This window comes from Dicentrarchus labrax, unplaced genomic scaffold (assembly GCF_905237075.1).
Source record: "Dicentrarchus labrax unplaced genomic scaffold, dlabrax2021, whole genome shotgun sequence".
Classification (NCBI taxonomy): Eukaryota; Metazoa; Chordata; class Actinopteri; family Moronidae; genus Dicentrarchus; species Dicentrarchus labrax.
The window spans coordinates 1-72,089 of record NW_026136928.1 but is presented as its reverse complement, the minus strand read 5'-3'; the positions used below and the strand labels follow the sequence as shown (position 1 = coordinate 72,089).

Genomic DNA, 72,089 nt, shown 5'->3' with positions numbered 1-72,089 from the left:
CGCTTATGGGTGAAATTAAGTATTTGAGTTCATTAGAGCTGCCATCAGTGAGCAACAACAGACTGAGTGAAATCCTCCCATCAGCCATTACTGTTGAGAAAACAGAGGAGGCAATTTGTAGGTTAAAAGCCAATAAATCCACTAGTGGTGATGGCTTCCCATCAGCAGTACATAAACCTTCAGGGAGGAGCCGAGGTCTTTAGTCCCATCATTCTCTCTCATACACGGCCTTAAAGAGAGCCGATTCAACCCATTATGGAGAGAGGACTCATCTTTTTCATGTTTTAGATCAAATATGTATATTTTAAACCATTACATTTCCCAAACCAAACCCAGAGTTTTAAGATTGATACCTTACAGGTTGGTATCGAAAATAAACTGCAGAGACAAGTAACGGTCAGGGGCATTGCTGTGGTCAGTTACAAGCAGTCAGCAATACTCAATTCCACTGAAGGACTCTGGGAAAAAAACGACACAAAAGTGCCCTCTTGGATGCTGCTATGGCAGATAAAACATGAAGAACATAAAAGTGCCTCCTAGGGTTCCCTTACAGTGGGAGTAGGTACAGGTTGGTCATCCTAACCCTGACAAAGCTGTTCACCATAAATCCAATATTTAAAAAAAAATATTTGCAATATTTTGTGATATTGTATTGATTCTCAAAAATACTGCATTGATTTTTGCGTTTAAACCCCCAGCTGATAGACTGCTGTGTACAATCAGGATGCCATAACTCTGTTGCAGACTGAGCTAGGACCTTATTAACAGACTTGTACTGAACTGAACAAATCAGCACAATGATTAATAATTTCCATCTGTAAGAGCTGCTGGTGTCTCCTGTCTCCCTGCACAGATCAGTAGAAATCCACCTCTTTGTCCTGTGTCCTAGACTTTAATAACACTTGAAATTTCTCCACCTTCAGGATCAATAAAGTGTTATCTGGTTTTACCCTTTTTTCAGACTCTGTAATCTGCTGCTTCACTGGAGCGTCTGGAGGCTCCAGAGTCCCGATCCAACGGTCAAGGTAGCAAAGTGATGGAGAGATTCGGTAACAAGCCTGTGATCGACAAACATTTCTCAGTGAGACAATGTTTCCTTAAGTTTAAATAAAGATCAGACGGATAAAGATCTCCTGTTTCTGCAGCATGGATTACACACTGAGTTTTTATCAATTACAGGATCAATACTGGGAAATGTGGGGGAGGCAACTAACAATGAGCCTCATTAACATTTCTGTCCTTTCTCCTCTGACAATGGACCAAAAGTATTGATTACATATTGTGTTGTTGTAAGCAACAGCTGGAAATGTGCAGTGGAATCAACCAACCTGTCACTGCTCCACATGACGATCCGAAGTTACAGCACAGGGTTGATAAATGCCAAAATGGCTATCAGCTAATACAAAGTATTGGAAACATTAAGTTGTTGACCTGATGATGGCACCAGATCAAAAGTCACAGGATTACTGAAGTCACTAGGATGCAACATCTGGAAACCAGGAATGTTTAAACCAGGTTTCATAGAAAAACACAAAGTAGTTGATGAGAGTGGATTTCAGAAGCTCATCAGTCGCTGCATTGATGTGTGCATAAAGGTCCCAACCACAAAACAGTCAGTTTGAAGCTCACACGGTTTGAACGTATACACTACAAACAGTGTGTCTGAAGAGTGAGAGCTGCTCCAGCTTCAGAGAGAACGCTGAGCTCACACCGACCCAAAGAGACATCAAACATCAGCGGTGCCTTCAGCGCAAACCTTCCATATAAAACAGACTTTAACCCAACGGTGTAGCGAACATACAGAACCATCTTTATTCAAATTATTACTCAGGGCATAGCAACACCAATAGAGAAAGTCTGCACCAAGTGGAAGAACTTTTTCCCGCTGACATGCTGTATTATTAATGTCCCATGTGCCACGATTCTCCACAGTGGTGGGAACAGCATGGAGCTGCGATATCAGTGGTGTGTAATATAGTGTTTTGCTATAATGAAGGCACATTGTCCTTGTAGTAACATATTTCAATAATGCAGCTGCATTGTAATTCAGTGCGTTCAGCTCTGGTCAGGTGGTTCAGTACAACGCCAGCAGCTCACCATCCTATAGGTACACATTATCTTATTACATTGGATTTACTTCTCTGTTCATTTTCAACAAGATTTGACAAATAATTTTTTTTGTTTGGATAATTGCTGACATTAAATCTGTTCTATAAACAGTTTTATATACAGTTAACTTATGTATTATAGTTGTATTTATATTCAATGTAACTCATTTCCTTCCTCATACAACATTTGGTAAAGCAATTTTATACAGTCAAATATTTTAACTCCAACATTGTTTACATGCAATTATTTTAAATTAAAATGTAGTTGTCTGTTCAACATATATTAGCCTAGCACGTAGGAAGTACAGGAGAGGAGGAAGTTGACCAAGGCGGGGCTTAGGAAGGGTCAGTTCCTGCATAAGTCCACCACAAACGTGAGGGATGTTGCTTGAACCACTGAAAGGCTTTAAATGTGAAACAGGAGGTGCTGAGTTTCATTGACTGCACCTTAACAAACAAATAGCAAATTAGAAGCGACTGAAGTGAAAAAAATGTTGCTAGAGGAAGAGTTGAAGGTAGGATTCACTGCAGGCAGTTGCTCTGCATTTCATCACCTTGTCAGGTGTTCCCGTTATTCTGTCCACCCCACTGGAGATTATTCTGCATGTACACACATTTAAATACACACAGAACAAACATTAGTCTTGTAACACGGCAAGATTTTCAGACCTAATTTGACTACAGTGACGTTCATGAATATGTATAAATACAAACATTATCATTAATACTCATTAGAGTGTTGGACTGATGAATATATCTAAAAAAAATAAAGAAAACTAAACAAGAGACACTGACCTCATCACCGCAGCTGTGTTGTGTAATCCGCCCACACTTCACACACATCCGACCGCCCAGTGACAATCTGCCGCTAATTGCCGTTCGGTTTCAGATGACCTTTGGTTGATGGGGTGTTTACACAGGAAAGCGAAGGACAAAAATGTTCATTAGACGCACGCTGACCTGAAACCGAAGATGCTACTTGATCGGTTCTGTCCATCACAGAGCACTAAATAACAACCTAACGCTACGGTTTCAAAATCAAAGAATACAACAACAACAGAAATCTAAAAAATTAGCAGTGCAACACAGACTCATTCAGGAATCACAGCTCACACAGTAAAACTTCGTTGCACAAACTAATGTGTAAGATTATTAATGAGCACTAATACATTTAATTCAGATCACAACTGTGCTTTAATCATTCATTCAGGCAACTTCAGAAGAAATCTGCTCCTTTGAGTGGCTCCTGTATGATGCCCACTGCCTTTATGGCCTTTAAAGACGGTTCCTTATACAGAAATAGAACAGTAAAAGTGGATTTCAGGATACTGATGACCACAAAGGATATATCAGTGATGAGTACGTGGTACTGCAGTCCACCTGAGCAAAACAAAGGTTTAAATAATAGATCAGGCGTGCAGGTATTTCAGAGGATTCACACAGCGTAGGGGATTGGGGTTTATTGACCAAACAAAACTCAAGGATGGATACAATAAATACACTCCTACACAACACAAGACACCAAACAAACAGCAGAGCGCTCTTATCTTTCCATCACACGCTGACATTTTCCTTCACCGCTATCTCCACAGCCAATCACAGGAAGGTTTACTCAGCAAAGGTTATCCTGAGGAGGGCTGCCACAGAGGCGAAAGCCAGAAAGAAGAAGGAAAACAAGAACTCTGTGATACGTTCCTTAAACTCTTCACGTGTGTCACAGGCGGTAATACCGTGGCCCCTTGATGTCACAGGTTCAACTCTGACACGCAACCTTTGCCACGACCTTTGTCATGTGTCACCCCTCATCTGTCTACCAGCCGGGCTTCCTGTTGATCCATTAACTAATAACGTAGAAATGCCATGAAGATAATGTCAGATAAAGGTTTCTGGGTCGTCAGCAGTCAGTTATTGGCCCTTTTTGATTTTTAAATGTTCTACGTAATGTGTTTTTACAGAGACTGAAAGGTGTCCTGTGTAACTATAACTCCAGTGGATGGTTTAATGAACAATATTGATTAAGTTGTGCAGCTCTCACTTCTAAGACGATCCGATATGTATCTAGATGCATGAGCTATGATTAGATTGTTCCTAGCTAATGAACCAACATAAAAACAATAGGATTTATAAAACAAGTAATAATTAAAACAATATATGGCAGATAGAAGAAGAAAACTTATTTTCAATTTATTATGAGAAATAGATTAAGTTTCTTTTTAATCACCTTCCAACATCACTTTTGCAAATTAGTTGCGATAAAAAAGTGAAAGTGACCTTGGAGGGGGGAAAAAAACCCAGACACCTTCAAATTTCCCTTAATTCAGTTCAGCTCCGTCTAACAGAGCCGCACAATCTATACCAGATTCCCATCGGATAATAACTTTATTCCTAAGATGCACACGTGCAGACGTCATTTGCAGCTGGTAATAAAATGTGATCTGTATCTGCATATCTTATCTGGATTACAGGAGGTGAAAACTCAAATGTTCTCAGCAGGAGCTGATGGGATCTGCCAGAGTCAGAGAGGTGGAAATGTAATGTGGGTTTGCAGTGGTGAGAAAGTATCCACAGTGGTGGGGAGGGTGTGAAAGCGAGGTCAGTTTGTGCCTTATAATTACTGGAGGAAGAGGAGTCACCGGTGCAAGAAAACCTTTACGCACTATAGAGGCCTATAAATATCATCTCTGCAGCTGGAGACGTCATCACTGGGAGTGAAAGGGAGACGTCAGTATTTCCGATAAGAAGTTAGCTGAAATCGATAAGCTGAAAAATGTGCGGACAGCGTGAGGTCGTCATCGAAGCTCACCTGGTAGAGTGCCCTGTGAGAGTCTATATCACAGTGACACGGGTTTGATTACAACCTGCGGCACCCCCATCACTCCCTGTCTATCCTCACCCGTCCTATCAAAATAAAGGCATGAAAAGCCCCCAGAAATGTCTACAAATTGTTCAGTTATTAATCATATCATTAAATTGATAAATAATAATGCAGTGCAGAATCAGCCTGTTATTCTCTTTTTAAGTTGCATATTTGATCTGCTGCTGTTGTATTCTGGGTACTAACTTGTGTACTGTCTGCTATGTTTGTTGTTGTGGTGAGCATAAATTATCTGTGTCTCCGTAAAAGATGATTACAGGGTTGAGGTCTTCTGTCTATCTCTGCCACAGCTTATAGGCACATGAATACAAGAGTGTGATCTTCTGTGAGCTCTCGATAAATGCATGTTAATTTGTTATGCTCACAAACTGTCCATTACAGAGAGCTACGTATAATCCTGCAGTAGAGAATATAACTTAACTACCTGATCCAGAAGCAAATAAGTGAATAAAGATGTATGTCCTACTTTTATTTTATGTTAAATAACTTAACAAAACAAACGTTAAAAAACACGGCGATACCCTTCTTTTTCTCTGTATTTCGTCTGCATGTATACGAAGAGTTTCTCAAAAGAGGCAATAGAATGTTTTTTAAATGTTAATTTAAATAAGTTAAATGAAAAAGTTAAATGAACCACATTTTATATTAAAATGTTCCTATTTTCAATTTTCATAACAGCAGCAAAACAAAAAAGACACAGTTCAATGCTGCTTCAATGCCGTCTTTGGGTTATGTATAATGACAAATGAGTTTAGTGATGATTCTAAACACTTTAAGCATTTAAACAGTTTTTCGTAATAAATCAGACACTGATGGTGCGGCGCTATATTCTACCTCCTTTATATCAGTTGAGCTGGTCAAATAAAGTCTGAGAATATCTGACATAAATAACATAATAAATGATCATTAATTAGACTGAGATTATATAATTGATACGTCATTGCTGTGGGTTGAAACATTACTGCGGACAGAATTGGGACGTATTCAGTCCGTGCAGAGACATAATCACAGTTTGGTGGTTTCCTCCGTGTGAAGTGCAGTCAGGAACCTGTAAACGCTGACAGTAAAAGAAAATGGCTTTCGTGGCTCCACCAGACACAAATGTCTCAGAATTACCATAGAAACTGCTCATTTCACTGACCTGGCGTCTGAGGGGAAATCATGCAGAACATTTATCGACCGCGCGCCTCTGCTCCTATTTTCCCCTCCATTTTATGGTGCTGGCCTGCGCAGACTGATGGGACCGAAGATGGAGAGGTGAGGAGGCAGTCGCTGAGAGGCTGAATGACAGGCAGTTATTGCAGGTCGTGAGTTGGAGGGGAAACTCAAACAGGTAGAAAATTAAACATAATTGGGTTTCTTCCTTAAACACAAATGAAACAGAAGGCAGGTGTAGAAGGACTTTTTTCCACCGGAGGTTTGAAAATATTTTAGTGATCATCAATGTATTAAGACTGCTGTGGTCCAATGTGACTAGTGTCTTGATGAACTACAGTCATGCACACTGTTAGTTCAATAACAACAAATGTAACACATTTTATGATTAATATTCATATTTTCAATGCAATCGTTAACTGCAGTAAAAACTAAAAGATGCAGTTCAATGCAGCTTCAATGCAGTTTCAGTGTTATTGCAAAAACTGGCCTTTTGACATTGACAGAAGTACAATGTGACATTAGACAAACAATTAAGTGATTTTGTTACTTAGCCATCCTGTTATGTAAAAAAGTTGTGAAAGAAATGGACGATTGGGTACACTCAATCCGAGTTGAGCCAAGCCAAGTACAGGCAAAAGAAATGAACAATTGGTTGCACCCCAAAAAACATTGGGATCACCATCAACAGTAAACTTACTCCGAACAGTTGTGAACAACAATGTAAAGTTGGGTAAAACGCTGTAAACTCAGTGATCCTCAGCAGGGACCTACATTTCATTTCAAAGGCAGCAGAACTTTCTTTTGAGTCACATTTTCATGCTGAATTTCTGACATCTGATAAATGCCACGATGAGAATTTGAACTTCTTCATCGCGGTTATGTGATCAGTCTGCTGAATCACAGTCTCATCTCGGATGACTCAGCGTTTTATCAGCAGAGAGTTTCAGCCATCAGTCGAAAAACAATCAAAAACTTTTTAAATACTGAACAGGAAGTTCAATTTTCTTATTTTCTTATTTTCTTCCCTCAGCTTTGGGAACGGGTGACTGAATATAAGATATGTCAAAAAAAGTGAACTAAACGTCGTTAGAGTGGAGATATTTCACACAGCCTGAAGAAGAAGAAGAGCGCGCCGGGTGGTAGATAGAGGTTTTTTCTTTGTCCCCCCAAAGGGATTCTTTATTTATCTTTGAAATTACACCTCAGAGGGATCAAGACAAAACCTGTAATTACATCCTGATATCTACCACGTGTGGATAGTTTTATAAATGACTCCTGCTGCTATTTTTAATATTGTCTTAATTCTCTCGTGTCAAGAATGTGTCAAGGACAAATTCAAGGCTCCTTCCTGTGGGAAATCTCCATATTCATATACGTTAATTAATCCACTAAAACCTGGATTGTTGTATTCAATATATGAGGTTTTTTTTTTTTTAAATGGTTAAAAAACTGTATTTTTCAGTTTCCATTTGAACTTTTTGAGTAGAAGAACAAAGAAAAGTGTAATTTGAAGTGACTGTGACTGCAGGTGAGGGATTCGTTTGACTCAGTGGTGCACAAGCAGATGAAGAAAGTCTCATAAGCTGCTGTGTTAGAAACAGCAGGAGAGGCTAAAGTGGAATCGAGTACAACAGCAGCAGGCAATCAGCTCCCTGTAGCAGATCAAATTCTCACATTGTCACTCTCCGACTGCACAATAGCTCTCGCCGTGTCGCCTCAAACGAACGCCCGACCTGCAGGTGCAATGTAATTCCATCGCTGCAGATATTTTCAACCTACCTGAATTCTAAAAATCCAAACGTCTCTTTTATCCAAGAATCTCACCGCAAAGCTGATAACGAGGTGAAAAAGGAGGAGTTATCTGAAGGTTTAAACTGACAGAATAAAGTAAATGTCGACACAAACATCAAAAACCTGCGTCAGTGCACCTTCGCATGAATCCTTAAAAAGTCTGGATGGAAAAGAAAACATCAGTTCAAAAGGAAAAGTGTCAGTTTCTATGAGTGACTGCTTGTGATTAATCAGAAAAATCTCTTCTTCTTTTAGTACATGAAGGGATCTTTAATAATTGATTATACGTTTGTAACAGCTTCAAGTTTTATATATCAAACATTCTGCGATACTGAGGCACGTCAGAAGTGGAAAAAAGATGAAAAGATGACATAATGAAAGGCTGAGATTGTACAGCGGAGCTCACACTGTGCTCCCAGGGTCCTATGTCCCCCTCAGATGCCATGATGTCTGGAAAATGTGCATCCAACAGGATATTCATGCCCCCACTAGGGGTCGCCAAAGCTTTACAGGGGGTCGTGAGGCTTCCTTGATTTTAAGGCGTTTAAGAAAACTTAAAAAATATACATAGTAGGCCGATATCTCAACATTTGGTCCACTTCTGTGATGAAAAGTAAAAGTAATGTGAGTTGTTAAGTCTAATACAACAATGGCAGAGCTTTAGAGAACAGAAAACACTGAATTTGTCCAAAACAAAAGAGGCTACTAAGTCTGTATTATTGATTTTTTTGGTCATCTTTAACAATTATACAGACAGATAATTCTTAAAAAGCTTAATAAACAGTTAATAATATGCTCAAAATTTATCAACTTTTTGCAGTTCCTGTTTTCAATTATTGGGTTAATAGGAAACGGATAAAGGGTTGGGAACCACTGCTTTGAAGTCACAGTAACGTTAATCGTAAAAGCAGTGATCCGCACCAAGTGTTTCAGAAACGTCTTCTGAGCATGTTGCCTGCCCGACGTCATTAAGGAAACATCCTGCCAGTGTGATCTGCGCTGTGCAGCTTCAGGCGAGTGGTCGCAGCTTCTATCAAAAATAGACCAGACTCGGAGATGAGTAGAAGACCAACCTTTGGTTCCCTTCCCGTCTTTCCCATTCCTCCCTCCCTGCAGTTTCAGTGTGAAACTGTCCCCTGCCTTCATAAAGTCGCTAAAGCTAATAGCTGATTTTGCATTTTGAGATAACCAGGAGGTTTAATCTTGATATCATAAACATTTACCGCCCATTACTCTAGTGATTTGTGCAGTTTAGGACCTGCTCGTAAACCTGTCTGTAAGTCTGACGTTATGACGCTATAAATGTGTAAATATTTGCTGCTGGCATCATAATTCTTGTCAGGCAGTGAGTCCATCACTGCGTCCAGATCACCTAATTAAAACATTAAAATACAAGTTACATTTCCCTCCTTATTCCTCAACACCATGTTTGACTGTTTTGGAGCAACACTGCAGTTTAAGCGCGGCGGCCGATAACTGCCTCATTATCCCACTGACCCACTTTGTTGAGGAAAAACTCACTGCACATCATTCCCTTATTTAGGATTATCCGATGCCTTTACTTTGACAGCTTCCTTGGCAGTCGTTCTACCTGCCCGAGCAGCTCCAGCAGGAGGTCTGGTCATTATTTTGTAGTCGTGAAATAAAATTCGGTGTCAGACTGCCAGCTGTTTTGGTATTCAACCAACAGCTTCCACACAGCTCCTCTCGTTGTTTGTGTTGAACCTTGAGCTGTGTCAGAGTTTGTGCTTTTGTTTGTGTGGGTGCATTTTAGTGTGCATGGGTTTATTTATGTTTGTGTGTGTGTGTGTGTGTGTGTGTGTGTATGTTTAGCGACAAGAAAACGAGGCAGATAAAGAGCTTATATCTATCCCAGGATTGAATGAGAAGCTGTTTCGTCGCAGCGAGGGACTGTGGGAGATATTTGTGTTTGTGCTTACGTTTGTGTGTGTGTGTGTGTGGAACAAACAGATAGTGGCAGTAATTGAGAGATCTTTGTCACTGATGTGTTGTCTTGTCGTTGTGTTCTGCTGACGCCTTATTAGCCTTTTCTGGACTTAGGTGGGTCTATATTTGTCTCAGTAGAAGATTCAGTGATGCAGAAACCTTCCAGCACTCAGTGAAAGTTTATCTCCTGCAGTGGAATACACTCCCTCACTCTTTACCTTTTGTTTATCGGGGAAGAGGTGACTAAACTCCTATGGACAGGCTCACTTCTGGGAGCTGGCCACAGCTGCCGAATCCTGTTTATCTGACTCTGTCAAGGGCACCTTCGCTGAGAGTTGTGGAGTGCTTCTTGAATTTAAACAGCAACAACTTAACAGGAACTACTTAAAACTTAAAAGCAAAAATACTCTTTCAGAATTAAAAACTAAGCTGACCGTGTTTCAAAATGTCGGTCTGATAACTGGTGCTAGTGAACCAGAGAAAACATGACATATTTTGTTTTCTTCTGGGAACCAACTTTTCAGGTTCCAAACCTTTTATCAAAATGCTCCAAAAAGTTTCGGTGGAAAAGGCCTGGCAGGTTTTTACATTACCTGATTGGACCAAAGGCTCTTTGTAACTTGATCCCTAAACATTCATCCTACTTTATTCTTCTGGTGTGCCACAGGGATCAATTCTAGGCCCACTACTGTTGGATAAGATAAAGGCATAAACAAGCACAAACAGAAAATAATTCTGTACCGAATTTCATGGCAATCCATCCAAAAGTTGTCGAGACAGTTGACAAAAAAACTAAACTAGCTAGTGGCACTTGAGGGAAAGTCACAGGATAAATAAACCTGTAGCATTCACATATTTTCTGCCATCAATGGAGGCATAGCTGACATTTGCTACCGGTTCATTGACGCTTCTCTTTGTAGAGTAAACCCCCAAATTGGAATTTAAGGGATAAAGTTGAGTAAGAAATAAATTTAATAAAGGTTACTTTCTATTGTCTCCCATTGAAGAAAATTATCTTGGATTAACGTTTTAATTTCTGCATCAAAAACAAAAAAACAAACACATTGAATAAGAAACACGTGGAAACACTGACTTTGGTTTAACAGTCTTTGTGAATAATTTGCTTGGTTGTTTTATCTCAGGCCAAAGGCTTACAAGCACAGACAGACTTTGGTATTGGATTATCAAAAAATGGTAAAATGGACCTGTACTTGTATAGCGCCTTTCTAGTCTTCCGACCACTCAAAGTGCTTTTACACTACGTGCCACATTCACCCTTTCACACACATTCACTCAGTGATGGCAAAGTCCATCAAACAGAAACTAACATTGATACACACTCACACACTGATGCGTGCACGGCATCAGGAGCAATTTGGGATACTTCGACATGTGGCACCAGGAGCCAGGGATCGAACCCACAACCTTCCGATTAAGGAACGACATGCTCTGCCTCTCAGCCACAGACGCCCCTAATCAGAAGCTATCTTGTTGCTAAATAATGTAATTAAATATTAAATATAAATATGAATTCAAATGGAATAAATGTCTCTCTTCCTCTCTTTGTCTGTGCTAATTTTTACATTAGTCTTGCAGTGCAATAGTAATGGAAAAAATTGGTTTCTGGTCTGAAGTTAGGCAGAGTTAGTCGGTCAGATCTTAAAGAGTACAGGCCAGACGTTCAATCGTTTGGGTTACTTGCTACTCAAAGAGGTGAGGTCCACAATCAGGAGGAGAAAACTCTGCATTGGGGTCAGGCATCTCACTCGGGACAGTTAAGGCATCAGTATGCTTCAGGGGCCATTTCATTATGTTTGGGTTTGGTCTGCATCAGCCTGGCAAGGTAACTTTCACTGATGGATGAAGTCTGGTTTGGGTCAGGCCTGTGCAGAGCTGCAGTGGGAGGTATCATAGATGAACAGCAACACTTCTGAATGTAAACCCAGTGCTGTCCACTGGCACTTCTCAAGTAAATGTACCAAACTCTTATTTTCATCCGTTTGACAGATATTTACATGACACAAGAGATAAGATGGTGGCAGGGTTTTTATAGTACACACAGCGGATGTATTTTAGCAACAGATACAGCAGGTATGAGGCTAAAAATCCGCTTGATGTATTGATATCAAAACTAAACATTCCATGAGATTGACGTTGGGTTTGGAAACATTTGATAGTGGTTAAGGGAAATTATACTCAGCAGTGGATGTGAAAGCAGAGCAGATACAATTTGTGAGGTATCTGGGTCAATGAATGGATGGTAGAAGCTAAACAGTTTTCCTTCCTGTCAGCCAAGGCTGATAAGGTCCTGCTGGAGAGTTCCAGTCAGCTGGGGCTCAGGGAACATCTGAGGTTGTTTTTTGTCTCTGGGAGCTGGTGTTTATTGATGTCACTGTCTGTTATCAGAGCAGGTCAAAGTCACCCTGAGGAGCAGAGGTTTGGTATATTTTAGCAGTAGGGGTGATGTATTCGGGACATAAACAGCAGTCAGGAGGAATCTGTTTTCATGGTTGCAGCAGCTCTCACACTCTTTCTGTTACGGTTTGAACTCGTCTCCTCAGGAGAGGCTTCACACTCATCAATCATATCCAATCATATGTGATCAGATATCATTCAGTATGTTGTGATGGATGACAGGAATATTGTCAGGACAATGTGCCTCTGTTTTCATAAATAAACTAACCAACTTAACTGAAACAAATCCTGGTGGACTTATTGATACGATGGATGATGGATAACGTTAATTAACTGGCAACAAACTGGCTCCTCTTCCTCCATTTCATTCCTCTCCTGTTTCTGCCTCAACCCGCAGGGTCTTCATCCCCAGAGTCAGAGTCCTGGTCGGAGCCGCCGGGTCCTTCTGCTGCTACACTAGTAGTGTTTACCCCCCCGTCCTTCCAGCTCCCAGTCTTGGTACAGAGCAGTACAGTTAGCATCCAACAGAGCAACAGTAAGAGACTTCCTGTGTTACAAGAGAAAAGATCTGTGTTGCAACAATCCTCTGATACTTTGGTCCCGGTGACAAGACGCAGCTCCTTGACGCAGTTTAACATTGTTTTTGTTTTTCGGCGACTATCCAACTAATGTTAAGTGCGTCAACAGAGACTCTTCTCAGCGACTAACAAATAAGTCGTCTATTGAGGGGCGGCCCTACAACATAGATTAATTCAAGAATATTTGGTTAAAAGCATCAAATGATCAAAGCAGATGCATCCAAATACACATTATCATAAGATCAGAATGGGTATCTCTACCTCTTGATAACTAAAGGGTTTGCAGAGTGGTGATGTTAAATTCAAACTCTGGAATTTCTGCTGTTCAAAAGTCAGAGTTTGTTTTTAAGCAGAAACATTTGCAATTAATGGAAAAGCATTGTGATGCCAAAGTATCAAAGCAGTTATTTATTATTCTGCTTGCTTTACTCCTGGAGCTCTGTGGACTTTATAGTCGGTGCCAAATGCACCTTTCAAGTCACAATGAAAAAGTGTTTTGGGTGCAAGCAACAAAGTTGTTGTCCAGTTTTTGTAGTTCCCTATACCTTCAGGTGGCTTGAAATGCAAAAAAAAAAAAAAACATGACCAGAACAGCAAATGCAGCAAACAAGCCATGAAATTAGACTTTTACAAGGGATAAAAAGCAACGAACAACTTTACTGTCCAGATGGATTTTTAAAAAATTCAAAGAAGGAGAGGACGCTTGAACTTAAGTTATTTTGTTTTTTAAATTCTGAACAGAAAGTCACAGAACGACGACTTAAGAATATTTTATAGAGACGATGTTTAACAGGTTGTTTTACAGGTGGTGGTCGCAGGAAAAAGAGCTTTTTGTGTCCTTAAGAAACAATCAGCAATAAAAATTACTTTGTTGAGGTGGAGCAGCTGGAGGACATCTGAGGGAAAAGTTCCCGAAAAGTTGAGGAAATCTGGCGAGTAAACTTCTAAAAGTCACTTTTCCCCCAGCACATGTCACATTCATTATTAGGTGAAAGGTTTAATGTGGTTTTAAGGCGGATTATTTTCTTTAGTGTTGTGCACACCTGTGGTTCCTCTGCTCATCAGCCTCCAGCTGCCTCAGCAGCTGCTGCTCATCAACATCTGTCTGCTGCTCCGGTCAGATCCACAAACCTTCACACTTTTCCTGTGTCTGTCTTTTGCTGCTTGTTAAAGTTTCGTTCTGCACTTTGCCTCCGCCACTCTGACAGGTTGTTAATGAGCGACGAAGGAGGTGAAATGAAATGAAAATGAGAAACAGTGGGTAGTGACAGCTGCCAGAGAAGCAAGATTAATAGTTTGCTGTCTTTATTTTACCCACGTAAACAAACTGATTATAAAATTTGTAGCTAATGAATTTAAATTTATTCTATGATTAAAGCACCAAAGTGACCAATATTGTAGAGGACAGGCCGTTCCATTTGGTTTAAACAAAGTTAAACTCGTAGGTTCAGATATTTTATCCTGCTGACAAAATCTCTTATCAAAGTCAAAGTTTGCCTTTAAAAGTTAAATTAATTACAAGTGACAACCACTCTCCAACTCTGATCCTCTCCACGGGCTGGAAATATTGTGTCAACTGATACATTTTTATTTTTCCCAAACCAGATCAATCTTCCAGTCCATCTTCCCTCCTTCTCTTGGTTCGTTTTGTCTTTGTAGGGACTTTCATACAACATGATATGACTCGTGTTTTATGCATTCAAATCTCAGTTCTCTGTATAACGATGACATTTCAAATTCTTCATCTCTCCAGTGAAAACAGCTCCACTCTTGACAAAAGTAGTGGAATATATGAGTAAAACAGTATATAAGTGTTGCCTGTCGCTCTACTTTAGAAAATAGCATTACAGCAGTTTTTAAAAGAGCTCAAATCCCAACTTTAAAATCCTTCCATAAGCTCACTGGTGGGTTGGCTTTTAGTCCTTTGTTCAAACCCAAAAGTGTCAGAGGATAACCAAACACGTCAGGCTGAACGTTGGAGAAAGGATTTAAAAGAATGATTTAAAGCAATGGGGTCGGGGGCCTCCACTAGGGGTCGCCAAAGCTTCACAGGCTTCTTGATATTCAGGAGTGTAAGAAATCTTTAAAAATATACACATTAGGCCAAGAGCTCATTAAATAACTTAACTTTGAAGATCAGAACACAAGTTATATTCACAGAGCTTCACTGTCTGATAAACAGCCTTGTTTGGCCAACAATGGCCAACCATCGGGGAGAAGAAAACAATGAATTTGTCAAAAAATAAGTATATTAAGTATGTTTGATAGTTCAAATAAATAAAAAAAAAAAACATATAGACGGAGAATTGTGTAAAAATATCTGTAAAACTCATTCACAGGAAATAATCTGCCCAAAATTCATCCAAATCTCTGGTTTTACACAAACTTACTTCAGTTATTGTGTTCACTGTTTACTGTTATTATTATTAGATATAACATTAAATATCCATAACAAACACTTTTCTTACTGATAGAAAAGAGGGCCCTGGGTTTGGAACCACTGATTTTAAAACACCTTTAAGCTACTAAAGAGTGAAAACTGGATATTAAAGTGTTAATATTATCTAAAACCAGAATATTAAGGTTATATTTATCACTGGCCACCAGTAGAATCCCGTTAACGTTAACGGCTGCCAGTCAAACGGAGTATATTTCGGTGTGACAGTGGGCCGTCAGTAGAGCAGCTAACCCAAAGCAAAAGAGACAACACGTCTTCTGAGCCGAGACTCAGCAGGAGTTTGGCAGATCCCAATGGGGGCACAAAGTCAGGAAATCCTGCAGTCGGTGGGAGCTCACAGCGCGGTGGAGATTATGGAGCCGGTTAAGCAGCTGGTGTGGCATTTTCATTTCATTAAGTGGAGCGATTCTCTGGTTTAATTCTCAGATGAAGCTCTGCTCCGGGGTTCGGCACGCAGAGCTGGAAGAGTGACAAAAGAAATATTGATTTTAAGATGTTTGTGATAAAATGAGAGCATGTCGTTATATCTGAAATACACAACTCTTGTTGGTTGAGATTAATTAAAATTCAAAGTGTCTAACGTTTTTTACACCTTTTTGTACAAAGAAAGTTTTGTTTTTTTCTTTTAAATCCATTTTATGATCTTAATATGATTCAAGTTTTAAAACGTAAGAAAGATTTTGGGTCATAAAATCATATTTTAATGTCAACATGACGTCTGAACAAATATGGTGATCAATATACATGAATTTTATTTAATCTGATGTATGATAACTTTTAATGAGAACATTAAAATATACATATTGATAAGTATTTTTATCATTTATTCTTTATTTTGTAATATGAGACAAACAGTTGAAACAGGATCCTTATGGGTGGATACCCTAAAATAAATAAACAGGTGGGATAAATGATGTGAGTCTGTCAGACGAGAGAAAGAAAAGAGGGAAACAAAAGCAGATTAATTAACAAGGAAAAGAAAATAAAGCAAGCAGGGAAATAATACGCTCTTCCTAGTGAAAGCAGGAAATGGTCTATTTTTCACTTGTGTTGATTGTTTTGTCTTTTCCTTTTTTAATTATTCCCTCTCTTCCTGAGGCAAGAAAAAAAATTATATTGACCACTGTTCTGTAGCTACTTAAGTACAACTTTAAAGGTGGAGTATTTCCAATTTATGCTACTTTATTTATTTTATATAAGATTCTTCTGTTTAACACTATTCTTCATGTTTCTGTTTCCTGCTTATCTCTTGATGTTGAAATATTCTCACTGTGCAGCAACAGAAGGTTTACAGGACTACAGACAGAGTATATTTATATTATTGTTGCAGGTTTTACACTTAAGAATACCTCAACCTGAGACTGTAGTGCATCAATAATAACAATCCTGTGATATACAGTATATAACAGTACTGTGTACATTCACTGCTCTAACTTAAGGGTCGACTGGATATAGAAAGCACTACAAGAAAACAATCCAAGAAAGAAGACATTGTAATTGTCCGAACCTCAAGCATCACTAGGTTGTATCTGAGCTCCTGTCGAGTGTCTGCACAATAACTCCTACACAGCTGTCTGAGCTCGGAGGGAACGAGGTGAGTCTAGGACACTGTGGCTGATATTTGACAATTCGAAGCGGCTCAGGTGATTCTTGGGGAGAGCTGGAGGTGTGTTTTTGGGACGGACGGGTGAATCTGTAGTCGTAAACACTTCAGTAGTAGTGGCAGTTTGACTTTTGGCAAATGGAGTGGAAACTCCATCTACTCAAGTGGCAGCAGGGTGACTCAGGTCCCTGCAGAAGACGTGTTTTCCTCCGTTGTTTCACTGTTGGTCACTTTGGCTCCAGTTTAAAGAGTTTAGGCGTGAAGCAGCGCTATGTGAATTATAACTACTGCTAACAGGAAATCATGCAGACGGTTGTATATTGGCACAGAGCTGATGGTAGTCGGTGTCAGCAGTGATTTCTGACGCTACATACTGGAGTAACAGTGAAGGATTATTTATTGAAGGTTGTGAACAGACTAGAAATCTAAAGGTGTCTTAACTGACTGAAACAGACACTGGATGTTTCAGCCATTAATCTATTATTATTATTATTATTATTATTATTATTATTATATATATAGTTTTTCACCAATTTCAAACAATTTCACCGGTTTATTCAATACTTTACCCACTATGTCTTTGGTCTTTTTTCTAATTAAAAAACTTTTAGTTAAGGTTTTCAACTGTTTATCCAATACTTAAAGCTATCTACAATATTTTATCCACTACTTTAGGTCTTTTATACTTTTCGCTAAGTATTTAACAATTTCAATCATCAATTACCTTTTTAACAAATTTAACTGATCTGATATTTTACCAACTTTGAGTAAACACTTTCAACCGTTCATCCAATACGTTAAGTCATAGTTCTCTCAAAAATTCTAAACAACTAGCTGATTAGCTAGCTAGCTTATTGTTTTGTGTGTGTTTTTTGTGATCAAATGTTTATCACGAATACAAAGAAAACCAAAAGCTTGGCTTGTTTTTGAAATTGTGCACAAAACAAACAACAATATATAAATCAAAATACATTTGTACAAAATACATAAAAATAATAATAAAAAAAAAACAAATCAACCCGAACTAATAAAAAAAACTAGCAAGCTAACTTATTTAGTAATATTGTAAACAGGAAGGAAGCAGTAAAACCCGCCTCTTGTTTTATTTGATTGACGTTCGGCGCATCAGGAAAATAAAGATTTTACAGGTGACGAGTTTTAGCGACGCGTTTGTTTATAATCGGATTATAATTCTTTATTTTTTTATTTTATTGGACAGATTTAGAAACAGGAAGCGGGCTGATGGGAGAGCAATGACACTGAGGTCGTGCCCCTTTAGAGACCCGGGAGCAGTATGTTCTCAAAAAGATCATTTCCCATTATACAAGGGAAATGAAACATAAAGGTAATATAACAGAGTTTAGTAAACATAGGACAAAACTTCCACTGGCTGCAGAAAAATTTGTTTAAATTAATTGATTTTGGACCATAACGGATTGGGATTCAATACATTTTATTTTATTTGTCAATGAACCGTGGAGGAAACGTTCATAAATAACATCAAGGCCGTATCGTACTCATTCTATGGTGGGTTTGTCCTATTTTAACCTCCTTCCTTCCTCCCTTCCTCCTCATCCCCGAAGCAGCATTATTCTCACCCTCCTCCCCCGTCACCTTGCCGTCAGCTTTCTTGGTCTTTTTTGCTTTTGTGTCTCTTTGTGTTTCAACATGAAATAGATCAGAAAAAATCCTCAGAAACCAGAACATTGTGTAATGTTTAATTAAATGATTCATTCTGATTAAACAGCAACGGTTAATTTGATATTGTAATGTCACACTGACAGGTTTTAATTACGTTTCTGGTTTAGACAAAGAAACATTGTTATCTGTGACCTTTTTATTCCCTTATGAGTCATAATCTTTAATTTACACCGTTTGCTTTATGTCGCCTGACTTTTGTTCATTTACACAATCAGACTTCCAGGAAACGCATTGATTAGCTTGTTAACTACGTGAAAAACGCTGAGTATCTCTTTCTACACTTGGTTCACCATTTTGTTCAAGAGTTTTCATTCGTCAATGAGCGTCTGTAGCTCTAGAATCTGACCCCTGTCCTCACTTTTCTGGCAGTAAGCGCCCTGAATTGGCTGCGGAGGTCATGGAAAGCAATCGCTCCAATTGGCTGTTTAGTGCACAAAAAAGCAGCAAATGACTTCCTCAAGAGGGCACGAAAGCGTTACGGGTACTTCGAGATTAGAAGCGGCTGTTTTATGAAATCATCTGAGCAAGAAAACCTACATCTGTAGGTCTGCTTTTGTTTATATCCTTTTGTACTGTTTACCAATCAAAACGAGTCGGATAACGTTAGCTGCACAAGCAAACAAAGTTTTTGCATTTAAACCAGCACATTTCTATCCACTGAAAATGGACTTCACAGTGAGTGACCAGACATCTTGTGTCCAGCAGGAAAGATGTGCATATTTCATAGATTATGGAATTTTTAATAAGGCGTAGATGAGTTTTCAAGGATTTTAATGTGTATCTGGGGAAAAAAAGTGTAATCTCCACATTACTCTTCCAAGCAGACTGTTTGTATATATGTCTTCATAAAATTCTGGAGGAGATTCTTTAGTGTTGGCTTGAATTGAACACTTTTGTGTTCACTTTTCTCCAACATAACACAGACTCAGGCTGCATCATCTCCAGCATGACCAAGCAAGGAAGTTCTAGTTAATTTTTCAACCAGCGGCACAACTTCAGAGTTATGGTTCACCTTCGGAAATCACTGATAGAGACACAAATCAAGCAGGAGGGACGTGGGGAGGATGCTACAGCGGGAAGGTGGGGGATCATCTCATTACTCACAGAGAGATGCTGCAGCCTGAGGAGTTTGTTCAGAAGTTTACTTTCCTCCTGTTTGCTCCATTTTGACCTGATACAAACATGTTTATTGCCATTTACAGGAGCTACATTTGGCCTGAAGGGGACTTCCCTGTCACCTCAACCTACGCTTAATGAATTCGGTGAACAAAATTAAAATATCATAAACAGGTTCAGGAGACTTGTGAGCTACATAAGTCATAACCTGGTTAACATGTTTTAAATCGTTTTTTAAGAAATTTGATTAAAATGTTTCATGTTGAGTTTTTATGGTCTTCAGGGTGAAGAGGCCTGAATCCTGTGTCATTAGACAAGAATTAGTGAAATAAATCACAATTGATCAATGTGTAGACAGCTGGCATCAGTTTGAAGAGAATTTACTGTCCTCAGATCAGATTCATCGCGCTGGCTGACGTCTCCTCTTCACTCGCTTGTTCGCCCATCCATCTCTCTCTCCCTCGGGGTCAGCCACCTCTCCTCCGCTGACACGATGACGAGGGAGGAAACAACGACTGACCTCCGCCTGCAGCGCTGTCACACAGACACTTTGTGCTCAACTGGTCACAAATGAGACAGGTATTGATTGACCTGTGGCTGTGGAGGTCAATCTGACGTACACTCAGCCAGCTCAATACGTCAGGGCTGTGGTAGCACATTAAAACATTAAAGTGAGCCACCTGTAAACATTTGGAAATGATGCAGCCGCCCACGTTTTGATTTATAAAACTGTATTGTCGATCATTTCTAAAAGGAATTGATTGATTGATTGTCAGCACGGAGAGGTTACTGAAGGATTGCTTCATCCTCTAGAGACCATGAATGTCAGGACCTCAATGGTGGACCGCCATCAGCTCCGCCACTAGTGTGAGCACATGAATGAATAAATAAATGACTATTAGCGCTTACAGACTGGACAGGCCTTGAATATCTGCCAAATGTTCCTGACGTTGAGTTATGGTGATGCACAGCAGTCCTGATGATAAACAGGAGCAGAGCGGAGCGAGGCAATAAAAAGACGACAGGGAGAAGAGACAGAGCTCGGGTCAGTTCACTAGATTAACCCTGCAATCAGGAGGGCCGTCGTCTTTTATAAAGTTTAATCTCACGCTGCTTTGAGAATAGAGAGAGACAGTATTGAGGTCACGTCTCTGGAGAACTGATCTCATGTTGTTACAGGTCAAACCGCCTCCTGCATTTATACAGTGGAACTTCTTCTGGTTTCTTATTAAATGTTTCTCTGCATTGGAATACATCAGTGTTACAATCCTGCACTTAAAAGTTTATGATAAATGGATTTTAACTTTAGGAGCTTGAGGACTGCGACTACGACAGATGTGGATTTTAGTCCGAACAGGTCATGGGTGGGAATCCCGACAAGATAACCTGGAAAGTCTACTCTTAGTGTTGGTGTTAAGATGTTTGATGTTGAACTTCTTGATCTGACATTTTCAGTGTGAATTAGTTGCTAATGTTGCCAGGACGCCATCTATTCATACTGGCATGGCACTCCTGATCCCTGACAAGCATGTTAGTAATCAGGAGACGACCTCTTTCTCGTGGTAACAGGTTGAGAAAAGCTTGTTTTCTCGAGATAGCAGGTTGTTCTCAGATTCCTGAGTCAAACAATCCCATTGTATTCTGCACAACCTTTAAAATTTTGTCTGATCTTAGCAGTCTCCCGAGCAAAAAGATTAGCCAAACATCATCAAACTAATAGCAATTTTAGTCTCACTGGTACAAGTCGCCTTCAATTTATAAGAAATTATACAAAAACATTAACAGTTTTGGTGTTTCGGGAATTCTTTGTGTTGGCAGATTTGTTTAGTAGAGCTACTACTTTTGGTTACCTTACCCTCATTTTTTGGTGTTGTGTAGATTTTTTGGATTATTGCAGATTGTTGGGATTCAAATTCACTTATGGAATTACTGTGTTTTTGGCGATTGGTAGGTAAATCTTTGGTACAGTTTTTTGATGTTGAGTATATCGTTGGTGTTCAGCTGGTGTTGTGGAAACCAAAAATTCACCTTCAAAAATGTACTCAAGTACATGAATGACCTTTGGGTGTTGAGTACAGATACGTGTTATAGATTTTGGTGTTGTGGAAAATGACAAGTAGGTAGGACTTCTGACTTACCTTTAGTTTTGACTATGAGTAGATTTTTGGCGTGGAGATTTAGGGTGTTGTTGAGGTCAGGGTCGTATAGATTTTTGGTGACACAAATTTCGGTGAACAAACAAGAATGTAGAAAAGTAACTTTCACTTCTTGAGTTTTGGTTCCTGGGGCTGTTGGTGAAGAAAAGGGCCATTAGTGATGCTCATGTAGAGACATTGTGTTCCTCAGATCTCTTCTGTGTAACATTATAAAAGTCACCAGTACAATCTGTACAATAGAAGCTCGTTGTTGTGCTCACAGAGCGCTAAGAACATAATGTACATCACTGAATGTCTACAGACTGTCCCGAAGACTGACTTTGGTTCAGAGCTTTGTGACATACAATTACTGTAAAAGGCTTCTCTTTGTGTGTTGGTGTTCATTGTCTCTGAGTGCAGTTTCTTTGGAGATCATCTTTGTATACAGCAGGGAAATGTACACAGTGAGACGTCACAATGAATTCAGTCACTTTATAGAACGAATCAAATAAAACTGAACTTGTGTTGTTTTTTAAAAAATCCAATCAGTATTGGATTAAAGGATTACTTGTGCTGATTGGGGATTGTATACAAAGAGACGAATGTGGTTGGTTTTGTGTCTGCAAAGTGGAGGCTGTATCTGAACTGCAGAAGTAAAAAATTTTCTCTTTCTGTAATTTTTTAGGTGTATTTTGTACTCATTATTCTTTCCATTATTTTACAGGTGAATCATCTGAACTTCACGTATGTATTCTCTGGGTGAGAGCTGCTGTAGCTCGGGGCCGATTCGGTGTCTGGTTACAATCCTGCCTGGACCTTTAAATATATTTGAACAATTAAATACCACATTGAATCCAACCTGTTGTCAGTCTGTAGTTGATTTATTCAAGGACTTCAGTATAACTACAGCCTAGTCGCACTCCTATAAGTCAAAAACAATCGTCAGAGTTTCAAAGATGTATTCACCTTTTCAAATTTGAAAACAAAGTGATTGGTGCCACACATTGATGGTGTTTGTCTATCAAGGGCAATAAGAAAGTCAAACTTTTGGCAATAAACTTTCAGAAAGTGAAAAATAAAAATAAACACCAGTGGGTATTTGACTGTCCGCCACAGAGCTTCAGAAAACCGGCGTCACAACCTGGCAGGCTAATGTCACAGCAGCTTCAAGTTTCCGTGGCAACACAACCCAAGGGTCCAATTTCATTCAAGATTTCTGTCAGACCTCCTGACCGGCGGTTATATTCACCCTGTCGCCCCACTGAGGACTCCCCGCTCTGCTGATGATTACTGTCAAATAAAAAAAGCTTCAGCAGGGTGTCAGGGCTCTGCCTGTCAATCAAAAGTGACGAGGCTGCTGATTGGCGGATGTGGAGTGTATTCGGAGGACAAACATCGGCTGGATCAGCTCTGAGCGTCTGCTCAATGTAGTCATCCAAAGATACTTTTTTAAGCTTTTTAGCAATGCTAGCAGCGTTCGTCTGTCGGTCCCCCACTTTGATCCAGACTAAAATACCTCTGTTGGACTGTTGGATGGGTTGCCATGAAGTGTTGTTCATGTCCCCATCTGGACGAATGAATACGTTTGGCTTATTAACTTTTCTTGCAGCGTCACCATGTGGTCAAAACAGATAAATATCATTTGTCTAATGCTTTACATAATGACCCAAATATGACCCAGACTGCAAAACTAATGATATTCCCATCAGCAAATGTTAGCATGCTAAAGTTAAACTAAGATGATAAACGTGGTAAACATTATCTGCTAAACATTAGCATTCCTTGAAGGACTGGTGTGCAGGATTTAGTAGCATCTAATGTGAGATTGTAGGATCAAACCAACTGAAAACCCTTGCATGAATGAGAAACATCAGTGGCCACGAACAAATCTAGAGCCAGTGTTAGTTTCCGTTCGGGGCCACTGTAGAAACATGGTGGACTCACTGTGTCTGTACATAAAAACGGCTCATTCTAAGGTAACAAAAGCTATGGTACTTACGAATATTACATTTCTGCCATATTCTGTAAAAAAAGCCCCCTAAAGCTTACACACTGGACCCTTTAAGTCACTAAGCTCAATGCTAATTAGACAAACCATTTTCTGTGTACTTTTCATTGATATATATATATATATATATATATATATATATATATATATCGTCAGATGCAGAGGAAGCCAGAAAGTGCAAATTAAAAACTTGAGTGGAAAGAAAGTTTTGAGTTGTAGAAGTTGGTGTGTCACAAAATGTGTCCATAACGGGTCACTGAATTATGTATTAATTTACATTTTGTACCACATTTTTCTAAGAACTAATCTAAATCGCTGCCACCCCTGTAGAGCCGTCCCTGTATGTCTGACAGAGCGTTGACACCTTCTTACTGTTGACAGTTTTTGTACTAAAACTTTAAAATTTAAAGTATAGATTGTGACAGTTCCTGTTTAACTGTGCAGTCTCAGTCTGTTTGGTTAATTAACGAACGTCTCCCTGCAGCCTAATTAAAGACTTTGCCTCTAAAGCTTCAGGCCTCTTTTAAATATTCAATGTTTGACTCTAGACGTTTGAAGCAAAGAAGGGAACAGAACTAAAACATCCAGCTGCCAGGTTATCGATCTAATCAGAGGGGAAAGTGACTCTGACGGCTGATGTACGAGTTTTAATAAAAGGCCAATAATATGAGCAGTGTGTCAGTCTCATCTGAACTCATCATTATGGAGGGACACAGCAGGCTCTCCGGGGGCTGAGGAATCTGTTCCACACTCGAGCAAATCATTTGGATTTAATTTTCTTTTTCCTCACCAAGAGGAGCATCAAATGATCCCAGTTTATGATTCGTCGATCGTCTTTGTCCACAATCTTTCCCAAAAGTCTCAGAGGTGACCGGTCATTATCCCGGTTTATAATTCTTTCATTTTCCGTCTTTTCCGGTCTGCTTTGTCGAGTAAGCGTTCATTCTCGCGCCCCGAAGGCAGTCCTCATCTCCAGCCGTACACTTTGTTTTCCGCTCTCAGGAAAAGAACTGAAACGGCATAAAAACCATTCGTGTTGTTCAGTTATTATAAATCTTTTGTGCCCTGATATCTGCGCACACACACACACTGATGAACATCGGTGACTCAGACGGAGGACCTCGGTCGACCTCCATGCCTCTCAGCAGAGGTCACACTCCTCTCATCCATCTACCTGATGAACAGTCTGCCTCCAGAACATGAAATATTGTCCCACAGTTTGGTTGTTTGTGGACTCGTTTGTATTTGTGAAAGGTTTTTTTTAACACACAAGCTGCTGCAGGAAAGTTTATGCCTCCTAGAAAACGACAGAGTGCCCCGAACGACCTGACAAATGAGCATCCATGCTTTGAGCTTTAACTCTAACATATAGCATGTAGTTTCTGGCATTATGGTATAGTTAGGTAAGTATGTATAGCCTATGCTATGTTAGCATATTTCTACAGTACATCTAAAGGCTGATTCAGTTAGTTTTAGGTATCCTGTCATGATCTGAAGTGGATCTGATCTGCCGGTGGCGTTACATCAGCGGTCGATGGATCAGTGGAGTCATTAGGATTCAACCAAATGTCTTCATGTAAATGTGTCCACGGGGACAGACGGGGGATGAAAAGGCCCTCAGACTTTATGAGGTCAGTGAAGCTCTGTTGTCACATCCGTCACTGCTTCGCCTTCAGTTTTAATGTTACAGAACTTTTCCCTGAGATGAGTTATGAGCATTAGTTTGTGTTTCCCTCTGCACCAACAGTCTAATCTCAACTGGGAAATGGAAGCAAAGCATCTCGTAATGAGCACATTTGTTTCGTACCATTTCCTGAAACACGACGATGACAAAAACTAATTTTTCTCATTTTGTGGAAAAACCGCAGCAGCTTATTATAAACCGCAAAGAGAAAGCGAAGACGAATAGAGCCCGAGTCTCCCCGGGGCTCTCGCGCACACGCGCACACACACACACACAAAGCTGCTTTCAAGCCTACCAGGATGTTCAGATGCCGAATGCTAAGACGACACATGCGTTCATCTTACAGGGACGACTTCCTGAAATTGCTCCGAGAAAAGGAAAGAAGAGGAAAAGAGGCCTGGTGGGTTTCACTTCAAAGCCCCGAGTTCGATTCCACACATCAGAGCGAAGACCAAAAGCTCCTCTCCCTCGGGACAGACATCTCGCTGGGACAATTTGGAATAATTGGAGGAGATTGTCTGATTTTAAGCCGTCATGTCTGGTTTGTACAGTAACTACTCGCCCACCAGTCGGAGATCCCGTGACGGGTTTTTAATCCTATGTGATGTCTTCTTCTTCTTCCCCTACTCGTGCGTGACCTTTTTGGAATAAACTCAAAGCTTTAAGTGAAGTAAAATTAGACTTGTAGGATGCCACTGGGGCTTGTTAAGGTTCCTGTGTGAACGTTACGGTGCAATTACATATAACAATATATAATGAATAAATATAACGCACGACCTATACCAAAGGCCACCTTAACAATGAGCAGAGATTAAACAAAGGGAGCAAATAATGAGGAAGATCCAGGAGGAAGGTTTAGTAATTTTGCTTTTAGTTTTTTCATTTTAATGAAAGAAATTTAATTCAAGAGGGAGAATTAAACAAATCTGGACACATTTAATTTTGGTAAGTTTAAAATCCAACTGCTCATGTGTTTTTATAATTTTCTTTACATTAATCTGGAATACTTTAAATTCATATTTGCATTAAAGTGGAATAAAGTGTTTTTAAAGTTTAACTAAACCACTAAAATCTGAGTGTTTGATGCTCCGAGCAGAGCTGACCAACCTTACTGGACAGTCACTAGAAGCACATTCACGCTGCTTGTAAAAGTTTCTGTGTGCTACTTGGGTTGTTAAGTTATCTAAGCTAGATATGTCTCCAGAAGACATGTGCTCTGGTTCATGATGAAACCATTAGGTGTCTTAGGTGTCTTTGTAAAGTGTTAAGTGTAAACTTTTATAACTTTTGATTAAGATGTGAACATTTAAGAGGTCAGAATCATCCCCCTGCAATGAAAATAATAATAATAATAATAATAAATAATAATAAAGTCACATTTTCCTTCTGTAAATCGCACTCATGAGTGAGTCATACTCAGATTATAATCCTTTTAATGTGGATCTCCTCTGATAATCCAACAAGAAAACATCAAACTGAACACTGAGCCTGCGTCTTTGTTTCCAACAGGCAGAGCGAGGCGAGGGGCAGTCGGTTGGCGTGGTGTCTGGGGAGACGCTTTGACTGGAAGATGAACTCCCGGCGCGGCGGGAAGCAACAGACAGAGAGGAAGACGAGGGAAACGGCGGCGGAGACGACGCACAGACGTGGGGAGGATTGTTGTTAAGGAGGAAGTGTTTTTATAACGAAGAGCAGAAGAGGAACGTGCAGCGAATCCGTCGACGTTCCCTCCTGCTGATGATCACACGCTTAATTACAGCCACACACACACACACGACATCAATATTAGACTTCCTCCTCCTCTTCCTCTTCCTGACTCCCGCTGCGTTTCTGTTTTCATAATCCCATCTGTTTAACTTCTGCACCTCCTCCTCTTCCTCCCTCCGGCTTAAATTCTCTCCTCCGTCATCATCAGTTTTCTTTTTCCTCTAATTTTAAATTCTTCCTCCTCCTCTGCTTGTTTTCTCTCCTCCTCATCCCTCTTCATCCTCCTCATCCCTCGTCTTCTTCTAATGTCAACCAATCCCCCCCCTCCCCCGGCTCTCCTCGTTCTCCTTCCATTCAGCTTCCTCCTCTCTTTCCTTCCGCTTTCTCTTCCTTGTCCTCGGGAGGGGAAAGAGGAGGGAGGAGGTGGAGGGAGAGAGGAAGGAAAATGGAAGAGGAGGAGAGGGAGGGATATAAACTGGAGGATAAGAAGGAAAATGAGAGATGTAGAAAAGAAAGAGGAGGGCAGAGGATGAATGAAGGATAACAAGGAGAAGAGGAACAGAAGTAGGAAGTTGAAGGAGGAGGAAGGAAACAAGAAGAGGAGGAAGAAGGAAAGTGATGATGGAGGAGGAGAAATAGGAATGAAAAGAAGGGAAGGGAAACATCAAAGGAGGAGAGGAAGAGATTCTCCTTCCTTCAGCAACTTCTTTATGAGGGAGGAAGAGAGGAAAGAAGAAGGAAGAGGAGGAGAGGGAGGGATATAAGCTGGAGGATAAGAAGAAAAAGGAGAAGGAAGAAAGGAAAAGGAAAGAGAAGGAGGAAGAGGAGGACCTTTTGACCTTTGCAGGAGGTGAATTTAGATCCATTAAAAGTGAGGAAGAGGAGGGCAGCTGAGTCAGCGGGTTTCTTATTGGTCAGTTAATGAGAACGAATGAATAAAAGACACAAAGTCTGATTGAGTTTAATGAAGCTTTTCAGAATAAAACTGCAGCTTCACGTCAAATCGTACGTCACCGAAACTGTTAGATTTTATTCTCACTGGAACAAGTTATCTCCAGTTTCTAATGAACTATTAATTACTATACAAAATCACGACTGGTTTCTACTATTTTCATGTTCTTCTTCAATTTAATTTCAACAGGAGTCACAATTTGTGTTGGAAAGCTGATATTTTAGCCCCCCAAAAATGTACATTTGAACATTTAAACATCAGAATACGTGCCCACTGCGACAGTTCATTATTTATTGATCCTCAGAGGCTGAAATCACTCCCGTTCTTCTGCTGCTGGAGCAGATAAATACAGAAAATTAAAGAAAATAAATCATTTAAAGAAAAACAGCCAATACGTCCTCACTTCCCAAAAGCTCAAACTCATCCTCTCTCTCTCACACACACACACACACACACACACACTGTGTTTCATCAGTTTTTACAAAGGAAGTGAGAATAAGTGAGTTTCCCTCTATCAGCAAGTTAAAAGAAAAGAACGATCGCTTTGATGTCCTTTAACCATCAGACAGCAAAAACACCTGAAAATGCCCTTTTTGAATCACACACACTTACTCACACACACACACAAACACACACTGATTACAACAGAGGTGTTGAGCTCTGAATGCTGACAGAAGAGCTGAGCAGGGAAGAAGAGAGAGAGAGGAAGTGAACAGGGATTATAAAAGACTGGAGCTAAAAACAGGAAAAAAGAACAGAAAGAAAGTTTCTATTCACGTGTTTTCATCCACAGTTACATTGTTTCTGATCTCTCCTTATTGTGTTTTTATTTTATTTATTCTATATAATAAACGGCTGCTTATTTTCACTGTTGTTTGAGCTGCCATAACGTCTTAATGTCCCCCTTAAAATGAATCAAAATCGTCCCATCAGGAGTTGAAATTTGGCCACGTCTGGTTTAAAACAGCCATTTTGTGTCCTGCTAATTATGCTAATTGTCCAACATATGCAAATTATCATGTCAGTTTCTAAATGTCGGAGACCCAAACTGTAAAAAAATATTTAAAAAATAAAAAAATATAAAAAAAATAAAATTGACTGTTTCGAGGGTCAACGTGAGAAGTTTGTGTCGCACACGTCTGCAACAACAAATAAAGCATCAACGACGGGTCCAACTTGAACGTGCGTTAGTTTCCTGTCGGGACTGCGTAGAGCGGCACATTAACAGTTAAACAATCGTACGTTTGTCGAGGTGTCTTCGTTCCTCTGGAGAGATAAAATGAGTGCGGAGCTGCTCCCACAGAACCAGCAGCCATTTTCTATCAGACACGAAGAGATTAATCCACACAGAGAGAGAACGGAGCCACTTACAGAGTTATTATAAACACACACATCTCGTCTCACCATCACACACTCAATAACTTCTATCTCTAAACACACACAGAAAAGTCCTGCTGCCTGCGTCGAGGCAGCAGCTCCGGATGTAATCTCCTGATGGGTGTAAGCTCTTTATCGGACTTCATTCACTCTCTCATACACTGAATGTAACATTACACACTCTGACCTTTTAATACTTCACTTATCACACAAACACTTTTAACAATGAAAAACAGCCAAAACTACTTAATACCTTCCTGTAGTAGCTGTTTTAGTGGTTATTTCTGCCTGATTTTACACTTTATTTATCCAATTAAAAGGTCCAGTGTGTAACACTGAGGATCTATTGTCAGAAATATAATATATCCACAGGTATGTTTTCATTAGTGTTTAATCACCTGAGTATAATAATCATTGTGTTATTGTTACCTTAGAGTGAGACGTTTTTATCCACAGAGGCAGAGTCCGCCACATTAAACCATATTGTTTCTACAGAGCAGACAACCCAAACACTGGCTGTAGATTGGGACATTTTTACTACGTACTTAATTATGCAAAACCTTAAGTCTTCATATATTTTAAAGTGGTGCGTTGTACAATTGTCATGAACGGAGAAATAGTTTTTTTCTGCAGTAAAGACATTTTAATATGAGGCCTTATGGAGACTGACTGCTGGAGCCTCTAGTGGTCATTTGAGGAACTGCTCAAACTGAACTTAATTTTTCTTTTGACAAACAACAAATCAACACATCAGCTGTAAATCTGTCAAACAGTGGCACAAAGTTTTATTCCAAAAGACAAAACGACCAGAAATTTAATCACAGAAAAATGAATCAACAATTACAATTTAATAACAAGGCTGAGTTCTTATTTTCTAATCAAACTCTTCATTCTCTGTTTCATTTAAAGCGGGTGTGACATTTAAGATTTTCTAACTGAAGTTTCACACTGACGTTTGAATAAATAGGGTTTATTTATTAATAATGAGTTAGTTTTTACAGATTTTCTTTATTTCCTGATTTGTGGCTTTGATTAGGTTTTTGTTCTGTGGACTCTTAAATAAATAAGCCTTTTTTTAAATTGTATTATTACTTTTTTCAGGTTCATTTGCATCAGTAAACCGATCACAATTCAAAATTAAAAACAGATTAAAAGGAGTTAAATTGGTTCACTGAATAAAAAAAGACAACCGGGACAAATATTACAAACTATAATTTAAGTCTCTCTCTCAAATTACTTTTGAGACTTTAAAAGTGACAAATTACACCTCAACTTCCTCTGATATCAACTGAATTCAAACTGAGCTGCTACCTTAAGAACTTTCTATAAACAGCCTGAAAACAAACTGAACAAAACTTCAGAAACTTTGAACGAGCATACTGAAATACAAACTGGATTAAAAGGAACATAAAACATTCATTGTATAAATATATATATAAAAAAAAACACGTGTTTGAGGCTCGAACTGACAAAAATAACCAAAACATCCATCGGCTGCTCAGTCTGAACAGATCAATAAACATAAACAATACATGAACGCACAGAAGAATAATTTGCCTTCAAACTGTTTGATCTGTGGAAAGACAGATCAATAAAACCTTCAGAGTTGGAAAAACCTCCAAACTCTGGTTCTGTGTCTCGTGTCCACTCTGCTTCTCATTTCTTCTCCTCTGATAAATAAATATAGACACTTCCTGCTTTCATCCTCCAGATCTCAGACACCAAAAGGAAAAAGTCTCTTAAATTATTTTAATTACTTTGATTTTTTATAGTTTTACTCATTAAACTTCTTGTACATTTAGTTTTCCAAAGTAGTTTTAGGAAGGCAAATCTTTTTTTACTCAATGTATTTATTTTGGTGCCCCAGAAGTAACCAAATTTAATGTATTTGATACATTTTTTTTAATTGTAGAATTTAAAGTTGATAAAACAAACGTTCTGTTTTACCTGAAACTTCCCAAACCACACTGTGAAAACCCGAGGAGGAAACCATGAAACTGGCCGAATTAGGAAACATGGAAGAATACATTTAATGGTGTTGTTATAACAACTTTCTGTTTCTGTTTTCTCAGTGAACTTAAATTAGGAGCAAAAACAGATATATGTATGTTTAATCTAAAGGAAAAATATCTTAAATCTGCCCTCAAAGGCTTTTTTTCTCTTGCTCCTTCTGATTACTGGAGCCTAAAAACAAAAACACAGTGGTAAAGTGGGTCAAGCAAACCGAGGAACGTGTAAACAACTTTCCGCATTCTCCGATGACCGGAGGCTCAAACGGTCTCGGCTTTCTCGCGACGTTGAGTCTTTTCAGCCAATTAGGAAACATGAAAAAATGGGGTCCCGTTCTCCTCAGATGACCGGTAACGTTTAGCGAAATCAGCTGGATGGACGGACGCCTAAAATCTGCCTTTGTGGTCCCTCAGATAACTCGGGTTAACACGAACATGAAAGGGATCAGTAGCTACAAACATTCCTCTGGAAGAAGAAAGTTAAGTTAGCCCTCCTCCCCTTCCTCTGTTTTTAGCTCTCTCTCCAGAGATGAGTGGTGTAATGGGAGGATGAAAGGAAATGGAAATCAGACCTGACTAATGTCGTGGAAAAGGCTGTGGTTTTTTTAAATCTCTCAATCCTTTTACATTTTCTGTTATTTCCTGTGTAATTCACTCTAATGGAGCCCCGTACTCTCAAAACTACCAGACTGAGCCTGAGTGAGGATCAAAAACTCAAAACACATTTTATCCTAAAAACGACGGCATTAATGTTCAAAGTGAAACTTTTCTCACAGAGGAAAAGATTGGTTCTTTAGTCTGAATCATCACAAGGAAGATCAAATGTTTATTTAAAGTGTAAATCACAACTTTTGTCCAACTTTTATACCTAAAAAACTAACGTCTATTTTCACCTGGTTGATAAGTCCATACAGTAATTATTCAGCTATTCGCACCCGGGCCCCCGTGTGTGAATAGCTGAATATTTTAGCTATAAACTGTCCACATAGGGAGGCCGATGGGTTAAACTCAGGACTTTCTCTGGAGACCAGCATTCGAGTCCAATGTGAAAGCTGATTTTTTTTTTTGTGTATTTGCTCCAGTCCTCGGATGTGAATAGCCGAATAGTTTAGCTATAAATAAAGGACTATCACACATAGGAAAGGAGGTTGATGTAAAGACATAGTTGGCGTATTATTTTCAGGTTTCAGTCGCAGTTTGGTTCAATTTAGGAAACAAAACTATTCTTTAAACTGATTTCAACTGGAAAAATTGCCCCCAACAGATAAGAAAAACCAACCAAATAAATTGGAGGCAGGGTTGTATAAAAGTTTATATATATATATATATCCGTGTCCCTGCTGTGCATTATGGTTAGTATAAGGGGAACTTTGGCTGTAGGAAAATGAACACAGAGAGGAGGAAAAGGGAAGGAGGCTGACATTTAACAGAGGTCGAGAGAAATTTATTATCAGTTAGTGTTTTGTGAAACTAAACTGTGTTTATCTTTGTTTCTCCATTGGTTTAGTTTTCTAAACTAAAAGAGGTGATAGAGAGAAGAAGCTGAGTGGCTGATCGAAAACTAAATATTGTCCTTTCCCTCCCTCATCTCTGACTGAGATAACATTTCAAAATAAAAGGGAGGAATGAAACAAACGTTTTCTGTTGGTCCGTCTGTGCCAGAGGCAGCGGCCCATCACACAAACACTGCGTTGGGGAATATCTGGAATCATAATAAAGACAGTCCTGCCTTTTCTCCTTCTCGTCCTCGAATCGTCCCATCGCCGCTGAGGTCTCCTGCAACAAAATGTCACATCTTTACATCACTGAATGAAATGTTTAATGTGCAAATAAGAACACTTTTACTGTGGCAATAAAACTCAAAACACATGGAGAGAAACCTGCTCCACATCCAGAAATAATACCCACAGATAATAACAGAAATATGAGGAGGATCAGAAGTACAAGAGGAGTAAGACCTGTGGTTACTGTATTTTAACTAGATTTGGGTGACGAGCCCATACGGCCCCCGGGTGTGACTAGTCGAATAGTTTAGCTATAAATGGGGATGAGGTGGGCGATAGGGTTAAACCAGGGCCACTACTGGTACTGTGATCTTGTAGAAAGGCCACTTCAACGTTCAAGTACTCCAAGAAAGTTAAATATTATGAGAATATTTCCATTTCTAACATCGTATTTAACAAAAACCAGCATGTTTCTGTATGAAACAACAAATGAAGGCCCCTCTTTTTATCAACTGTCTTTGACCATTTTGCTCCAAACTGAATAAAAATATACAGAAATTACTGAAATGTGTTAGTAATTAGTGGCACTGCTATATATTGGGGAAAGTAATATTACTGTAACATTATTATAGTAATGCAATAAAAAAAGTGTATGATAAACTTTTTCCAAGGTTCTAGTAAAAAGTATTGTGATGGTATTGAGAGTCTCTGTGATCAATATTTTGATGATCACACTGTGGATCCACAGTCTCTCTCACTATCTGCAGTAAACAGCAGTGTGTCTCACCGTCAGTAGAAAGGCGACTGGGAGCTGATGTAGAGCCTCTGTGATTGGGGGGTGGGAGGGGAGAGCGACGACAGAGAAGAGAGGGGGGAGAGAGGGGAGAGAGGGAAGGGGGGAGGGCGGTGGAGGAGGAGGTGGAGGAGGGAGGCAGGAGGGGAAGGCTCTGCCGGCGCAGGTCATCACCCCGGGACTGTTGGCGGAGGAGGAGGAAGAGTTGATGGCGAGCGGAGGAGAGGGGCTGCTGGGAGAATCGCAGGAAGCTCCGTTGAGGAAGGATGAGTCTGGAGGAGAGGACACAGGGAGGAAGGAGGGAGGGATGAAGGGAGGAAGGAGGGAGGGATGAAGGGAGGAAGGAGGGAGGAGGGAGGGAGGTAAAGAACAAAGAGGATGATGGGAGAAAAAGTGACATAAATATTTAGCTTCAGTCTCCACAGATACAGTTGGACTCTGATTTCCCTCAGCTCGTCTTCGGGGTTGTGTATCCCCCGAAGCCCCAACTGAACCGTCCTAACTCAAAATAATCATCTATGTTCCCTGCTGGCTAAACACACGAGCTAACAGATAATAAACAGGTAGTTCCAGAGATCGTTTCCAGACTCTCTCTGTAGTTAATCATCATATGAAATGTCCTCTGTCGAGTTTGACCGTTAGTAGCTCCAAAAAAGTACCAAAAGTACTTTAAAAGATGATAGTATGAGACATCAGTCGATGAGTAAATTAAAGGTCCTGTGTTTAATAGCGGAGGGGTGTTTTCTCTACCTTAGAACAGACAAACCCTTTCAAACACTTTCTCTAGAACAGGATTTTTACATTTTCTGCACATTTCGCAGCCACCATAGTTTCTCCTACACACTTTAAAGGGGACGGCGAAGCGAGTTGCAACCATCTACACCACCAAACTCACTGGTACCTTTGAAAAGAATATAAACTGTAAATAAAAATAGATGTATTATTATTTTTCAGCCCTGAGTAGTGTCTGCAGGTATTCCACTCAGGTTGTGTACCACTGAGGGGCGAAACAAAGTTCACAAAACACTGCAGAACTTCAGCAACGTTTCAACCTGAAACCATAAAAGTGGAACCAAAAACCCAGTTTTTTAACAGTGTTTATAAGAGCAGTGAGTAAAATCACAGTTAATAATTCAACTTCTGCAGATTCTTTCTTTGTGGTTTCCAGTTTCAAACATACTACGTGAGCTCCTGCAGACCGAGAGAGAGACATAGAGGAGGGAGAGAAGGGGAAGGGCAGCAGATATGGGGGGGGAGGAGAAAGGGGGGAGACGTTGTATGTTGTGGGCTGAGCTGGCACAGATCTTCAGCTCCCTGCGGAGTGATGAAAAATGGATGCAGTGTAAGAGAGTTTGATTAAAAGCGTCCACCACAGGGCCGACTTCCAGTAGCCAACTTTACTCGACTTGTGTCCAAAAAAAAATGTTTTAATTGCGTTAGTGTTGGCGGGTGGTTGGAGGTTCGGACCTGCTTCCTGCGAGTCAATTAAAAAACATTTTACCTCCGAATCACATTTTCTCACCCTCCTCTCTACGCAGCTCTAACTTCCTTTTTCACGCTGATCCCAGAGTCCCACACTTCACTGCACGGATGGTTGAACTGATGCTGCACTTAAGCTCCAAACCCCCAGAGACACATTTGGTAAAACTCAGCTCTATTTTCAGAGGGGATGGTCGTCAGGACACAACAGCTGTGTGTGTTACAAGAAAGGCATGATGGGAGATTGTTCAAACATCTCTGCGTCCTAATCTACACCGAGGCGGGAATTATAGTCCAAGATCAACATCTCTGAGTGTTTATTCAGAGGAGGGTGCTACAGGTACACACACACACACACACACACACACACACACACACACACACAGTAACAGTATCTGTGCAACTACAGTAGATGATTGGAGGTCATTATCTTCATATCAATTGTGAATAAACTCAAATAAATTTAGAAATTACTTATTAATTATCTGCAGAAGTTGCCTTAGAAATATCAAGTTTTTAAGTTTTCTTCAGTGTCACAGTAAACCAGAGAGAGTTGTCTAAATAACAATGAGTGCGCCACTAACAGGAGCTGCTAACAGCTAATTCGGCTACTTTAAATGGAGGTCATTTGCTAGTTTTGAGTTTTGGGTGAAGAAATTGCAGAGTTGAAACTCAATAAAATCTGACATGATACACACATTTATCGATTCACTTCACTTACACATTCAGGGGATGCCAGTATTTTGTATGTCGATCTTGAATAAACTCAGATAAATCCTAGAAAAAAGAAGCTCTGTATAACTGCAGAAGTTGCTTTAGAATTATCAGGTTTTCTTCGGTGTCACAGTAAACCAGAGAGAGTTGTCTAAATAACAATGAGTGTGCCACTAACAGGAGCTGCTAACAGCTTATTCGGCTACTTTTAATGGAGAAAAGAGAATAACAGTACCTGCTTTTAGGTCGGTGTTGATCCACAGGTCACACAAAAGTCAAAACAAATACAAGAACCTTGCTCAGGATGAGATTTAATAACATTTATGACTAATTATTTGTGGGATTAAAACCACTGAGCACTGCAGGTAATGTTAAAATAAAGCCACCTCACTCAGATAAATAAGTCAGGTCGGACAGGAAGCTGCTGGATTAGTCCCAGCGTTATGAAACCACTCTGGGCTCTGAATGTGAGCGATTTCAACGCCGTAAATGTTTCAATGCAGATAAGTCGAAGGGAGTTTTGATCTCCCTTCAGCCATCGCTCTGCAGGTGATGTTTAACTTCAAATATCTCACGTCAAACAGAAACTCCTCAAAGGTGCTGTGATTGGCTCAGAGGGAGCTCCAGATGGCTCCAGTTCAGACTCTGACAGCTGCTTCAGACAATACACAACGTGGCTGCCAATCCTGTTCGCTCCTCCAGTAAAACTCTTTACTGGGATTCAAATGTTCCTGCAGCGCTCAGGTGACCTGAAAACACTCGAGAACGTCTCACTGCCACTCGAATGAGTCCACAAGGAGCCACAGGAAGATCTCATCACATTATTTTTACTATTATTTGACTCCTGTGGCGTCCGACCCAGTTTCATTTCCTTCATCTGCACAAAGTGAAACAGCAGAAGTGGAAATAATGTGAATAAATGATGATGGTGAGATTGAGACTGTAAAAAGTAATAATGCAGATACACATTATTGTGCTGCTTTAGCTCCGGGCTGTCGCTGCTGTATGAATACAAACAGACTGCTTTAAAATGCTATGCATCGTCCTGTAGATTATTAACACCTCAGCACAACGATCATAAAAACTGGAACAAACAGCAGCCTTTACAACGCCGAGGCGCCAGTGTAAACAACATAAACGGGTAAAATCACAGCTGGGGGGGTCTGTGGAGGAGAAAACTTTCACAGTTTAACATTTAAATGAAACTCAGAGCAAGAAAAGAGATTAAAACTTAACCTCCTCATCATTTGTTTAGCTCTTATGCCATCGTCAGGATTTCAAGCAGAAGTTTGCTTTTTTGTTGACACTTAGGACCGAGGATCCTTCAATGAATCGCAATCAGGATTTCACACAATCAATGAACATGATCGTCTGTGATATTGACAATTAAAATGTCGACTCACTCCTATCAAATCTTCATCAAATCTTCATCAAATCTTTAACAAATCTTCAACAAATCTTGGTTTGATGATCCAGATGTTCTTGGTTTCACTTTTGGGAAAACTTTGGATACTTTTTGTTCCCGGACAAAAAGCTGTATTAAGTTACGCAAACTGAAAATTTCCTGCTGCTGCAGCTTCACATTAAGAGCATTTAACCGCAGAAACAAGAGTGGACTTTTATTTTGAAGAGAGCTAGTTTGTCAGGGTTCGCACTCTTTTTAAGAAATCCTTTTTTTTGACATTACAGGACATCTCTTGCTCACAAACAGTAGGTTGATTATTGACGCATTCAATATCGATACGGTTTCTGAACGTTGAAGGTGAAGTGTGTGTGTGTGTGTGTGTGTGCGCGTGCGTGTGTGTGAGCAGTACCCAGGTTCCACAGCGTGGTCTGAGCAGCCAGCTCTTTGGCGTCGTCCAGCAGTGCACACAGTTTGTCGGGGATGAAGGTGCTCCGTGTCGACGGGATCACCACCTGCACACAAACAAACAAATAAACATTCATTGTTTATTGTGTATTTTAACATTTTGACACCAGTGTTTGTTTATTTCTGGTGTGAATGTAAAAGATCATCGAGCAGTGAGTTTATTTACTTAAACCAAGCAACTGAAATAAAAATAAAAACTAGACTTTGTACTTAAAGAACAAACTAAAATATAATACAGATTTACAGGTTACATCTGTTTATTGTCTCTGTGAGTGTTTGTATTGTGTTTCTTCTTAAAATTGTCCCTTAATAAATATTTAAGAACAAACTCTGAAACTACTAAAAACTAAACTTGAAGAAGTCCCTCTGGAAAACTAAATTGAATTAACAAAAAATAAATGACAAAACTCTAAATTTGGTGTGTAGCATCTGTTTATGCTCCATACAAAGAACCAATACAATAAAATTCAGTGTTAGTTGAGTTCTCAGTTGGTTTATTTAGATGTTTTTCTTCAGGTGGAATCAGCTCGATGTGATGGCCGACTGTGCAGCTGCCTCAGCGGTTTCTCTTTTGTTCTTTCTGGCTGAGATCTCCGCCCCCTTTTGTTCTTTTTCTTTTTGATTTTGGGGGTTTTCCTCCCAATTACCGGTGTTGGCATCCTTTATATGCTCCAGTCTCGAGTGAAGCCTGGTTTATTTATTTATAGAGGACGTAACAGTGTGTTTCCACTGAGACGACAATACAGTAAAGGAAGGTGATGATGATGCACTGTGCAGTTAAAAATGAGTAATCTAGCGCTGGGGTTTGGTGTACAGACCTTGTACAGGAGCAGCAGCTTCCCGTCCTGTCCCGGCGTGGAGTACAGGTGGTACTCCGGCTGCGACCAGTAGTTCTTGCGGCAGTAGAAGTCGAGCAAGCTGATGGCGGACCCGATCTGACTCTGCTTCAGGGACAGCAGGCTGGTGGGAGAGAGCGGGGTGCCCGGAAACAGGGGGAACACACACCTGTCTGGGTCCTCTGTGATACAAACACACACACACACACACTCACAGGATTAGCATTTAGCTCCAACATATTCAGATTTGTGAATAAGTTCTGCTTTAACAATCACGGCTGCTCACTCGGCTACCAAACACTGAGTCTGATAACTACTGTACCTCAGTCTTACATTCAGACTCCAGCAGCAGAACAGAACCATCTCCAGTTATCTGGTCATTAAAAGGCGACTGACTCAGCTCTCTATCTGACTAACTTTACATCTCCATTACTCCCCCAGTTAAATCTCTCCGTTCATCTCCATCCAGATATATGATTCATCATCGCTTTCTGTCAGCCAGACTCTCTTCTTCTCTTTCAGTTTCAATGTGTGGAAAGAGTTTCTTCGAAGTTGGTTTAAGATTCAAGTAGACAGATGTCGGAGCTGCAAGTCACCTTCAGAAATCATTAGCAGTCTGTAAACAAAACACTTGAGCTACTGAAATATGAGACATGTCCACTCATGTTAATTATGTCATTAATTTAGCCGAGGAGAGCCTTCATTAGGAGATTCTTCTGTCTCGACACGCTCATCTTAAACACAATATGAACTTTATCTTAAAGCCTTCAGTGGCTGCAACCAACTCTGGTTTCCCTGATTAAATGTAAACGTGAGCTGCTCCGTCTGCTTTGGTTTAATCTGTAGAAATGTGTGACGGCTTTTATATCTCACTGCAACAAACTGGAGCAGCCACTGTGTGCAAAAACAAGTTACAGAGCTAAAGTTAGCATAGCGTTTACTTTAGTCTGCTGTGTTCCTGCTGTGGAAACGGGTCAAGAGAAAGACAAGCTAGAGCTGAAACTCACCATTCATAAGCCCCGCCCCTTTTTGGTATGTGCTCCAATAACAGCTTTCATCCTTTAAACTACCCGTGGTTGTGTTTTCGACATACGAAGGATCAATTAGTCAAATTAGTGACAGAACATTAATCAGCGACAATATAAGTTGTATGTTAATCATTAAGTTATATAAAAGTATAGTATTATAAAACAGTTAAAAGAGAAAATCTTCATGGATTTAAGGAATCGCTGCGTTCTGATTCATTTATTGATCAAGATAACAGCTCAGATACTGTTAATCACGGTCATTATTGAGCTTTATGTGTAACTGAACATCAGGCCGCTTTAAAGTCCTTCAGCTGCCGGACAGAAATAGCTTCTCGCTTTAAATCTCTCCCTCCATTTATCTGTCTCTCTAAATCTTTTTCCTCTTTCATGCCATCAATCTTTCTGCATTCAGTCTTTCTCTGCCGTTCACTCCTTTTTCTCCACCCTCTCCTGCCTCTGTCCAGCTCTCCCCATCTGAATCTCTTTCTCGACTATGTACTGAGCAAAGTGAATCTTTAATTCCTCTCCCCATGAGTCTCTCTCTCTCTCTCTCTCTCTCTCTCATCCCTCCACAAATATAACCATATACTTCTTCCTCCATCACTCTTTTTGTAGTAGGACATCGCTCCTCTCATAAATATTTCACAGTCCATTTGTGGGAGAGTTAACTGTAAAACTTTTCTCATTTTCAGAAAATGTCTGCAGGCGTCAGGAAATCGGGAGTTTTGCTTCATCACCAGATTATTATCGCGGCTGCGTCAATATACGAGTAAGACTTGATGAATGTGGTTTGTAATGGATGAGACAAAGTCAAAATCTGCTCTAGATGAAAACTGAAAACTCGTCGTATTGAATAAAACAGAAGGATTTTACAGGCAGACCAAAAGACAGGGAGTCTGAACAAGAACGACCACCAGAAGAACGGCGTCATCCTGAGAGTTTGATTTAGGCGAGGGGTCGAACCTGCAGGAGGAGGAGCAGCTCTCACGCGTAATGATGACCCTTTTATATTTGCTTTGATATTTATACAAATCGAGTCTTAAAATGACCAGAAGACTATCACTGTGATAGAAACGGAGGGCAGCGCGACGCCAGTCTGATGGTGTGAAAAGTCTGATGTTTTACAGAAGTCGAAGAAAGGTATTAAAACGTGAAGTAAAACAATAAGACTCATGTAGGCTGTATGACAATGAACCCATCAACTAAAGAGTGGAACAGAGTATGTTGAGTATTTGCCTCTTTTTACTTACTTGAAGGCTACGTGCTACTTTTATTGTATTGAATACTCAAATGTTTTTAATAAAGGAGTGTATGTGGAAGTATAGGAGATTCATTGTTTTATATCGTGGGATCAAATTGGGTGTCAGGAATCAGGGAATTTCACTGGTGTTGTAAAGAATTTACATTTGGATACTCGCAGATACCGAGTACTTAATAATACCATTACAGTTCTAACGATAACATTAAAAACATGATTTACTTTCATCAGATGTTCCTCACTGATGACTGACTGAGTTGCTTAAAATATCTCCAAACTGCTGATATGGCTTCTCTTCCACCCACCTTAGTGGTATCAGGTGCGGTATCAAAGAAGTTAGTATATTGTTATCGGTCCTACAGGATATTAATATTAGTGTTATTATCAATCAACAGTTGTCTGCTGGCTAAAGTTTACAGCTGCTTGTCAACACGTAATCATCCAGATTTTAACTCCTAAATATCAAACACGTTTGAAATGATCAGCCTCAATTAGTCTGCGAGCAGGTCAGCGAGGTTTAAAGTTATAATCCGTAACGTTTCCGTCAATGGGGTCATATCTCCTTAGAGCATGTGTTGTGGTTGTCTGCCAGAAGCTGTCGTACATTGACTTTTTGAATCTAAAGGTAATCAGCTGTAGTCTGAGCCCGGCTTTAGAGTTTCTGTACCAACACAAACTCTCCTGGAGAAAGTGATATTGATTGTTTGGATGGTCGGGCTCTGAACAAACTTTCCTGTCAACATTATTTTGGGCAGTTTTGGGAGAAATCTTCCTGAGACAGAAAAATGTCTGGGCTTATAGAGAACCCCCTCAGCACAAGTAGAACTGGACAATATAAGGTACTGTGATATGAAATTGGAGATATTTATCTTGATATTATGAGAGAAATAAGAGTTTTATGAATGAGAGCCCGTATTTGATCGAAACCCTTTGTGATATTTGATCATGAAGAAGTGAGAAGAAGAAAAACAGAGCAGAAAGAATTGATGTTACTGTATAAAAAGTATAATCATTGAGCAGCTTCAGGCTGCACAGTCCTATCTAATGGAAATGATCATTCTGCTCCATGTGAAGATGATGATGATTAATGATTCATATTCGCCCATCTTTCAGAAGCTGCTGCACATGAGCGTTTTAAATTGGCTGAAAAGTGCTCTCTCTCTTTTTATACCGTGGAAAAGTTTCCCCAAAGTCAAAATTAATTTATCTTCACGTGGAATCTTTTGTGAGCTGAATGTAGATCAAACAGTCGATGTTACTGTGCAGGTACAGTTTTACTCACAAAGATATTTTATATATTTTATATTAAGGACTCTTAACTAGAACTCCAACTGATTATTATGTGTCAATTGTTTGTGTTTTTAATTATTTAATTAGTTAGATATTAAGCTAGATATTAACCACTCTGCCACTCTCGAGTGCAACATAAAAAGTTCCACAACCTGTTTCTGCAAATGTTTCACAATAAAAGCCTTGTCAATGCCTCTATTTGTATACACAAAAACTAATGCCAGATTAAGTTCACACATCAGACATAAAAAAACCGACCCGACCCTAATTTATGGAGTAACAACCTTCTTACAATCACTTACTGCTCCCTGACGAACACAGAACAATCCTCTCTCTACAGTTCATTCTGTAGAGCAGCTCAACCATCTCTAAGTGTGCAGCGTTGCATTGTGGGATTGTTAAACTGATAAGAGAGCAGAGGTAATTTACAATAATGCTAATCATCCTAATAAATGATGATCAATCAGTAATCCTCACCTCCGCTGTAGAAGGGGCTCCCCAGGCGTGTGGACAGTGTTCTCAGTGGAGAGCATCCGTCCACAGCTCCGCCCATTACGCCTCCGTCGTTCCTGTGCAGCAGAAACGTTCCGTTCGCTCCTCCTCCTGCTGCGTTGTTTCCCAGGTATCCCCTGTTGTTGTACCTCCTCCCGGCTACGCTCCCGTCTTTGATCCCAGCCGGTTTGGCCAGCGTCACCTCCACGCTGACGCCGTCGATCAGGGCTCCGTTCATAAGGCTCAGCGCGGTGATGGCGTCGTCACGGCAGCGGTAGTGAACGAAGGCGTAGTCGGTCAGTTTCTTAACTCGCTCCACGGAGCCCGGCTTGAAGCAAGAGAACTCCTGGCGGAGGGTTTCTTCGGTGGTGCTCAGCATCAGGTTACGCACCTGGAACACAAACTGGATTATTGTTTACAGAAAAAACAACACTTTCTTGTGACGCCTCATCACAGCCAGGATGTTTTGGCGCCCACCAAAGACGTTTTAGCCAGCACCAAAAGAAAAAGCACAGAGATTTGAGAATAAAAACAGCAATTCAAACTATTTAATCAGCAATTTATCAAACAATTGTGGAACAAGCAGAAAATAAACCTAATACAGCCACTTTTGTGAAGCTAGCGCTAACAGGAGAGATGACTTCCTGTGCTTTCTCATAAAATAAAAGTTAAAAAGCACTCTTCTTCGATGGGACTCAGAACAGGCTTCTCCTCCATGTTCTTTGTTACCATGGTGACTAGTCCTCCAACTGGTATACAACTGGTGCCTGAAAATGAGCGGCAGCAACAACGTCAGCGCCTTTCTGAAAAGTTCAGACGTGGGTTCGACGTGGCCACCCAGAGAATACTTTCTCTCCTCGTTGGGAACAATAAAAAAAAAAAAACGCTGATATTATTATTGATATTTGATATGAATGACAGGGCTGTAATTAACTGTAATTATCCTGTAAGTCGTTGCACCTGACAGCATAATTACAGCGTTGTTTGTGAAATCATTAGCAGTCTTGATTTGTAGTAAATGAGAAGTCCTCCCTGCACACACACACACACACACTGAGGGCTTTATTTACCTCTGGGCCTCCTCCTCTGCTAAAAATACTCTCCCTCACACGTCTGCGAGGGGCTTTTGTGTTTGTTGCCCTCAGATCACATCTCAGGCTTTCAGAGTAAAAGCCTCCACAGTAATTGATCCCCTGGAGGGCGTGTGCGGCTCCTCCTGTGAGCCTCCTCCCCGCCGCCTCACTCTCTCTCACCTTTGATCCGAACAAGGCTGCTGAATATTTCACAGGCCTCTTCCAGAAACACTGACCTTTGGCTGCGGAGCCGCCAGGGGGAGGACAGGGGGAGCAGGAAGCAGGAGCTGACCTTTTTATTTGGAGTGAGCCCGAATTAAAGGTTCTGGAAAGTTTTTACACTTTGGGCTGAAATGGGGCTTTTTTGGGGGGATAGAGGGAACACGACTCACATAATAAACTGTCTCAACTGTACAAAACTGTATAATCCTCCAACTTTATCTACATTTCCTCGTTTCGGATCGATTACACAAGAAGTTTCCTCACATTTCACACACAAGTTTCACACATATATACTTTATATTATGTCATATTATGCAGACGACACACATCTTTATCCTTGATCAGCCTCATGAACTTTCTCTGGGATATAAAGTGTTCGATGGCTTTAAAACCTTCTAAAATTCAACAAAAGCAAGTAAAAAAAAAATTGATTTGCCCCCCCTGAATCCATCTGTGGAAATCAGATATGATTTGACTCACGTAAAGGACTCTGACGCGCTGCATGACCTCCTCGTCCACGTCCTTCTCGGGCTCGGCCCAGTCCACCTGGATGGAGTGACCCCACAGCTGGAAGGTTCCTGTGGAGAACAGCAGGGTCACAACCTCCTGGCAACAGTTACAAACCCTGTCTCTGGTGTAGGTTACAGTGAGGAGTTGTTTCACAGTGTTAGTATAATAATAACCGCAAGATAGCAGTGTTATAAACTGAGGGCTGTGATGTTGCAGTTCCTATTGTTCTCGTTTCATGAAAATCATCTGTACTCGGAGTGGGTGGGGCTTAAAATCTGACGTATTGATACATTTTACTCTCACAAATACTTGAGAATTGAGTGAATTATCTGTATTAGGCCCCTGTAGCTCCTGGGAGAAACTACCAGCCCTGAACAGGAACTCTCTTGTTACTTGGAACTTCAAGTTAGCCTCAGATTCCTCAGCTGGAAACTCAGGTGAGGTTCCCGAGTTTGTGAAAAACGACCTCCGATAAACTGCGTTCGGGAGGGTTAACCAGATAGACGAATCAATGAACTGTATCACACTGAAGTCCAACACTGCCCTCCAGCAGTGCTGCTCATTGATCTGCACCAACAGATTTACAGCACAGACCTCAGATACCTCGACAGAAAAAAAAAGAGCAGACTCTCTGGGTTCTGTGTTATAACAGAGTGACGCTGCGACTGCGGAGTGGAGGTGGACATTTTATCGGGAAAGAAGTCAAACAGGAGTGGGCAGGATGGGAGCCAAAATTCCTACTTAAGTAAAAAAAAAAAAAAAACACTACAATTACAATTACAAGCTAATAAAACATTTCCAGGACACTGGAATTTTTGGTCATTTTATTCTATTTCCAGGTGTTTCCATGACTGGAAAACTAGTCTCTAAATGTCCAGATTTCCAAGGACACATGGGAACCCAGAGGATGGGATTATTCTCCAACTTCTTCCAGTTTCCACCATCAAACCATCCAGCTCTGACCATTCCCTGTAGCTGACAGCAGACTCTGGAGTCGTCAGAGAGTCACTAAGGTTGTATTGAGTCTTTCTTATAGTTCAGCCCACAGTAGTGGGACAGGAGAGATAGCAGCTTCATCCTGACACAGTCTGACTGTCCTGTAAACTCGGGTTCATTAACAGTAGATGCTGCTGTGAGCTTACAGTATCTGTTTCTATATTCAGCGTAAACTCACTGATGCTAAAACTGAAGTTTATCTGCCACAAAACATATTTTTTTGCAGCCATTTTTTGACACGTTAATCAAGTACAGAGCTAATTTATTGATATATTTCAATATGGATGTAGAGTGGACGACCCGCTCTACCTCCTGATCCACAGCCTCAGCAGCTACGTTATGATGGTGCAACGGATTTTAGTAACAGATTTAACTAAGTGGTTACTGAGCCTCCAGTGTCTGACTGAGGAGAGACATACAGCACTTTATTATTATTATAACTGTCCTGTAATGAATATAAAGTTCAGTTTGTGTTGATCCTTTTTAAGGATGTTATATGTTTTTCTAGGGCTGCAATTAATAAATATTGTCTTTATCAATGAATCTGCCATTTATTTTCTTGATTAATTTAATTTAAATACAGCCCAAAACCCCCAAATTATTGATTTACTATCAATAAATAAGAAGTAGCAAATAGCAAATCCTCAGAAATAAAAAGTTGTAACAAGTAATTCTTGAATATTTCTGCCTGAAAAATGACTTAAATGTGAAAATAGTTTCTGATTCTATATTATTTATTTGATATGAATGTAATTATCTGTTATCTTTAGCTCTGTGCAGCATTAAACCTTGTTTTAAAATGATAATAATAATGTGTTTGATCCTTGAACACAAACTACATCTTCCAGAATGTACAAAGTTAAATATTAATCTATAAAATATAACAAACAAGAACTGAACAGGAGGACCTCACTGTTGTATTAGACTGCAGTGTTCTGTGGTGTTCTACCGCCGTCTGCTGGACAAACACAGGAACTGTAGACAGGAACTGACCCAGAGTCAGGAGATTTAGGAAGAGGAGGAAGAGGAGGAGGAGGAGGAGGAGGAGGTGTGTACCAGGTATGAGCTTCCTCCTCGCCATGGCTGCCGCTTTGTGGGACTCGTACTCCACGAAGGCAAAACCTCGGTTTCTGCTCTTATCTGTGGAGCTCGGATACACGATCACATCGACCACGCCGTCCGTCACCTGGGAGACGCACACACGCACACACGCACACACACACACAATGCGCCACCAATTAAAACTGTGTGTTCAGCTGCTGCTCGAGTCGACTTCTTTCTGCTGAACTTTAAAGTTAAAAATATTATTTGAACTTTTTTCCAAAAGTTAATTGGAGGCAACGAAGTCCAAAAAAAACGTTTTACAAACTAATTTATTCCCTCGAGGGTTTTTAATTTGACGCCTCGGGGACGGACGAAGGCAGAGGCACCTCCGTCCAATTAGTTTATTCCACATTTCTACTCTGTCACCTTCTTCATCTCCTCCATGATCTCGTCCTTCCTCTTGTCTTTAGGGAGGGAGCCGATGAAGAGGCGGCAGTTGTCCAGACTCACGCACACCCCGATCAGCTTCCCCGGACGGATCTCGTGGTTGTCCAGTGTCTGGATGGCTCTCTGCGCCGCCTCCCTGCACCAGGACGTTATTATTATTATTATTATTATAAAGCGGTTTTACAGGTTGATGTTTGAGCTGTTCCTGTGGCAGCTACCTGTTGGTGTACATGACGAAGGCGTAGCCGCGGTTCTCTCCGCTGAACTCCATCATCAGCCTGAACTCGTAGATCCTGCCGGCCGTCTCAAACAGCGGCACCAGCTCGTCTTCGTACATGTCTCTGGGGATCTTCCCCACGAACACCTCGCAGCCCCGCGGGGGCGGCGGCCCCTCCCAGTCTGCGGCACCGAAACACGGAGGTCAGAAACATTATTTTAAACAGTCTGTGAGCTCCTGAATGAAGCCCTTCAGTCACATATGTTTCTGTGGTCTTTACACACCTGGGGGGGGTCCGCCGTACTTCCTCTGCCCGTTCTCCTGCACCATGTTGTATCCCGTCTTCTCCATCAGGTCGAGCAGCGCCATCTCTTTGGCGCAGGACGCCTTGAACTCGTCCTCGCCCACCAGCGGGCTGACTCTACCGGAGAGGCCCTCCGACTCTCCGTCCGACGCTCTGTCGCTGTCTGCGCGACAAACAGCGACAGTGAAATGTGACAACCCGCTCTACACTGCAGAATATCCTCATCGACAGATATCAATCAGCTTACTAATCAACAACTGTTAGTTTTCAAGTAATAATGTTAAATAGTTGTTGTTTCCTAACATGTGAGGATATAAATAATCAGCAGCTGCAGCTTTAAAGTGTCTTTTTTGAAAGGAAATGTCATTTTAGTGTATCATTACCACAATTAAAATCCATTTTAAGACGATTAAACCACCGAACAGTACAGAATCAGTGTCAGATGAGCCACATTTAACCGTATTTAAGCCCATAATCTGCCACACAACTATTATCTCTGCAGGAAACCTTCTAAAAGTAACTTCAATATAACCTGAAACCTGTTTCTATAGGAGGACGTTGAATACATTAAAGTTAATTTAACCTATATTTTATATATTTTAGTTGTTTTGGATGTCTCTTTTGCTGCTTGTATTCACTTTTACTGTTTAACAACTCTTAATAATGTCTGTTTGTTCAGTTTAAAGTTTTTTTTAATAAATTAGCTATTTAGCTAACTTTATTTGTCTTTTTTGTGTGTTTCCAGGTCCCACATGTGGAGGAGTTCACTTGCCAACCAGTGAATTAACTATTATTGTTTTAATATTAATATTATTATTACTAATTAATCCAGTTAGTAAAGTAACACCACGAGCTAAAAGCTAGCGCAGCAGCCGTTATGCTAGCGGCGCTGTAACGTAACGGTAACGTAGCAACCGTTTGATCCGACTAACGGTCGTTTAACGGTCATCAGATAAACGCTCACCAGCTCCGTCCGTCGCCATCTCTCCTCCCAGTGAAACGTTGTTGTTCTCAGCGGGATTCAATCTCAACCAGCAGCAGCTCGGTGGTCAACGTTACACCTTCAATTAAAAGTTCATCAGGAGCCTAACTTTACCTGGAACGGCTCTATTTACTCTGCTCAACGCTGATTGGACCGCGTGGTGATTGACGTGAAGGGCGGCCCCCTCTGAGCCAATCAGAACGGTCATCTGGGGAACGGAAGGCGGGACAACACGTAGATACGTTACCCTTAAAAAATAAAAGAAATTAAAGAAAATAAATTTAATTAAAGAAAATAAATTTAAAGAAATTAAAGGAAAGAAAATGAATGAAATAAATTAAATCAAAGAGGGAAAATAAATTAAATTAAATTAAAGAAATAGAGGATAATTAAATAAAAGATAATTTAATAAAGTAACAAGAAGAAAATAAATTAAATTAAATTAATTAAGGAAAATTTAATAAAACATACTTTAATAAAAGTAATGAAATAAAAGAAAATTAAAGAAAGAAAAGAAAAGAAATTGAGCTAAATAAAGAAAAGAAACAAAACAAAATAAATTAAATATATGAAAATTGCATTAATTAAATATGTAATGTAATAAACATGTTCTTTGAGCATGGGCAATAAAACAACACATATCGACTCTGGAAATAAAATACATAAAGAAATGCATAACTGTTGTTAGTTTTATTATATATATCAGAAAAATACAATATTTATTACATTTGTACAGATTATTCTCATGTAACTTTTGCTGAACACAGAGTTTATGCACTCGTTAATCTGAGTGTTTATGAGGCCATCCAGATGAGGGAGGGCAGCAGGACGGCCAGCAGGGCGGCGCTCACCGCTCTCAGGTAGAGGAGAAGACACGCCCCCAGCACCGCCGTCACCTTGGCAACACGCCGACTCAGCAACAGCTTCCTCACCGTCTTACAGAACTGACGAAGACACATTTTTATTTATTCAAACCGAGTACAAACAAGTTTTAGATGCTGATTTAAGTTTCAGTTTATTTTAGTGATCAACTTTAATGATACATATTAAAACCAGATTTATTTATTTACATTTATTCAACTCAAAAAATAGTTTAAACTGATTACATCAAACTTTTTAATTAATACAAAATACATTTTTTTAGTTGAAGAAGATTCTTCATTAAGCCACTTTTGGTAGTTAGAGAAATATTCCTGATTAATAACTTTTTATTAGGCATTTTGTTTTTTCAGTACAAATAAAAATGACAAAATTAAGCCTTTGTCACCTAATATTTTAACTTTTAACTCACAAAACTGAGTTAGTTTTACTTTAACAACTCAGTTTCAACAGTTTGTTTAGTTAAATGAACTCCTCTGGCTTTACAGTGAACTTCAGACATTCATATTATAATCTGATGTGCAATCAAAGCTGCAGTGGGAACAACGTGGTAGAAACAATAGAAACAATAAGAGCTTTCACCGACTCCACTGTTACTGCAACAGGAAAGCTTAAGTCGATTAAAGAGGGTCTGATCTGTAATCAGTGTTAATCTGCAGCAAGAAAACACAGAAACTGTTAGTCTGCTGCTATAAACTGTCTCACTGACTGGGATATATTTGATTTATATATGTACAATTAGTCATTATTATAATGTAAATGTTTACAATAAAACTTTAACTTTTCAACCAAATTTTGCCAATTTTTTTCCAAACATCTAAAGAACTGAATCACTAAATCTGTGTGCGGTTGTTAGCCTTTAATTAATTCAATATAAATTAGTTTAGGATACGTTGGATTAGATTGTGAGCAAAACATATAGTGAAATAATTAATTTCTATAAACTGAAGAATCAGAATCAGAAATACTTTAATAATCCCAGGGGAAAATTACTTAAAGAAGATAGTTGAAAGGTAAAAGTGACATTCACTACATTCGTCCGGTGATTATTCCTAAGATGTTTGTGGTCACCTGGAACGTCTGGAAGCTCACGACAGTGCCGTACCGACAGTACATGACGAAGTGTTCGCAGTTGTACCACAGCAGACTGTACGGCACGTGACCCCGCAGCTTCTCCGCCCTCCTCGCCACCTCCTCGCCGTTCAGCGCCGGGCGGCTGCACACCTGGAACGCAAGAGAGAGACGTCACTACCGCTAGCACCACTACCTGCTCGCACACTGTACTGCTGAACCTTGGAACATCACCTTGTCCGAGGCGTTGACGAGTATTTCCGACCCGTAGGCGAAGTCCTCCACCGAGTCCACCCTCACGCTGCCACACTGAGACAACACACAGCGGTTAGATCACCGACGGCGTTCGTACCGATTCTCGTATCGATAATAAAGAAACATAAATGGAAACAGCTAACTGCCCCAAGAGGAGAGGAGGAGAGTCAGGAGGAGTTACTTCCTGTATTTGTTTATATATAAATATATAAATATTGTTTCCTCCTCCTGCTGGCGGACTAAAGAACCACCGAACTCTCCGACAGACGGTCGCTCGGTGCAGTGGAGATTCGGTACCTTGGCCAGGACTCCCAGTAGGAGCCGGCTGTTGGTCACCATCTGTCCGATACGGATCTGGTCACCGGAGACAACCGGCATAATGTCTGGGATGAAATGAGCCACTCTGGAGAGGAAGAGAGGAAGAGGAAGTGAGTGGGTGAGCAAGGAGAGAGGAAGAGGAAGGAGAGAGGAAGGAGAGAGGAAGAGGAAGTGAGTGGGTGAAGAAGGAGAAAGGAAGAGGAAAGAAGAGGAAGAAGAAAGGAAGGAGAGAGGTAGAGGAAGGAGAGAGGAAGAGGAAAGAAGAGGAAGAAGAAAGGAAGGAGAGAGGAAGAGGAAGTGAGTGGGTGAAGAAGGAGAGAGGAAGAGGAAGGAAGAGGAAGAAGAGAAGAAGAAGAAAGGAAGGAGAGAGGTAGAGGAAGGAGAGAGGAAGAGGAAGGAGAAAGGAAGCAGTGAGGAAGGAGAGAGGAAGAGGAAAGAGAGAGGAAGAGGAAAAGGAAGGAGAAAGGAAGCAGTGAGGAAGGAGAGACAAAGAGGAAGGAGAAAGGAAGGAGAGAGGAAGAGGAAAGAAGAGGAAGAAGAGAGGAAGAAGAAAGGAAGGAGAGAGGTAGAGGAAGTGAGTGGGTGAGCAAGGAGAGAGGAAGAGGAAGGAGAGAGGAAGAGGAAGTGAGTGGGTGAAGAAGGAGAGAGGAAGAGGAAAGAAGAGGAAGAAGAAAGGAAGGAGAGAGGTAGAGGAAGGAGAGAGGGAAGAAGAAAGGAAGGAGAGAGGAAGAGGAAGTGAGTGGGTGAAGAAGGAGAGAGGAAGAGGAAGGAAGAGGAAGAAGAGAGGAAGGGGAGAGGAAGAGGAAGGAGAGAGGAAGAGGAAAAGGAAGGAGAAAGGAAGCAGTGAGGAAGGAGAGACGAAGAGGAAGGAGAGAGGAAGGAGAGAGGAAGAGGAAGTGAGTGGGTGAAGAAGGAGAGAGGAAGAGGAAGGAAGAGGAAGAAGAGAAGAAGAAGAAAGGAAGGAGAGAGGTAGAGGAAGGAGAGAGGAAGAGGAAGGAGAAAGGAAGCAGTGAGGAAGGAGAGAGGAAGAGGAAAGAGAGAGGAAGAGGAAAAGGAAGGAGAAAGGAAGCAGTGAGGAAGGAGAGACGAAGAGGAAGGAGAAAGGAAGGAGAGAGGAAGAGGAAAGAAGAGGAAGAAGAGAGGAAGAAGAAAGGAAGGAGAGAGGTAGAGGAAGTGAGTGGGTGAGCAAGGAGAGAGGAAGAGGAAGGAGAGAGGAAGAGGAAGTGAGTGGGTGAAGAAGGAGAGAGGAAGAGGAAAGAAGAGGAAGAAGAAAGGAAGGAGAGAGGTAGAGGAAGGAGAGAGGAAGAAGAAAGGAAGGAGAGAGGAAGAGGAAGTGAGTGGGTGAAGAAGGAGAGAGGAAGAGGAAGGAAGAGGAAGAAGAGAGGAAGGAGAGAGGAAGAGGAAGGAGAGAGGAAGAGGAAAAGGAAGGAGAAAGGAAGCAGTGAGGAAGGAGAGACGAAGAGGAAGGAGAGAGGAAGGAGAGAGGAAGAGGAAGTGAGTGGGTGAAGAAGGAGAGAGGAAGAGGAAAGAAGAGGAAAAAGAGAGGAAGAAGAAAGGAAGGAGAGAGGTAGAGGAAGTGAGTGGGTGAAGAAGGAGAGAGGAAGAGGAAAGAAGAGGAAGAAGAAAGGAAGGAGAGAGGTAGAGGAAGGAGAGAGGAAGAAGAAAGGAAGGAGAGAGGAAGAGGAAGTGAGTGGGTGAAGAAGGAGAGAGGAAGAGGAAGGAAGAGGAAGAAGAGAGGAAGGAGAGCGGAAGAGGAAGGAGAGAGGAAGAGGAAAAGGAAGGAGAAAGGAAGCAGTGAGGAAGGAGAGACGAAGAGGAAGGAGAGAGGAAGGAGAGAGGAAGAGGAAGTGAGTGGGTGAAGAAGGAGAGAGGAAGAGGAAAGAAGAGGAAAAAGAGAGGAAGAAGAAAGGAAGGAGAGAGGAAGAGGAAGTGAGTGGGTGAGCAAGGAGAGAGGAAGAGGAAGGAGAGAGGAAGAAGAGAAGAAGAAGAAAGGAAGGAGAGAGGTAGAGGAAGGAGAGAGGAAGAGGAAGGAGAAAGGAAGCAGTGAGGAAGGAGAGAGGAAGAGGAAGTGAGTGGGTGAAGAAGGAGAGAGGAAGAGGAAAGAAGAGGAAGAAGAGAAGAAGAAGAAAGGAAGGAGAGAGGTAGAGGAAGAAGAGAGGAAGGAGAGAGGAAGAAGAAAGGAAGGAGAAAGGAAGGAGAGAGGAAGAGGAAGGAAAAGGAAGGAGAGAGGTAAAGGAAGGAGAAAGGAAGGAGAGAAGAAAGAGAGAGGAAGAGGAAGATAAATGTTATGAATAAAATAACTCTCCTGATGAAGATACAAACCTTCCTCCTCCGAGGTAAATCCCAAAGTGAGTGAACAGAGTCCGGGGAACCTCCAGCAGGTCTCCCCTCTTCAGCACCAGCTCATACTGTCTGTCTGTCCTCCCCTTTACCTGTCTGTCTGCCTCTTCCTCCCCCTGCCTCCTCTTCTTCAGGTCGGGAGTCGGTGTGGAGATGAAGATCAGAGCGAGCAGCTGCAGAGGAAACATGTTGATCGGAGACAAGAGGAGAGAACGGCCGTCTCCCTTCAGCTGGTTTTATTGTGTGAGGGAGGAAGAGGAGGGAGGAGGAGGAGGGAGGAGGGAGGAGGAGGGAGGAGGGAGGAAGAGGAGGGAGGAGGAGGGAGGAGGGAGTAGGGAGGATTAGTAACAAAGCTGGTCCAGGTTCAGATCTGCCCACTGTACTTTCTGCACGAGACACTTTAATAAAACTGATCAATTATTGATTTCTGATGCACTTTAATATGAGGCCTTATGGAGCCAGCCTCTAGTGGCCGTTAGAGGAACTACAGGTTTTGTTACTTCAGTGTTTTTTATTTGTTATATATTTGTTATTCCTGGGAAAAGTCTCCATTTAACCGGAGTAACGAGGAAACGTCTCTCCGTCTGAATGAAACTGGGTCCAGTTCCTTGTTGGACCCGGATCACATGAACCCTCAGAACAACAGAGACGGATTATTATAATCAACCAAACGTTTCTCAATTCTTGTCACACTCAACAGCAGCTCAGCAGAAACACACACACACACACGCACACACACACACACACACACACACACACACACACACACACACACACACCCTGCAGGATTTATGACATCACAGCTGGTCTGGAGCCAATCACAGTGCAGAATGAAACTGATGATGAGGGAGGAGGACGCGTCGTTTTAATAAGATTTATTATTATTTTTATTCAGTTTATTGATTTTTGTTTGTGGAAAAAAAAAAATCAGATTATTATTTTTTTATGTCTTCAAACTGAACCTTTGACCTTTGACCTTTAAGGATTATATAGTTTAATGTTGTTCTGTGGATATAATGTGTGTTTATTGCTGTTCAGGTTGTAGTTCCTACAGTCGGCCACAAGAGGGAGATAAAGCTCACTGATTACTGGAGACTGAAGATTTAAAGACTCTTTAAAATGACCTGAAACATCTGGAACAATTATTACAGTTAATTTAAAATATCATAACTGTATATTGGTTTTATTTTATTTTATTTTATTTTATTTTATTTTATTTATTTGTTTGTTTTATTATTATATTGTATTTCTTTACTGGTGTATTTATTTTATGTTATTCTATAAATGTAATTACATTGACATGACAACATTGACAACATGAAACAATTGCAAACCCTTATTTTGTGATAAAACCTTTTATAATGATAAAAACATTTATTTGATTTAATGACACTATATTAGTAAAATAAATCTTATAGTATGGTTGATATATTTTAAACAGAAATTAAATTTTACCAAATAATCCCGACTGACAGTTTAATTATCTAAAAAAAGTAACAAAACAAAATAAATTGAATAATAAATTAAATAAAGCGTGTAGCTTTTTGGCTTCATTTTTATTATTATTCAAATAATTAAATGTAAATGTGATTTATTGTTGTTTATTTGATTTTCAGATATTATTGGTCAGATTTTCTCAGTATTTTGCAGTTTTTAAATCTGATTTGTTTGTCCTTGCATTAGATTCAAACTAGATATTCACTTTTCACGCCGACAGCGCACGACAAAGGATTATAGCATGACACAAGAGCTTGCTTCTTCCTTCGATCCCTGGCCAGTGCACCGCTAACGGGAGTCAACATCTGTAGTTCTAAAGAGAAAGTCTGCCAGCTGACTTTACCCGAGCAACGCAACGTTAGACAGATGTTAGTTAGCGCACACACACACACACACACACACACACACACACACACACACACACCTTTTTCCTCTAGCTGAGTTCCTTTAAGTTAGATTGTATAAAGTGTATTTTCCTCTGTTTGCTTTTATTATATCTCTTTAATGAATGTTTGTGTTTCTATTTGCTGGCCTATTTCATTTCGTACAAGAGTGAGTGATACCAACCTCTTCTATGCAGAACTCCAAAGCTCCCACTCTAGCTATTAATATGATTTTGGTTGTAGTTATTCATTTATTCATGTGCTCTGATATTGAAGGTTTCCTTTTTATTCATGTTTTATAGAATTATTGATTATTGGTCCAATGGGTTTTTCTGTATTATTTGTCTTTTTAGTTATCCACTGTACAGCACTTTGGTCAGTTTATGCTGTGTTTAAATGTGCTTTATACATTAAATTTACTTACTTACTTACTTACTTACTTACTATTTAATTATTAATCCGATTTCTGAATTAATTGTTAGTGTATTTTTACAAGACTGATCAATCAATTATTTATTGGTTATCGTTCCCTTATTTAAGGGTGGTGCCCCGAGTATCTTTAATATTAATTAAAATCATTCAATCAGTCAATTAATGAAATAAATTCTTTGCTAAGGCTGTCATTGTTAACATCCACATGAATATTAAAATCACCCACAATAATTAAGGACTGTTTTAAGGACTAAACATGATAAAACCTCTGAGAGTTCAGATATAAAAGGAGGTGTATTTGCTGTCAGTTTCTATGAGAGGAAGCTGCTGTTTAACTTGCTGGAACTGCTGTTGGTGGTGATAGAGATAAATATATTACCTTGGTTGACTCCCAGGAACAGATACCATCGGCTTTTGTCAGTTAATTGTGAGAACAAGAAAACTGCCAATCATCCAACGAGTTAACAATAATAACTTTTCACAGTGTCTCAGGAACAGATACCATCCGACCGGTCTGACTGCATACTCTGACTGCAGGTAGAAAGGTGTGGCTGCTGCCTGCACACAATCAGCTGTGTCTCTGATATTCTCTGTCTCAGCTGCTTCAGTTAAACCAAAGTCAGATACAAGTTTAGTATATGACATTGGGTTGTGACGATGCTTCTACATAAACAGAGTGAGATTATAAAATAGTACTTGACACTAATAAGATGTACCGATCAGCACTAACACAGTGAGCACCGCCAGTAACTCTGATTATCTGGTTATCAGGGCTCCTGTCAGTGGGGGGGGGGTATATCAGGCAGACAGTGAACAGAGTTGATGTGTTAGAAGCAGGTAAAATGGGCAGCGTGAGGATCTGATCCACTTTGACAAGAACCACATTGTGATGGACGACTGGGTCAGAACATCTCCAAACCTGCAGCTCTTGTGGGGGGTTCCCGGTCTGCAGAGGTCAGTACCTATCAGAAGTTGTCCAAGGAAGGAACAGAACCAGAGACAGGGTCATGGGGGGCCAAGGCTCATTGATGGAGGTGGGGAGTGAAGGCTGGCCCGTCCAACAGACGAGCTACTTTAGCTCAAACTGCTGAATCAGTTAATGCTGGTTCTGATAGAAAGGGGTCAGAACACACAGTGCAGAGCAGTCTGTTGGTCTGGGTACATGGCTGTTTTATGTTTACCTCATAGAGACTCCTTGTTTGCTATCTGTATGCCTGTTTCTGTGCATGTACATTGAGAGCAACACAACATCAGAGTCAAATTCCTTGTATGTGTACGTACGATAAATAAAAGGGATTCTTCTTCTTCTGTTTTACTGATGTAGTTGTGGTCACTTAACCTTCCCCTTCCAAGCATAAAGGAGAAACTACGAAAACATGCATTTTGTGCATTCTGGGTGATTATACACTAATAAAAACATACCTATGAATATTATATTACATTTATAACAATAAATCCTCCTCAATGTGACACACTGGACCTTTAAGAAAAAACAGAAAGATTGCATCAACACAGACTCAGAGGGTGGAGGTGGAGAGGGGAGGGACTGAGATACCTGGGAGTGGAAGTATTTAGTGCCGTCAGCTCAGACTCATTTTATAGCAGCAGAGCAGGAAGGTGGAAACAGGGTGAGTGTTCATACAACATTATTCTTGTTTTTCTGTCAGAACCTGAGCCAGTTGTGTGTCTGTGAACTGCTGAGGAAAGTCAGACTTAACTCAGATTTTTGATTTATCTGTGGATACAAAGTCTGAGTAAAAACTTCTATTAATTATTTGTGTTGTGCTTTCAGTAATCAGCTGTCAGGAGATTGGGGTTGATGGGGTTAGCAGCTCTGCTGATACAGAAACATTAAAACCTGTTGAATGTTAGTTCAGTAATTTAGACTCTGCTGTCACCTGCTGGTACAGCACCTCTCTGCATCAAACACAAGCATCAGACTGATTTAAGAATTTCATTCAAGTGGACATCAAACAGCCTGATTGTATTTATATTTCATGCACTGCAGAACAGGAAACAGAGCTGACTGTGGAACATTGGACGCTTTCTCAGGTTAACATCTAAGAACTGTTGTCTTATCCACATTTCAATGTGTTCACCTTAAAGCTGTGGTTTCAGGATGATTTTATCTTTCTGGTGTTGTTTGGTGTTGTTGCTGCCAGCGTGAATAAAAACAACAGCAGTTCCTTTATTCCAGAACTAACAGTTGGTGGAACGTAAGCTAACTGAGACTTCAGCTGTTGTGTTTTTCTGAAAGAATGAAAGGATCTAACAGTTCATTAGCATCCTTAACATTAACAGTTTCCATGTGGTGGTGCTTTAACTCAAAGATGGCTGTCTTTAACTGAAAGAAGTGTGAGCAGTGTCCCACTTCAAAATGACATTAAGTTCATCCCAGCAGCAGCAGGAGGAGCATTAACTGGACTCTGCACACAAATACTGCAAACTAACACAGCTCCTGTGACGGCCAATCAGAACTCCTGTTGTTGCTCTGATACATTTGTGTAACTGTTTTCCTTCAGGTTGCCAACACTGCCTGACTTTAACAGAGAGCCACGATGACAGCAGTGGACCTTTTCAACACTCTAGAGGATTTAATAGATGAGGAATTCAAGAACTTCAAATGGTATCTGAAGCAGCCCGACATCCTGGAAGGCTACGAACCCATCAAAGAATCCAAGCTGGAGAAGGCAGAAAGGCGGGACACAGTGGACCTGATGGAGAACACCTTTAACCTTGATGGAGCTCTGAAGGTGACCAAGAAGGTTTTAGAGAAGATAAAAAGGCCAAACACCAGCTCAGGACCAGAAGGTCAGTCACACTTTATTTATTTGTATTCCAGGTAAAGAGTAGGTTTACACAACATTGACAACACGATCCTTGTAAAGGAACAGTGTCTCCAAGTACAGATTGTATTTACCAAAGAGTAAAACTGGAGGCCTGATCTGGTTATTATGAGAGAATGTTAAGTTATCAATCATTGCTATTTGAGAGGACAGAGGCATGATGGAGCCACCTGATTTCATTCTCTTTTATTTAACCCTTTGTGTAAAACACTGGGAGATATTAAGGTGCCTGAGTAACCTGGATGGTTTTATGCTCATGTGTCCCTATGTGTTGTGTTCATGTGACCCCATGATAATCAGCAGGACTACATACTGACACTCCCACACAGACACACACACCAGAGTCTCTCAGGATACAGCCCCAGCAGGCAGCAGCCCCCCGTCCCTGCATTAATGCCACCGTTGGTTTTAAGAGTCCCTTTTGTCCCACTTTAGAAGTTATAGTTCAACATTTGGTTCCTGCTTTGGGATTCTAGCAGTTTATTTCACTTTCTACCAACTAACCTCATACAGGTTATCTGTTAGGGAAGGCACTATTCAGGGGAAAGAGGATGGTGGAGCTACTTTTAGACTAGTGAACTTCTAATTTCCATTTAATTGACTGTGAAGTTAGCGCGGGGGGGTACGCACCCGGTGGGATTTCGGATGGGTCCAGGGTACAGATTTTTGCACGCACACTAGTGATTAAATGTTTGGTATAAACCACCCACATGATTTTTGTTTGTGTTTGTTCAGGAAGTCATTCTGAAGTTTGTCAACAAAAACTTAAATCTAACCTGAAGAAGAAGTTCCAGTGTGTGTTTGAGGGGATTGCTAAAGCAGGAAACCAAACCCTTCTGAACCAGATCTACACAGAGATCTACATCACAGAGGGAGGAACTGCAGAGGTCAATAATGAACATGAGGTCAGACAGATTGAAACAGCATCCAGGAAACCACACAGACCAGAAACAACAATCAGACAAGAAGACATCTTTAAAGCCTCACCTGGAAGAGATGAACCAATCAGAACAGTGATGACGAAGGGAGTGGCTGGCATTGGAAAAACAGTCTTAACACAGAAGTTCACTCTGGACTGGGCTGAAGACAAAGCCAACCAAGATATACAGTTCACATTTCCATTCACTTTCAGAGAGCTGAATGTGCTGAAAGACAAAAAGTTCAGCTTGGTGGAACTTGTTCATCTCTTCTTTACTGAAACCAAAGAAGCAGGAATCTGCAGGTTTGAAGAGTTCCAGGTTGTGTTCATCTTTGATGGTCTGGATGAATGTCGACCTCCTCTGGACTTCCACAACACTGAGATCCTGACTGATGTTACAGAGTCCACCTCAGTGCATGTGCTGCTGACAAACATCATCAGGGGGAAACTGCTTCCCTCTGCTCGCCTCTGGATAACCACACGACCTGCAGCAGCCAATCAGATCCCTCCTGAGTGTGTTGACATAGTGACAGAGGTCAGAGGGTTCACTGACGCACAGAAGGAGGAGTACTTCAGGAAGAGGTTCAAAGATGAGGAGCAGGCCAGCAGAATCATCTCCCACATCAAGACATCACGAAGCGTTCACATCATGTGCCACATCCCAGTCTTCTGCTGGATCACTGCTACAGTTCTGGAGGATGTGTTGAAGACCAGAGAGGGAGCAGAGCTGCCCAAGAGCCTGACTGAGATGTTCATCCGCTTCCTGGTGGTTCAGTCCAAAGTGAAGAATGTAAAGTATGATGGAGGAGCTGAGACAGATCCACACTGGAGTCCAGAGACAAGGAAGATGATTGAGTCTCTGGGAAAACTGGCTTTTGAGCAGCTGCAGAAAGGCAACCTGATCTTCTATAAATCAGACCTGACAGAGTGTGACATCGATATCGGAGCAGCCTCAGTGTACTCAGGAGTGTTCACACAGATCTTTAAAGAGGAGAGTGGACTGTACCAGGACCAGGTCTTCTGCTTCGTCCATCTGAGTGTTCAGGAGTTTCTGGCTGCTCTTCATGTCCATCTGACATTCATCAACTCTGGAGTCAATCTGCTGGCAAAACAACAAACAAAATCCCTTATGTCTAAATTATTTAAAGACAAACAGAAACTGAAACATCTCCACCAGAGTGCTGTGGACAAGGCCTTACAGAGTCCAAATGGACACCTGGACTTGTTCCTCCGCTTCCTCCTGGGTCTTTCACTGGAGACCAATCAGGATCTCCTACGAGGCCTGCTGACACAGACAGGAAGTAGCTCAAAGACCAATCAGGAAACAGTCCAGTACATCAAGAAGAAGATCAGTAAGAATCTCTCTGCAGAGAGAAGCATCAATCTGTTCCACTGTCTGAATGAACTGAATGATCGTTCTCTAGTGGAGGAGATCCAACAGACCCTGAGTTCAGGACGTCTCTCCACAGATAAACTGTCTCCTGCTCAGTGGTCAGCTCTGGTCTTCATCTTACTGTCATCAGAAAAATATCTGGATGTGTTTGACCTGAAGAAATACTCTGGTTCAGAGGAGGCTCTTCTGAGGCTGCTGCCAGTGGTCAAAGCCTCCAACAAAGCTCTGTAAGTACAGACAGAGTCGGACTTTTGTATTATTAGTTAAATACTCTGCTGTCTGCTTTATTTGTTATTGTATTAATAACACAAATGTTATTCTGTCATTATTAATGTTGATTGTTGTCTCTCCAGACTGAGTGGCTGTAACCTCTCCGAGAGAAGCTGTGAAGCTCTGTCCTCAGTTCTCAGCTCCCAGTCCTCTAGTCTGAGAGAGCTGGACCTGAGTAACAACAACCTGAAGGATTCAGAACTGAAGCTTCTGTCTGCAGGACTGGAGAGTCCACACTGTAAACTGGAAACACTCAGGTCAGATCAAGTTAGTTTGTCTTCAGTCATTTGAAATATGTTTCTAAACTATCACCTCCTTGCAGGGTAAACAGTTTCTCTCATGTCAGAATTTCGGAATCATTAAATTTGGTCATCAGGATTTCAGATTTCAGAAGCTGCTTTCACCCTCAGAAAAACAACACTGGGTCATCCTGTTGTTCCTGATATTTAGGGACGTCCCCGACTGCCGATGTTCTGAGTAGATAATTAGTCGTTAGTTAAAGTCAATAATCGACTGCTCATTGAATGTTTATGATATTACTTTAATTATTTAAATAAATATACATGACAGCGGCCTGTTAAATGCTAACAAATAAATCAGTAATGATTGTGAATCAGAACAACCAACAAGGAGACCGAACATTTAGTTCATTTATTCCAACCTAGTGTAACATCACACAGTCTGGTTGTTCAACACACGGAATAAATAACTTCCAACTTCACTCTAACAAATCCTGTAGGACATATCGATACGATGGATGACGTTAACAGTTACTGACTAATTAACTGGCTACAAACTCGCTGCCTTCACTCCTCTTCCTCCTCCTCCTGAACGCCGATGGTGTCAGAGGCTGTGTTCGGTCCCGGTGTCAGCTCAGCTCACTCTCCTCACTCTAGCAAAGCTATCGCCCCGCTCCCTGGCAGACCAAAGCTCGCGGTGTAAACAAACCTCCCCCGGTACTTTGAGCTAGCAGTCCGAGTACAGTCAGCTGATTGGCTGACTAGCTAGCGTCAGCAGCTCAGTTAGCAGTTAGCACATGCTGCAGTGCTGCGTTACAAGAGAAAAGGTCAAAGCTGCAACAATCGTCCTGGTGCTAATATCTGACTAATGAAAAGTGCGTCGACTGTGACTCTTCTCATCGACTAACAGTTTACTCGACTTATATTGATTAAACATTTTCATACAACAAAAGTCAACCTTGTTATATGAACTAACATATGTTTTGTCTGTTATACCAATGTTAATCTTGTTAAATGAACTAATGTAGCTTTTGTCTCTTCTGAGCTGATATGAGCGGAGTAAATAACAGGTACATATGGGGCCCTATCTTGCCGATCTGAAACGCAAGTATCAAACGCAAAACGCAAGTAGCTTTGTGGGCGGAATTTACAATTTGACATTTTCTCAAGTTAGCAAAAAGTGTGCTAGCAACATTACAGTAATGTTGCATTACTTTTGATTTATTTTTTGAAATGCATGTGTCCAATGTTATAACAGTGTTTTAAAATGGTGTTAAAATGCATATTGTTGGTTTCATGGCATATGTTTTTGCATTTTTACAAATATGTTTTTAAGTTGAATTGTTTGACGTAGAATTTTAAAACTTAAAATGAAAAAAAAAAGTTGTGCACAAATCCCAAAACATTGCTTGAGGGCTATTATTTTTTGTTGAACGTTAAACCTTATATGACAGAAATGCCCACATTTTGAAGGACTATTTGTGAACTTTTTTTTTGCGCAAATCTAAAATGGGTTGGTCTGAAGTAGCTACATTAGTCATAGGTGTGGTTTGGGCGTAACGTGCAATAAACCAATCAGAGCTTCATCTCACATTCCCTTTATAAGCAGGCGAGCTTGTTCCATGGCGGATTGCTATTATAACAGCGGATTGGCCAGGCGCACGCCAGGAGCGGTTCACAGCCGAGGACCGACGTTCTCGTCAGGGCCGTAAAATACCGAGAAGTGTCATTATTAACATGAAATAAATGTAACACAGCCATGCAATAAATCAAAACAATGTAAACAATGTAAGGAAGAAGACCCTGGCCTCGGGAGCAGTGCGCACGGGCCGAGCAGTGCGCAACGGCCAGCTGAGGAGGGAGCAGCGCAAACACCAAGGTGCAGAGGATCCAGACCCACTACACGCCGGAGGACCACCCGTTCCTGCAGCAAACCGGGTTTGACTTGCTGGAGCGGGAGCTGTCCGGGATGCGGCAAAGTATTAATGCCCGTCCTGACCGGGTGGCGATGTTGCTGCTGCCTCTCAGGCACATCTCCTCAAGTCTGCGCCCTTAAAATAGCATCTGAATAAGCACCACTGACTTTAGACTAGGTTTTTCCTGGTCCGTGGCGGAATTGTTTTCTGAAACAGCAAAATTGCACCAGGGAACGTTTGCGCCGGAACACGCCTCCTCTTTTCGCTGAACTGCAAGTTCATTCCCTAATTTAAGGACGTGCGAATTGGGAAAATTCCAATGTGCGTCAAGTGCAAAATAAGAATTATACAAGCGCCAGTCTACAAAGTCAATTGCGCTGAGTGCAAGATAGAGCTCTTAGAGTCTTTCATTAACAGCAATGCATGTAGGAGACTACAGAACTCCCATAACAATGAAGACATGCTGAATTCCTCTGGACCAAACATTATACCAGATCTAAACTATCATCATCGTGTAAACACTGCCATATTGTGGAAATGTCAGGAAATAAAACAGTTCACAAATAGTCCTTCAAAATGTGGGCATTTCTGTCATATAAGGTTTAACTTTCAACAAAAAATAATAGCCCTCAAGCAATGTTTTGGGATTTGTGCAAAACTTTTTTTTTCATTATAAGTTTTAAAATTCTACGTCCAACAATTCAACTTAAAAACATTTGTAAAAATGCAAAAACATATGCCATGGAACCAACAATATGCATTGTAACACCATTTTAAAACACTGTTATAACATTGGACACGTGCATTTCAAAAAATAAATCAAAAGTAATTACTGTAATGTTGCTAGCACACTTTTTGCTAACTTGAGAAAATGTCAAATTGTAAATTGTTTGTAAATTAGTGTTCCATTTTAAGTAGGCTATATCCATTAATTGTGACTTTATTCTATTTAACATGTGGAGTAAATGTGTGTAGTATGTTCGTGTATGACTGCTCCACATTTTTTGAAAACCAGTGTGTACAACTGCCTTTGTAACAATTGTCCATGTGGTAAAATCTGTGTGTGTAATGTAAGTGTATGAGACTTTAACTTAGCCAACAATTCATTCTCAAGTCTACTGAGCAAACTGAATAGTCCTGAACAACTTCTAATTTTGAACTTTCCAAGTCAAACACAAAAAAATCTGCATTGCAGATATGGAAAAATACCTGGCTTCCATGAGTCTGTTTTCAGCTCATTCATCCCATGAGCTTGTTCTTCAAGAACTGTGCCTTGGATGACAACCTCTGCCCATCCAGATTCATGAGAATCTTTTGCAGGACTTCAAAAGTGCATTTGAGCTCGGGTGGGTAGCTTAGGTTCAAACAGTATATCAGTCCGAATAACAGAGCACAAGCAATCGCAATGCTCCCCAAACCGGTGAGAACCTCCACACCTTCAATCAGGACACCTCTGTCCTCTGGGTCATCTCCAGGCTGTGCATCCTGCTGCTGTATGACATACACTCCCATCACAGTTTGCTCCATGGCTTCAGTGTTGGCCTCAGTGTTCTGTGAAGTAAAATATGACAATAAATACATTTGTTTGAGTCTAGATATGGGTGGCAGGAGACTGGAAGCAAAAAAAGGTAAATATGCTAATTGCTGATCATAACATTATAAAAACATTTCCAATTGTATGAATAAAAGCCCAAATTAATCAGTACAATTGGAGATGTACGAGAATAATACAGATGCACCCATTACAAAAAGTAAAAAGTGAAATGAATTGAATGAAATGCAGTGAATTACATATCACGCAAGTAAATGTATGAAATATGTGCTGTAAGTCTACATCTTTGTCACACCTAGTGAATGTAACTCACCATGTATTCCTTCACAAGTTTCTCATGGTTTTCATTGAGGGAGATGCACAAGGACTTGAGGATGCATGCTGGTCTTGTATGTATTGTGTCATCCTGGGGGAAAAAAGGGAATCCATGAGAATATTTAGCTTTTTAGGTAGCAGTTTGAAAAAAGAACTGTGGTAGACAATACTTAAGTCTCAGGAGACCAAAAGGCAAGTACTCATCTATTCAAGATCTCAACCAAATCAGACACAAAATGAGGCAGCCACACACACTGTTTTTTCATTCTGATCAAGAAGTTCACCATATGAATTTATCAATTACTTAATAATCTCAGAGAGACGCTGTAATTGGTTTAACAACATGATTGTGTTTTGATATGGTAAAAACAACTTAAGACTTTTGTCTACCATATGTGTAGATATTTTTGCTCATGCAAAGGTCATGATAGGGGCATAAAAAGTACTTTATGAGCACAGGTCTAACCATTTTAATACAAACCTTGGAGACAGCCACCATGATGTGTCTCATTTTTCCTCCAGCCACCACACCTTTGCATCAAAAGATCTCCATCATGCGTGGCGTGTATCGGTCTAGCTCACAAAAGAATGTAGATAGCAGCGGTACAGTCGATATGTGCAGGAACTCCTTGTCGATCTGAAAAACATGAACAACGCACTTATGACTTGCACTGTCAGAGCATGTTATGTTTCCACTTACGTAGAAACATTAACACTGACAACCAACAAAGAAGAACTCAGGAAGACGTGAGACAGTCAAAGAAATGGGATTTATTTACAATATTTAAGTGAAAAGGTAAACAACGAATGTAGGTTTGAACAATGTGGGGGGAAGAGGGACCTGTGGGGTTTGTGCCAAATAAAACAAAGTACAATCATAAAGGGCCTAGCTCAACCTTATCTGTGTGAAAAGAAAAGGAAACAAAAGGCCTGACTGTCTTGCCTACAAAAAGCATCTACAAATAATAAAAGTACAACAGTGGCAACAACCCATAACCTGGTGTGACAACAGTTTCTTTCTACGTGTGTAGATGTAGAGGGTACCCCAGTCTTACCTCAGTCCCTAGTCCCTAGTCCCCACCACAAACCTTCCTGCCCAACAAAGCAAAGTCAGAGAGAGAGAAAAACAAGAGAGAGGCTTTTCAAAGGTCACTCCGTCTCTGATTAAATAGTAAGAAACCTATATTTCACGTAGTTATATGTGAAAAACATTACGGCTCTACGCGACTTTCCCGCCTACGTCGCACCCTTCAAAGTCAGCAAACTCGCGTGGAGAAACAGTGATAACTACCAGATACTCATGAAACACACCTCATTCAAAGTCGACAGAAACCAAATAAATCTTACAAAAACCGCCAGGTTAGCCACTGTTTCAATAATAAACGACTAAGTTGGAAAAAAATTCTAATTCACCAATTCAATTACATGTGAAAACATTCTGGCTCTACACACGGTTCTCTGTTATATCGCGCTCCTCAAAGTCAGCAAACTCCACTGCTAAATCATTTTTTTGAAACCACGCAGATAACCAGGAAACACACCTCATTCAAAGTTGACAGCAACAAAATAAAATTCACTAAAACAATTCAAATATTTCTCACAAAATACTATTTATCACTTACACTGCTGACCTGAATACATTTATCAAGAGATATGTGAATTACTTACCTCACTATCAAGTTTAGGATGGGTGGGCGTGATGATATCAGAGTCGCTGGTTTGATGGACCTCATTCTCATTGGATTGCCATGAATGAATTTAACCCATCAGAATTTTCTTTGAGTCATGTACAACAAACAAGAATGAAGTATTTAATGGACATAATCATGATTTATTCATGTAATGTAAGCATATTATTAGTTTGCTAATCAAACACATGCCCTAGTGATTTTTTTGAGTGTATCTGTAGTAATAATAATATAATAATAATCATAATAATAATAATATCAGTAATATTGAGGCTCCACCAGGATCCATGAGAACCTGCGAGATGAGAAAGCACAACAACTCCGGGGAAGAAGTGAAGTTAGTAACATGCATTAATGGGACATGAATGAGTGCAGAAAGAGAGAGGAAGAGAGGAGCTCAGTGCACCATGGGAAATCCCCTGATAGTCTAGGCCTATAGCAGCATAACTAAGATGGTTCAGGACTCACCTGATCCAGCCAGAAATAAAGAAGGTCGAACACAGACTGCAAACTTTAGTCTCCACAGGGACCATCTGCTGACAGTTTGATGGTTCTTTATTTTTACTTTAGAGAGAAACTGATGTGAAACAATCAGAACAGTAATAGTTTTATAACTCTTTTCTTTGTCCTCTCTACCGCCGCGCTCTCTCTCTCATTCACTCTCTATCTCACTCGTCCTCTCAACTCATTTGCAATCTCTCTTCCTTTCTCTCGCTCTTTTTCAATAAACGAGTCAGGTAGACAGCAGCAAGGCCTGAAGTACTCTAATGCTGCAGAGATGCCTACAAAGCTTGTTCTCCAGATGTATCAAAACATGTTTGATTGGTAAAGACTCCAACAAATTTCACTTAATCATGATTTTAACATCCCTCGTCCTGATATTGATACTGCAGTACTTCCTGTATACTGTACTGTGCACTGAAGTTCCAGAAGTTCTCGTTCACTGTTAACCCTTATACCTTGCAAGGGACATTTTCTCTTTTTAACTTTTATCAGTGCGATCATTCTGGGTGTGTTAATGCATAAGCTGTCACTCCCTTCAGTTTAAATCACAAACACAAGACGTTCCTTTTATGCACGGGCATTTATTTGCCCGTCGGTGTGGTCAGTCATGCAGTGAGAACTAGATGACTTGAAATAAACCAATCATAAAATGAGTTTCATGTCATACAAAGCATTTCCAAAGAGAATAAACATCAAAGAAATATCTGACAAACATAAAAATATCTTACATTAGACATTACACATCAATTAATTGAAACACAGGTAATATTAAACGTGAGCATCTTAAACAGGTGTAAACATAATGTAAACATCACTCTGCATACCTCATTGGCCACGTTAACTCAAGGGGAGTCAGAAAGGAAACTTCAGGCGTCGAGTCTCATCCTAATCTCTGTCGCATTATTAAGCAGCTTCATAATATCATCTTCTATTAACATGTCAGGTGCTCTGTTACTCGTGTGCTGTGTAGAGTGCGTCTATATAATGACATACATAACATAACAACATTATTTCCACTATTGAATACACATCTCTCTCTGTGTGTATGTGCACGCTCTTAACAGAAATATGATCTATCAGGATGTAAATTATTTTAATTTTTGACTCAAAAGTATAAAATGAACTTAAACTGTATAACTGTCTCTGACGGCAGCTACATAAGCTCTGGCAAGGTTGTTGTTGTTTTTTTATTTAATATCAAACCCTATATTAAGTATATATTGATGTAAATAGGCTTTAAAACTCAATTCTTCATACTTAAACACCAATTTTTGACCTCAGGGCCGTTGCACTGAAAATAATGCATCCTACTGTATCAAGTCCATTGTTTACTTCAGTTTTACCATTTTCCAGCAGACTGAGCCTGTATAGAGTTTGCCCTATTGGGGAAATGCATGTAATGTCCCTGGTTTCCACTAGAGACACTATTGCCTATATTATTAAGCACTGAAGCAGATCTATGCATCACAAATGCTGTTTGTATGTTGATACGGATGTCACAGAGTGGTGTGAGCAATGTGTGTGTGTGTGTGTGTGTGTGTGTGTGTGTGTGTGTGTGTGTGTGTGTGTGTGTGTGTGCAGGCTAGAGATAAAAATCATATTGTACTGCAGGTCACATTTTGCCTTCTCTCTCTCTCTAATGTTGCGTTGTGTTGTGAGTATTTGCCTTGCGTTGAGTTTGCACAAGTTTACTCGCGGGATCATTTCTATTTGACTTTTAATGTAAATTTTAACATTGGCCCTTTAATCCACAACAGTGGTATGATCCTAAAACATGTTTGATTCTCTCTGAAGCTCTTCATCATTTCATTTCCATCTTTCTCTCATGATCCTCTGAATACAAACAGAAACATATTTTCTTCTCTATCAGACAATAAACATATCAGCTTGTACCAAACCTTTCTGATGATATGTGAACTGAATATTTACACTCAAGATGACAGCATTTTATCTTTAATAGTGGAACCTTCAATCACTTTCTGTGGCTTTTTCTTTGTGTTTGGCTGCACAACATGAGTTTGTATAGATGGAGCCACTGGTGGAGCTGGCAGAGGTTAAGAGCTGAAGTCACTACGTCTTTATTGAAGCAGCAGCACGTTGTCATTAATATTAATGAGAGCTCTTTTTCACTCTTTGTATTTTACAGTTTGCAACCTGCATCCTGTTGGGTTCAGGTGTTTGGAGTTTCCATTTTCTAAACTTGTACATTGTAAACCTTCTTCAGCTCTGAACAGATTATTAAACACTGAATGATTTCAAGCAGGAACATTGTCTTCTAAACTCACATCTTTTATTCTTTATTCAGATTGATTAACTGCTGGTTGTCAGAGATCAGCTGTTCTTCTCTGGTCTCAGCTCTGAAGTCCAACCCCTCCCATCTGAGAGAGCTGGACCTGAGTGACAACAAGCTGAAGGATTCAGGAGTGAAGCTGTGTGGTTTTCTGGAGAGTCCACACTGTAGACTGGAGACTCTGAGGTCAGACACCATGTTTTCTTTCTGTGCTGAGATGAATGTGATGTTAAGTTGTGCTGACAGTAAAGTGCAGACATAAGGCTGATATTATACTGATCCACACTGAGTATCTGAATGCTAAAGGCTGTTTTCTTCTTCAGTGGTTTAGTCCATTGACTGTGGCAGAGCAATGTTGAGCTCCACATTTAAAACCTTCATATAACAAGAAGAATCTACACTGAATAATTCACTCTTTATTTCCATCTTATATTCCCCATCATGTGTTTTAAAAGAAATGATGACAATAAATACAATGAATCAATCAATAATCTCTATTTCAACTATCAGACAATAACTAATAGATTCACTTTTTACTTTTTCCAACATTTGTTTGTTGTTTGTTCACATTTCCCCTAAATTCATCCTTTTTTAAATAATCTTTTATTTACTGTGACATCAAACTGAATCCACATACAAACAACATATAGGCCCCTCACCTCCCAGCAATACAGGGCTGGGAAGATAGTGTCAAGGAGGACATAATAATCATATATTATATACATTTATATAATTATATATTATATATTATTATTATTATTCATTATTGTATGTTGTATCGTTATTATTATTAAAATAATTTATATGGTCATATTGTATTTATATTTTATAATTTATATTATTTATTTACTATTTTTAATATTATTTATTTATTCTTGTAATAATTGTTATTTTATTATTATTATTTATTACTCTTTATTGTTATTGACATTATTTTTATCATTATTATTATTATTATTGTAATATGTTCATTATTATTATCATATTATTATTATTTATTAATATCATTAATATTAGTATTTTATTGTTGTTAATTGTTATTAAATATTAATGTATTATTATTTATTGTCATTAACATTATTATTATCACTATTATTATTTAATATTATTAATATTATGAGTATATTTCATTATTATTGTTTTATTATTATTTTAATTATTTATCATCATCAACATTATTATTGTTAACATTATTATTATTATTATTATTATTATTATTATTTTTAACTTTATTATTATTTTATTAACATTATCATTATTATTATTATTATTATTATTATTATTGTTATGATTATGATCAGCTGGTGCCGTTGTCATTGGTTACCACGTTGGTTTCCATGGTTTTGATTGGCTACGTCATTAACAACGAGCCTCCTCCACACGCGGCTCACCTGCTGATGTAAAAACAGAATCGCAGGTGGAAAAATGAGACAAAGACAAAATGAACACAATGACAAAGTCACTCTACTCATTTTAGAGAAAAGCTCATTGATTAGGACATAGTAATGTTGATCTCCACATTTAAAACCTGAACACATCTGATTGGATTATAAATGATTTTATCTTCATCTTTTATTCTTTATTCAGATTGATTAACTGCTGGTTGTCAGAGATCAGCTGTTCTTCTCTGGTCTCAGCTCTGAAGTCCATCCCCCTCCCATCTGAGAGAGCTGGACCTGAGTTACAACAACAACCTGAAGGATTCAGGAGTGAAGCTGCTGTGTGGTTTTCTGGAGAGTCCACACTGTAGACTGGAGACTCTGAGGTCAGACACCATGTTTTCTTTCTGTGCTGAGATGAATGTGATGTTAAGTTGTGCTGACAGTAAAGTGCAGACATAAGGCTGATATTATACTGATCCACACTGAGTATCTGAATGCTAAAGGCTGTTTTCTTCTTCAGTGGTTTAGTCCATTGACTGTGGCAGAGCAATGTTGAGCTCCACATTTAAAACCTTCATATAACAAGAAGAATCTACACTGAATAATTCACTCTTTATTTCCATCTTATATTCCCCATCATGTGTTTTAAAAGAAATGATGACAATAAATACAATGAATCAATCAATAATCTCTATTTCA

General features: G+C 40.1%; 3 protein-coding genes across 3 annotated transcripts; 1 reads left to right on the top strand and 2 right to left on the bottom strand.

Moving 5' to 3' along the window:
• Positions 1–34,135: 34,135 nt before the first annotated feature.
• Positions 34,136–48,034, bottom strand: rbm46 (RNA binding motif protein 46). The gene is made up of 10 exons (XM_051395212.1): positions 47,900–48,034; positions 47,617–47,797; positions 47,378–47,534; positions 46,964–47,093; positions 44,882–44,979; positions 43,092–43,497; positions 39,021–39,220; positions 38,147–38,249; positions 34,244–34,411; positions 34,136–34,200 (listed from the first exon to the last, which is right to left on the bottom strand). Exons 1-10 carry the CDS (start codon positions 47,982–47,984, stop codon positions 34,136–34,138), a joined length of 1,593 nt encoding a protein of 530 aa, XP_051251172.1. The 5' UTR covers positions 47,985–48,034.
• Positions 48,035–49,576: 1,542 nt separating this feature from the next.
• lratb.2 (lecithin retinol acyltransferase b, tandem duplicate 2) lies at positions 49,577–56,782 on the bottom strand. The gene is made up of 6 exons (XM_051395210.1): positions 56,456–56,782; positions 53,747–53,994; positions 51,404–51,509; positions 51,086–51,160; positions 50,852–51,004; positions 49,577–49,845 (listed from the first exon to the last, which is right to left on the bottom strand). Exons 2-6 carry the CDS (start codon positions 53,950–53,952, stop codon positions 49,696–49,698), a joined length of 690 nt encoding a protein of 229 aa, XP_051251170.1. The 5' UTR covers positions 53,953–53,994; positions 56,456–56,782; the 3' UTR covers positions 49,577–49,695.
• An 846-nt stretch (positions 56,783–57,628) lies between these two features.
• Positions 57,629–72,067, top strand: LOC127360722 (NACHT, LRR and PYD domains-containing protein 12-like). Its single transcript, XM_051395201.1, is given in 7 exon segments — positions 57,629–57,704; positions 58,599–58,887; positions 59,658–61,461; positions 61,588–61,761; positions 70,024–70,194; positions 71,596–71,656; positions 71,658–72,067. Coding segments are annotated over 6 exon segments (2,655 nt in total). The 5' UTR covers positions 57,629–57,704; positions 58,599–58,634; the 3' UTR covers positions 71,850–72,067.
• Positions 72,068–72,089: the final 22 nt, after the last annotated feature.

Bases quoted from the DNA above. Each gene is read 5' to 3' on its own strand.
- rbm46 (XM_051395212.1), bottom strand. From the start codon at position 47,984: ATGGCGCTGCTCGACCTGATGGAGAAGACGGGATACAACATGGTGCAG. The intron at 47,535-47,616 runs GTAGCTGCCACA...GTCCTGGTGCAG, and splicing joins TTCGTCATGTACACCAACAG to GGAGGCGGCGCAGAGAGCCA. The intron at 47,094-47,377 runs GTGACAGAGTAG...TGCGTCTCCCAG, and splicing joins TCATGGAGGAGATGAAGAAG to GTGACGGACGGCGTGGTCGA.
- lratb.2 (XM_051395210.1), bottom strand. From the start codon at position 53,952: ATGTTTCCTCTGCAGCTGCTCGCTCTGATCTTCATCTCCACACCGACT. The intron at 51,510-53,746 runs GTTTGTATCTTC...CTTCCTCTCCAG, and splicing joins ATTTACCTCGGAGGAGGAAG to AGTGGCTCATTTCATCCCAG. The intron at 51,161-51,403 runs GTACCGAATCTC...GTGTTGTCTCAG, and splicing joins TACTGGGAGTCCTGGCCAAG to TGTGGCAGCGTGAGGGTGGA.